This window comes from Oncorhynchus tshawytscha, linkage group LG06 (assembly GCF_018296145.1).
Source record: "Oncorhynchus tshawytscha isolate Ot180627B linkage group LG06, Otsh_v2.0, whole genome shotgun sequence".
Classification (NCBI taxonomy): Eukaryota; Metazoa; Chordata; class Actinopteri; order Salmoniformes; family Salmonidae; genus Oncorhynchus; species Oncorhynchus tshawytscha.
In genome coordinates this window covers 16,108,061-16,177,543 of record NC_056434.1, presented here as the reverse complement: position 1 = coordinate 16,177,543, position 69,483 = coordinate 16,108,061, and the positions used below count along the sequence as shown (strand labels likewise).

The 69,483-nt window shown below is 43.7% G+C and overlaps 2 protein-coding genes across 5 annotated transcripts; one reads left to right on the top strand and one right to left on the bottom strand.

Annotated features, from left to right (window-relative positions):
* Positions 1-20,674: 20,674 nt before the first annotated feature.
* LOC112252112 (interferon-induced protein 44-like) lies at positions 20,675-30,771 on the bottom strand. 4 transcript variants are annotated; one of them, XM_024423070.2, is made up of 8 exons: positions 30,665-30,771; positions 23,156-23,666; positions 23,024-23,075; positions 22,646-22,841; positions 22,201-22,353; positions 21,808-21,979; positions 21,603-21,703; positions 20,675-21,505 (listed from the first exon to the last, which is right to left on the bottom strand). In XM_024423070.2, the coding sequence occupies exons 2-8, from the start codon at positions 23,631-23,633 to the stop codon at positions 21,323-21,325; spliced, it is 1,335 nt and encodes a 444-aa protein (XP_024278838.1). In that variant the 5' UTR covers positions 23,634-23,666; positions 30,665-30,771; the 3' UTR covers positions 20,675-21,322. The 4 variants fall into 4 exon arrangements, with proteins under 4 accessions (XP_024278838.1, XP_024278837.1, XP_024278836.1 ...); XM_024423069.2 differs by lacking the exon at positions 30,665-30,771 and adding an exon at positions 29,810-29,952; XM_024423068.2 differs by lacking the exon at positions 30,665-30,771 and adding an exon at positions 24,097-24,750.
* Positions 30,772-49,096: 18,325 nt separating this feature from the next.
* LOC112253316 lies at positions 49,097-54,892 on the top strand. Its single transcript, XM_024425318.2, has 5 exons — positions 49,097-49,586; positions 50,473-50,569; positions 54,109-54,262; positions 54,419-54,534; positions 54,690-54,892. Coding segments are annotated over exons 1-5 (684 nt in total). The 5' UTR covers positions 49,097-49,271; the 3' UTR covers positions 54,692-54,892.
* Positions 54,893-69,483: the final 14,591 nt, after the last annotated feature.

Below are 69,483 nucleotides of genomic sequence, written 5' to 3'. Positions count from 1 at the left end.
CTACAACCCACACAAGTGGCTCAGGTAGTGCAGCTCATCCAGTATGGCACATCAATGCGAGCTGTGGCAAGAAAGTTTGCTGTGTCTGTCAGCGTAATGTCCAGAGCATGGAGGCGCTACCAGGAGACAGGCCAGTACATCAGGAGACGTGGAGGAGGCCATAGGAGGGCAACAAACCAGCAGCAGGACCGCTACCTCCGCCTTTGTGCAAGGAGGAGCACTACCAGAGCCCTGCAAAATGACCTCTGGCAGGCCACACATATGCATATGTCTGCTCAAACGGTCAGAAACAGACTCCATGAGGGTGGTATGAGGGCCCGACGTCCACAGGTGGGGGTTGTGCTTACAGCCCAACACTGTGCAGGAACGTTTGGCATTTGCCAGAGAACACCAAGATTGGCAAATTTGCTACTGTCGCCCTGTGCTCTTCACAGATGAAAGCAGGTTCACACTGAGCACGTGACAGACGTGACAGAGTCTGGAGACGCCGTGGAGAACGTTCTGCTGCCTGCAACATCCTCCAGCATGACCTGTTTGGCGGTGGGTCAGTCATGGTGTGGGGTGGCATTTCTTTGGGGGGCCGCACAACCCTCCATGTGCTCGCCAGAGGTAGCCTGACTGCCATTAGGTACCGAGATGAGATCCTCAGACCCCTTGTGAGACCATATGCTGGTGCGGTTGGCCCTGGGTTCCTCCTAATGCAAGACAATGCTAGACCTCATGTGGCTGGAGTGTGTCCGCAATTCCTGCAAGAGGAAGGCATTGATGCTATGGACTGGCCAGCCTGTTCCCCAGACCTGAATCCAATTGAGCACATCTGGGACATCATGTCTCGCTCCATCCACCAACGCCACGTTGCACCACAGACTGTCCAGGAGTTTGCGGATGCTTTAGTCCAGGTCTGGGAGGAGATCCCTCAGGAGACCATCCGCCACCTCATCAGGAGCATGCCCAGGCGTTGTAGGGAGTTCATACAGGCACGTGGAGGCCACACACACTACTGAGCCTCATTTTGACTTGTTTTAAGGACATTACATCAAAGTTGGATCAGCCTGTAGTGTGGTTTTCCACTTTAATTTTGAGTGTGACTCCATATCCAGACCTCCATGGGTTGATAAATTTGATTTCCAATGATAATTTTTGTGTGATTTTGTTGTCAGCACATTTAACTATGTGAAGAAAAAAGTATTTAATAAGAATATTTCATTCATTCAGATCTAGGATGTGTTATTTTAGTGTTCCCTTTATTTCTTTGAGCAGTGTATATATTTACCCCCAAAAATATGGGGGATTAGAAATGATGCAGACAATTACATTGATGGAAGCAACATGTAGGTAGAGTTATTAAAGTGCATAGATGACAACAGAGAGTGGCAGTGGTGTGGAGAGGAGAGGGGGAGGGGGGCAATGCAAAGCTGTTTAGAAGCCTCTTGGACCTAGACTTGGCGCTCCGGTACCGCTTGCCCTGAGGTAGCAGAGAGAAGAGTCCATGACTAGGGTGGCTGGAGTCTTTGACAATTTTTAGGGCCTTCCTCTGACACCGGCTGGTATAGAGTTCCTGGATGACAGGAAACTTGGCCACCCTCTGTAGTGCCTTGCGTTCGGAGGCTGAGCAGTTGCCAGACCAGGCAGTGATGCAACTAGTTAGGATGCTCTCGATGGTGCAGCTGCAGAACCTTTTGAGGATCTGAGGACCCATGCCAAATCTTTTCAGGCCGCACAAGGGGGAATAGGTTTTGTCTTGCCTGCTTCACGACTGTCTTGGTGTGCTTGAACCATGTTAGTTTGTTGGGGACGTGGTCACCAAGGAACTTGAAGCCGTGCGCGGTCCTCCTTTCCTGTTGTCCACAATCATCTCCTCTGTCTTGATCACGTTGAGGGAGTGGTTGTTGTCCTGGCACCATACTGCCAGGTCTCTGAACTCCTCCCAATAGGCTGTCTCGTTGACGGTGATTAGGCCTACCACTGTTGTGTCACCGGCAAATTTGATGATGGTGTTGGAATCATGCCTGGCCATGCAGTCATGAGTGAACAGGGAGTACAGGGGGGGACTGAGCACGCACCGCTGAGGGGCCCTTTTGTTGAGGATCAGCGTGGCGGATGTATTGTTACCTACCCTTTCCACCCGGGGGTGGACTGTCAGGAAGTCCAGGATCCAATTGCAGAGGGAGGTGTTTAGTCCCAAAGTCCTTATTGGGGAGGTTTCTGGGCACTATGGTGTTGAATGCTGAGCTGTAGTCAATGAATAGCATTCTCACATAGGTGTTCCTTTTTCCAGGTGGGAAAGGGCAGTGTGGAGTGCAATAGAGATTGCATCATCTGTGGATCTGTTGGGGTGGTATGCAAATTGGAGTGGGTCTAGGGTTTCTGGGATGATGGTGTTGATGTGAGCCATGACCAGCCTTTCAAAACACTTCATGGCTACAGACGTGAGTGCTATGGGTCAGTAGTCATTTAGGCAGGTTATTTTAGTGTTCTTGGGCACAGGCACTATGGTGGTCTGCTTAAAACATGTTGGGATTACAGACTCGGACAGGGAGAGGTTGAAAATGTCAGTGAAGACACTTGCCAGTTGGTCAGCGCATGCTCACAGTACACGTCCTGGTAATCCGTCTGGCCCTGCGGCCTTGTGAATGTTGACCTGTCTAAAGGTCTTACTCACATCGGCTGCGGAGAGCATGATCACACAATCTTCCGGTACAGCTGGTGCTCTCGTGCATGTTTCAGTGTTATTTGCCTCGAAGCAAGCGTAGAAGTAGTTTAGCTCTTCTGGTAGGCTTGTTTCACTGGGCAGCTCTTGACTGTGCTTCCCTTTGTAGTCTGTAATGGTTTGCAAGCCCTGCCACATTTGACAAGCGTCAGAATCGGTGTAGTACGACTTGATCTTAGTCCTGTATTTACGCTTTGCCTGTTTGATGGTTCATCAGAGGGCATAATGGTATTTCTAATAAGCTTCCGGGTTAGAGTCCTGCTCCTTGAAAGCGGCAGCTCTAGCCTTTAGCTCAGTGCGGATGCTGCCTGTAATCCATGGCTTCTGGTTGGTGTATGTACATACGGTCTCTGTGGGGACAACTTCATTGATGCACTTATTGATGAAGCCAATGACATGTGGTGTACTCCTCAATGCCATTGGAGGAATCCCAGAACATATTCCAGTCTGTGCTAGCAAAACAGTCCTGTAGTTTAGCATCTGCATCATCCAGCACTTTTTTATTGATCTAGTCACTGGTGCTTCCGGCTTTAATTTTTAGCTTGTAAGCAGGAATCAGGAGGATGGAATTATGGTCAGATTTGGCAAATGAAGGGCGAGGGAGAGCTTTGTATGTGTCTCTGTGTGTGGAGTATAGGTGGTCCAGAGTTATTTTCCGTCTGTTTGCACATTTAACATGCTGATAGAAATTTTGTAAAACTGTTAGGTTTCCTAGCATTAAAGTCCCCGGCTACTAGGAGCGCCGCCTCTGCGTGAGCATTTTCTTTTTTGCTAATGGCATAATACAGCTCATTCAATGCTATCTTAGTGCCAATCACTGACTGAGGTGGCATGTAAACAGCTACAAAGAATACAGATGAGAACTCTCTCGGTAGGTAGTGTGGTCTACAGCTTAGCATGATATAGTCTACCTCAGGTGAGCAATAGCTCGAGACTTCCTTAGATATCGTGTACCTGCCGTTATTTACAAAAATAATAGTCCGCCACCCCTTGTCTTACCAGACGCCGCTGTTCAATCCTGCCGGTACATCGTATAACCAGCCAGCTGAATGTTGATATTGTCGTCGTTCAACCACGACTCCGTGAAGCATAAGATGTTACAGTTTTTAATGTTCCGTTGGTAGTTTAAACTTCCACCTAACTCATTACACTGTAAGCTCTACACCGGTTGTATTCGACGCACGTGATCTGTGATTTGATTTGATAGAAGTTATTTTCGGTCATAAGAGACGGTAGCGGCAACGTTATGTACAAAATAAGTAAAAAAACAAGTTACAAAACGCAGATAAACGAACAAAAAAACACAATCGGTTGGGGGCACATAAAACGTCTGCCTTCTGCTCCGGTTCCATGTTACATTTCAGTGAACTGATCAGTTAGCTCAGTTGGTCAAGGCTACGTTAAGTACATCAGAACATTAAATTGTACAGAAACTGTGTACTGAACGATCAGTTGAAAATTCACCGCTGCCCTTTAAATAATGTAACTCATTGCTTCAAACCACACCCCAGCACACCCACCGAATGTAGCACACTTATCTCGTCTTATCTTGTCTGTTCAAGAACGTACAATAACGTTTTGGGAAACCGTGTTCAGTACAAACCGTTCCGCAACACAGCAAACGTTCAAGTGAACTGAACACACCCCTGGTGTGGTGCCTAGTTGACAAAAATCCTTGCAGTGCCTGTGGTACTCCAGGAAAAGGGTTGCCTACTCCTGCTCTTGAGTCCTTTGGTGAAACGACTGGTGTACTAGGTATTGGGCAACAGCTTTCTTCCAGGGCCCATATTCTTCCAGGGCCCATATAGTGACTGTGTAAATCACCTCAATAGTCAGCCTATTGTGTGTATTGAACTTTCATATTGCAATGTACAGCCTTAACTATGGATCTTGGGTGTTGGGTCCATGAAATGGAGTATCTGCCTACTCAGTGACACCAACAGTACACAAGAGTTTACAAAAATTACAGTTGTAGTTTTTATTGCAGGACTTTGACACCACTGTGAAATGAGCCACGTTAACTCACCAGTCAACCTAACATGTGTATTGAGCATTCATATTGCAACAGATCCTACAGATCCTGGGTCCATGAAATGGGGTATAATATGTGAACATTTCAGATATTCAAATAGCTAATGACTGACACATCAATAATTGAGAATACCGTCTGCTGAACGACCCGGATGCTGTACACCTGGGTGACGGGAGGTTTCCTGGTCCACATGTGTCGGCAGTGCTATTTGATTTACACCTACAAAACAAATTCGTTTCACACACTGACAACTGACAGAATTGACCACAGTTCCTATCCTATAATCATTAATTCCATTGCTAAAATGCTTCCTATTGTGTTCACCCAGGTCACTGATGTGTTTCTGAAGCTGTTTGGGGGTGGAGGTGCTGCGATTTGTTTTTCGCTGACTGGGGCGTATTTTCCCATGCTACAGACAGCTATATCGGTCCCCTAATACAGGACTAGTAAAAGCCCAGTGCAGGCACTACTTTTGTGTTTTTTTTTTTCTGATTGCTTAGGCACTATCTTTGAAACTATAGGACATTTTTGCAAAACTCTACACACTAACCACAAAGCCTTACACAAAACCAGCAAAACATTATGCATCTCTTGCAAAGCAAGCAATTCTTGCAAAACTCTTCAAACTCTTTTTCAAAAAAAGGTGTTTTTGCGTCAATACAGTACACACAAACCATTATTTGAATAAGCACACGAAGCACCAACTACGCACTGATAGTATAAATGAAAAACACTTCTGGTGCTTTTTCTGTGTGCAGGGCATAGCAGTTTGCAATAAAGTTTTGTCATACATGTAGTAAACACACATACAAACAGGTATCCTAATGTGTATTCCTCACTATCTCACTATCACTATCAATACAAATAATCTTTTTTTTGTTCTAACGCTCCTCAAACAACAAAAGTGCAGTAGAAGAAAAACATTTGTGCTAGAATAAAAAGAACAGAAACAAATGTGGCTACATCTCATCTTCTTTGTGGATCTGGCCATAAGGCTTCATCCACATCACATGCAATGTTGTCTTGAGCTAGGCAGCGTGGAAATTATCGTCTGGAGTGCCGTATCCAGGCCTGGCATGACCCCTGATCAATATCTCCACAAGCATCCTCAATTACCTGTACAAGGGGTATGCATTGGTGTGGCTGGCGATCATACTGATCATGGTGGGGCGGCAGGGTAACCTAATGCTTAGAGCGTTGGACTAGTAACCGGAAGGTTGCAAGTTCAGATCCCCAAGCTGACAAGGTACAAATCTGTCGTTCTGCCCCTGAACAGGCAGTTAGCCCACTGTTCCTAGGCTGTCATTGAAAATAAGAATTTGTTCTTAATTAACTGACTTGCCTAGTTAAATAAAGGTTACATTTTTAAATAAAAAAAATAAAAAAATACACCTTCCAACATCATGCAGAGAAGAATTCTGTCAACGTTTTGGAATATGGTGTTATCTGCCATTATGTGGTCCTGCAGTTCTTAGTCTGATACAGTTATTTGCAATGACCATATTTACAGTGTGGGTCTCCTGCTCTGGGGTGAACAGTCACCTCTTCCACCAGATACTGTTTTTCTTGCAGTTTTGTAAAAGCATTTGAATGGTTTTAGTGATAGATCCTTCTCATTATGAAAGTACAGTACATATTACTGTACCAGTAAGACTACAGCACTTAGTTACTTACCGGTTCTCATTATTGTGTTGTTATGTGTTAATAACATTTAGACTACTTTACCCAGCAGGCTAGGCAGAATGCCTTGCATGGCTAAACATGGAGTTTTCTAGCTGAAGTATATGTTCCTTAAAAGTAGTTAAACCTACACCCCAGTTTGTCATTATATAAGGACCAAACATAACATAGTGTCAGATTGGTAGTCGCTATGACAAGACAGAGAAAATAAAGGAGTAACTCTGCAAATTTCCGCGGCGAAAATTTAACATTCTACCACAAGTCAAGTGACGTGAGTAGTGTTAGTGTTTAAATATTGGAGAGTTGAGACCAAATCACGGACGCTGGACAGAGTGGATTTCAGTTGTAACAAAAGACAGTTTTGATGAGTCAAAGATATCCTGTCCCGCAGTTTTACGTGCACGGATCTAGTTCATATAACTCGGCAAGGAGTCAGGTGAAAAAGAGGCCTTATACAAAGGTTACATTCATTTTTATACATAGAATAAAGTAGGTGGAGTCTTGTCGTTTTGGTCTTCTGACTGGTCACAAAGGGTTGGAGGCGGGCCTTGCTCTAGCCAGAGCGGGCCCTATTGGTGCATAGCAGAGTCTTGTTCTCTGAGCTCCCTGACCAGTAGAGGGGGTGAGATGTGTGTTTATACAAGGAGACATTTGTGTATCAGGAAATCTGACACAGGAGAGCAGAGGGGGTCAGTTTTATGGCTGGGTGTATGGGTTCTTGCGATGGAATGTCTTTGTTTCCTGGGGTCGGGAGACAACAAAGCTGAGGGGATAGTGTTAGGGGGGTAGTTTTATTGCTGGCTGTGTGAGCTAGTTCCTGTTTTAACAGGGGTAGGTAAGATGACTTGAGTCAGGCGGTTTGGCTTGGCGCTGTATAATATATGAGCTATGTGTATGAATGTTTACATATATATATATATATATATGACAAATCCCCCTCTTCACGTCTACTAGACGTGAAAACTATAGCAGAAAGGTGGTGGTTCCAGTCGTGGGTATACATAAGGTGGTGCTTCTAACCTTGTCTGGTGTGCATGGTGGGTCTGTAGGTGTAGTCAAATCAAATCAAATCAAATCAAATCAAATTTTATTTGTCACATACACATGGTTAGCAGATGTTAATGCGAGTGTAGCGAAATGCTTGTGCTTCTAGTTCCGACAATGCAGTAATAACGAGCAAGTAATCTAACTAACAATTCCAAAAAAAAAACTACTGTCATACACAGTGTAAGGGGATAAAGAATATGTACATAAGGATATGTGAATGAGTGATGGTACAGAGCAGCATAGGCAAGATACAGTAGATGATATCGAGTATATCGATATCGATATGATATCGAGTACAGTATATACATATGAGATAAGTATGTAAACCAAGTGGCATAGTTAAAGTGGCTAGTGATACATGTATTACATAAGGATGCAGTCGATGATATAGAGTACAGTATCAACGTATGCATATGAGATGAACAATGTAGGGTAAGTAACATTATATAAGGTAGCATTGTTTAAAGTGGCTAGTGATATATTTACATCATTTCCCATCGATTCCCATGATTAAAGTGGCTGGAGTAGAGTCAGTGTCATTGACAGTGTGTTGGCAGTAGCCACTCAATGTTAGTGGTGGCTGTTTAACAGTCTGATGGCCTTGAGATAGAAGCTGTTTTTCAGTCTCTCGGTCCCAGCTTTGATGCACCTGTACTGACCTCGCCTTCTGGATGGCAGCGGGGTGAACAGGCAGTGGCTTGGGTGGTTGATGTCCTTGATGATCTTTATGGCCTTCCTGTAGCATCGGGTGGTGTAGGTGTCCTGGAGGGCAGGTAGTTTGCCCCCTGTGATGCGTTGTGCAGACCTCACTACCCTCTGGAGAGCCTTACGGTTGAGGGCGGTGCAGTTGCCATACCAGGCGGTGATACAGCCCGCCAGGATGCTCTCGATTGTGCATCTGTAGAAGTTTGTGAGTGCTTTTGGTGACAAGCCGAATTTCTTCAGCCTCCTGAGGTTGAAGAGGCGCTGCTGCGCCTTCCTCACGATGCTGTCTGTGTGAGTGGACCAATTCAGTTTGTCTGTGATGTGTATGCCGAGGAACTTAAAACTTGCTACCCTCTCCACTACTGTTCCATCGATGTGGATGGGGGTGTTCCCTCTGCTGTTTCCTGAAGTCCACAATCATCTCCTTAGTTTTGTTGACGTTGAGTGTGAGGTTATTTTCCTGACACCACACTCCGAGGGCCCTCACCTCCTCCCTGTAGGCCGTCTCGTCGTTGTTGGTAATCAAGCCTACCACTGTTGTGTCGTCCGCAAACTTGATGATTGAGTTGGAGGCGTGCATGGCCACGCAGTCGTGGGTGAACAGGGAGTACAGGAGAGGGCTCAGAACGCACCCTTGTGGGGCCCCAGTGTTGAGGATCAGCGGGGAGGAGATGTTGTTGCCTACCCTCACCACCTGGGGGCGGCCCGTCAGGAAGTCCAGTACCCAGTTGCACAGGGCGGGGTCGAGACCCAGGGTCTCGAGCTTGATGACGAGCTTGGAGGGTACTATGGTGTTGAATGCCGAGCTGTAGTCGATGAACAGCATTCTCACATAGGTATTCCTCTTGTCCAGATGGGTTAGGGCAGTGTGCAGTGTGGTTGAGATTGCATCGTCTGTGGACCTATTTGGGCGGTAAGCAAATTGGAGTGGGTCAAGGGTGTCAGGTAGGGTGGAGGTGATATGGTCCTTGACTAGTCTCTCAAAGCACTTCATGATGACGGATGTGAGTGCTACGGGCGGTAGTCGTTTAGCTCAGTTACCTTAGCTTTCTTGGGAACAGGAACAATGGTGGCCCTCTTGAAGCATGTGGGAACAGCAGACTGGTATAGGGATTGATTGAATATGTCCGTAAACACGCCGGCCAGCTGGTCTGCGCATGCTCTGAGGGCGCGGCTGGGGATGCCGTCTGGGCCTGCAGCCTTGCGAGGGTTAACACGTTTAAATGTCTTACTCACTTCGGCTGCAGTGAAGGAGAGACCGCATGTTTCCGTTGCAGGCCGTGTCAGTGGCACTGTATTGTCCTCAAAGCGGGCAAAAAGTTATTTAGTCTGCCTGGGAGCAAGACATCCTGGTCCGTGACTGGGCTGGGTTTCTTCCTGTAGTCCGTGATTGACTGTAGACCCTGCCACATACCTCTTGTGTCTGAGCCGTTGAATTGAGATTCTACTTTGTCTCTGTACTGGCGCTTAGCTTGTTTGATAGCCTTGCGGAGGGAATAGCTGCACTGTTTGTATTCAGCCATGTTACCAGACACCTTGCCCTGATTAAAAGCAGTGGTTCGTGCCTTCAGTTTCACACGAATGCTGCCATCAATCCACGGTTTCTGGTTAGGGAATGTTTTAATCGTTGCTATGGGAACGACATCTTCAACGCACGTTCTAATGAACTCGCACACCGTATCAGCGTATTCGTCAATGTTGTTGTCTGACGCAATCGAAACATCTCCCAGTCCACGTGATGGAAGCAGTCTTGGAGTGTGGAGTCAGCTTGGTCGGACCAGCGTTGGACAGACCTCAGCGTGGGAGCTTCTTGTTTTAGTTTCTGTCTGTAGGCAGGGATCAACAAAATGGAGTCGTGGTCAGCTTTTCCGAAAGGGGGCGGGGCAGGGCCTTATATGCGTCGCGGAAGTTAGAGTAACAATGATCCAGGGTCTTTCCACCCCTGGTTGCGCAATCGATATGCTGATAAAATTTAGGGAGTCTTGTGTTCAGATTAGCCTTGTTAAAATCCCCAGCTACAATGAATGCAGCCTCCGGATAAATCGTTTCCAGTTTGCAGAGAGTTAAATAAAGTTCGTTCAGAGCCATCGATGTGTCTGCTTGGGGGGATATATACGGCTGTGATTATAATCGAAGAGAATTCTCTTGGTAGATAATGCGGTCTACATTTGATTGTGAGGATTTCTAAATCAGGTGAACAGAAGGATTTGAGTTCCTGTATGTTTCTTTCATCACACCATGTCACGTTGGCCATAAGACATACGCCCCCGCCCCTCTTCTTACCAGAAAGATGTTTGTTTCTGTCGGCGCGATGCGTGGAGAAACCCGCTGGCTGCACCGCTTCGGATTGCGTCTCTCCAGTTAGCCATGTTTCCGTGAAGCAGAGAACGTTACAGTCTCTGATGTCCCTCTGGAATGCTACCCTACCCTGGAATGCTACCCTTCCTAGTCCTACGTTTGGTGCGTGTGAGATTGAAGGGAGTGGTGCTAGGAATGTTATCAGGGATAGGGGTTGGGGTGAGAGGGGTTGATGCTTTAGTATGTGTTTGTTGTTCTATTAACCATGTGAGAGTGCCTAAGGACACCCCAAAGATCAGTAGGAATATCACAAACAAAGGGCCAGATATCCCCAGCCTCACCCAGGGAGGGAGAAATGTCCCTCTATCTGGGGAGGTTCCTTTTTCAGGGGAGGCGGAGTTTGATGCCGCATCACCTGAGGAAGGAGTGTCTTCATTTGGAATCGAATTTAGGCCGCTCAAATCAGCTCTGACTTCAGTCAGTGTTCTGGAAGGAGTTGGGGCTAGGGTGCAATGTGTAAGGTGGTGCCAAGGTGCGCCTGATTTACCTTTGACCTGGACTGAGTGTGAAGTAACCTCCTTCACTTCGTACGGTCCAGTCCACCTGGGTTCCAGCCACTTAATCTTGTGGACTTTTAACCCTCACCCAGTCACCAACCTTTACCTTCAGTGGTGGCGTGTCCACCGGCAGCTCCCCTTCCTGGACCTTGTGAACCTGGGTTGAGAGTGCTGCAGAGAGAACCGTCAGTTTTTTCACATAATCAGACATTACAATTTGTTGTACATCAAGAGCGGGCATATGACCTCCCTCCCTTGGTGGACCAGGCATGACTCTTCCAGTCATTATCTCATGAGGAGAGAGATGGGTGCCTGCTCCTGGTGAGGCTCTCATGGCCATCAGCACCAGAGGCAGGACTTCAACCCATGTCAACTTCGTACCTGTACATACTTTAGCTATCTTAGCTTTTGCTTTTGGTTTAACGTTCCACCAGATTTTGGGACCGGGAGCGGTACACAGAACCAAATCTGTGTGTTATGCCAAATCTTTCTTCCACCTGTCTTAGGTGTTTATTTCTGAAATGTGAGCCATTTGTCAAATTTGATTTTTTTTGGATGACATACCTGGGTATTAGTTTGGTTTGTTAGCCACTTAACGACTGACCCAGCATCCCCCCTTCGCTGTTGGTATTGCTTCTACCCATTTGGAGAACCTATCTATCATAACTAGGAGATAGTGTTTATCTTTAGAATACATTGTCGGGGCCCATGTCGGTGTAATCTATACTAATGTCCTGAAAACATGCATTAGGTACTGGGTATTAGCCCATCGGTGTTTGATATGAATTCTTTGGGTTGTGGCTGCCACATATGTTGCATTTGTCACAAAATAAGTCAGTCATACCTAATCATATGAGGGTGCCACCAGATGTGCGAGACCTTTTGAAGGGTCTTTAGTTTGCCTTCGTGTGTGGGGCCATGTACTTCTCGTAAAAGTTCTGGGTCCATCAATGTGGACTGCTCCATGGGCATAAGCTGAGTCTGTATAGTTATTCACAGTCTTTCCTTTTCCTCTGATGAGGGCCTGCGTCAATCCGATGATTTCAGCTAATTGAGCAGGTACTGGTTGCGGGATGATGCTTGATTGCAGGGTGACATTACGAGGTGAGCTGTTTTTTCAATAGCTTTTGCTACTGCAGCAACGTATCTGGAGCATGTTGTCTGTCCTACCTCAATGTGGTCAAGTTTGGAAGAGTGGTACATCAAGACCCTTCTCTCCCCCTCTTGTTTCTGGAATAGGACGGATGAGGTGAATCCTTCCTTTTCAGAAACATCCAAATGGAACTTGTTCTTGTAGTCAGGTGCAGTCAGAGCTGCTGCTGGTGATAGATCTGTTTTCAGGAGTGCAATGGCTGTTGATGCTTCAGCCGTCCAGGCCAGCGGTGCATGGAGGTTCCTTGGTCGTAGGATGACCGGTGCTGCCACCCCCTCTGGGCCTCACACAATAGTACAACACCTGATAGGTGGGGTCAGGTGCATCATTTCTTCGTCCCAGTCTGCAGTGTAGGGGCAGCCATCAGTGCCTCAGCTTGCGGAGTCTTCTATGGGTGCAGAGTGTAGATCTGAGCTGTCAGTTGGTTGAACTTAAACTGGATGTGAGGGGTGGTAGGCCCTGTGGGTAGGCATTTTAGCCAGTATACTTCTTGGGTTTCAGACAGCGTGGGCGTCGGCTGGAGTGGCATCATCATAATTCTTGTTGGGCGATCAGGTGTTGAAGAGGGAGGGTTGGTGGATACTTACACTCCACTTTCAGTAGTATTTGAGGGAACTTGATAGTAGAATAGGTGCATCCTGTGTCTACCAGGAATTGATGGGGGACACCCTCAACTTCACACATCATAGTTGGTTCAGTGTGCTGTTGAAAATGTTGTCTCCCTTCTCCTGCCGTGGGTGGTGGGAATCTTCATGGCCAGGGCATGGCGTTCCCTGCCATACCTTGGAACTGTGGTAGGTTGTAATCTTGCTGCTCCTGCTGCATGTGGCTAGATCCTGGGTGGTTGTATGCTGGCTGTTGCTGTTGCAGGATATACTGCTGTGGGGGAGGGTATTGGGGTGGTTGGGCCCCCATAGTGGCAGTGAGTGAGGCTGCCTGCTGTTGGATCATCTGAGAGACAGTCTGTGCTACGATCTGAGTGATATCTGGCTGCTCCCCTTGGTCTTGAGTTTCTTCTGCAATCATTCGTTTGAGCGTGGTGGCTGCAGACATTTTATCTAATTCGTCTGATAATGTGTATAATGCGTTTATCTAGGTTTTAGTCAGTCCTTTGTGTAGCTTATTTCTATCTTTGTATACTCAGCCCGTCTCTGTTCGAGACCTGGGATGTACTGTATCGCTAGCTCAAAGTTCTCCCATATGCGCCCCCACCCTTGGTCAGATTAGTAATGTAGCGGCAGTTACGTGTGTGCCTCTCTGGCAGTAATTTGAATTTGTTCAGTGATTTATTTAAGTATTTTCTAGAAATTATTCGGCAATTTCCTTTTGGAATAATATATCAGTGAATATATGCGGTTCTATAACAATCGTCAGAGTAATTCTAGCTCTGTAGGAAATATAGAAGAACTCAAAAAAATGTTCTGCGAATTATTTAAATACTTTCTGTAAATAATTCAGTAACTGCCTTTGTGAACTTATATCAGTAAATTCAAGCGATTCTATAACAATTGTCAGAACAATTTTAAACTTTAGGCAATATCAACAGCAATGAAAAAAGCGAAAATCAGTGTTCGAGGCCAGCGGCTGTCAATCAAGGTTGCACGGCGATTTGGCTACTAAAGTAGCTTTGTCTATCAGCACGTGTGCATAATAGCCCAGTTACGTATCTCAAACGTTTCTCTCAATTTAATTTCCCCGGTCTCAAAATCATGGAACGTCAACTCTGGTTATATTATGTTATTGTTTGATGTGCAATGGTCACATCATTCCCGATCTCTGTCTAGTGGAACGCTAAACTTACATATACTATGTCTATTCGACTACACCTCTAACATAACCAATTAAACAGTATACCACTTATTTTAATAGGATCTTGTACATGCATTAACTACACCTCTAACACAACCTATATATATTATAGGACAGTTTTCTATGCAGATTTCAGAACAAATCGGATTCCAGGGGAAATCTAGTGTATTGGTCAAACAATTTCACTTATCCATTATACACTAAAACACAGCCTCGGTTTAACCTCACCTCACACACAACCTATATATATTATAGGACAGTTTTCTATGCAGATTTCAGAACAAACCGGGTTCCAAAGGAATTTAACACATTGGTCAATCACAATTCACACATTCCTATTAAAATAACTCAGTATAGGCCTATTAATAAAAAATAAAAAATAAAAATCATTTTTTAATTTTTTTTTTTTTTAATACAAAACAAGATATCTTTAATCAATGCCTTAGGTTCTTATGTAAAAAATAATTTGGCAACGATTCATATTCACGCCCAGTACTTTCTGATCAAAATTTGGTTTAGGCTATAATACAATATGCAGATTTCGATTTAACAGGCTTTGCTTACCTATTAGTAGAACGCTCTGATCAGATTTCCTGAGGCAAGATGAATGGCTGATTTTCTCCTGGTTCGGTCACTCTTCCGTCTGATTCGAACCGGATGATTTGTCTCGCCTCTCACACCAATTTATCATAGATCGAATTTAGGAAAAACCATCCTCTGCTACCAAGTTCTGTTAGTGTTTAAATATTGGAGAGTTGAGACCAAATCACGGACGCTGGACAGAGTGGATTTCAGTTGTAACAAAAGACAGTTTTAATGAGTCAAAGATATCCTGTCCCGCAGTTTTACGTGCACGGATCTAGTTCATATAACTCGGCAAGGAGTCAGGTGAAAAAGAGGCCTTATACAAAGGTTACATTCATTTTTATACATAGAATAAAGTAGGTGGAGTCTTGTCGTTTTGGTCTTCTGACTGGTCACAAAGGGTTGGAGGCGGGCCTTGCTCTAGCCAGAGCGGGCCCCATTGGTGCATAGCAGAGTCTTGTTCTCTGAGCTCCCTGACCAGTAGAGGGGGTGAGATGTGTGTTTATACAAGGAGACATTTGTGTATCAGGAAATCTGACACAGGAGAGCAGAGGGGGTCAGTTTTATGGCTGGGTGTATGTGTTCTTGCGATGGAATGTCTTTGTTTCCTGGGGTCGGGAGACAACAAAGCTGAGGGGATAGTGTTAGGGGGGTAGTTTTATTGCTGGCTGTGTGAGCTAGTTCCTGTTTTACAGGGGTAGGTAAGATGACTTGAGTCAGGCGGTTTGGCTTGGCGCTGTATAATATATGAGCTATGTGTATGAATGTTTACATATATGTATATATATATATGACAGTAGTCGAAGATGCTAGTGTGCAAGAGCGAGGATAACAAGCCGCAGCAGCGAGAGTGACAGCAGCGAGAGCGAGGCTGCATTGGAATCTGTTGACGAGCAAGTTGATGAGCAACATACTGAAATAAGAGAAATTGACACTGTTCCTGTTCTCCGTCATGGATAGGCTTAGTCCTCCTATTCCTATGCAGTTAACAGGCAATTTAGCTGACAATTGGAAATGTTTCAAGCAGAGATTCAATATCTACCTAGCAGTCAGTGGTGCAGGGGGAGATGACAAATTGAAAGCTTCCATTTTTCTGCATGTTATTGGAGAGGAGGCATTGGACATTTACAATAGCTTTCAGCAAGACGAGGCAAACTTCACATTGACTGTGCTAATGGCTAAATTTGAGGAGTACTTTGTACCAAGCCAGAACGTCACGTTTGAGAGATACAAGTTTTCTCTCATGATCAGAAACAGGGAGTCCGTTTTGACCAGTATTTGACTGAGCTGAAGACTGAGCATAACGTGTGAATTTGAAAATCTGAAAGACTCACTAGTGAAAGACTGGATAGTCTGTGGCATACTTGATAATGGACTCAAGGAGAGATTGCTGCGTGAGCAAGATTTCACTTTTGATAAAGCAGTGAATATGTGTCGAGCAGCTGAAACCAGCAGAGCACAAGCTAAAGAGCTGTGCAGGGATGAGACGTCAGTGCAATAAAAAGAGAGGTGCAATACACACAAAGTCTTACAAAACAAAAACAAGCAAAAGAGAGAAATCAAAACACTACAAGTGGAAAATGTGGATTTATCCACAAGCCAAAAAACTGCCCTGCATATGGCAAATCATGTAACAACGGTGGGAAAAATAATAATTTCTCAAAATGCTGCAAAGCTGAGGCTACAAAGAAAAAGGTTCACACAGTCGAGGAGATGGAAGAATTCTTTGTTGAATCTGTGGAAACATGCAATGCAGTAAATGCTGAATGGATTGTGCCATTGAAGGTGAATGAAACTATAATACCATTCAAGCTTGATATTGGAGGTAAACCTGTTATCGCTGGATGACTACAAAACACTGAAGGTGAAGAGCAAGAGCAAATACACCCGGTGAAAATGAAGGTTACTGGTTATACTGGGGAGAACATACCAGTCAAAGGAAGCTGCATAGTAACTTTACAGCACAAAGGAAAACAGTTCAGAGCACAGCTGCTGCTTGTGGAAAAGAGTGTACAGCCTATTCTAGGAATCAATGCATGTGAAAAGCTCAATTTGTTGAAAAGAGTGTATGTAGTGACATCACAGACTGAAAATGAAATGTTATTGTGGTGAAAAATAACGGCGATCTCAGGATATGTCTAGACCCGAGAGATCTCAACAAAGCAATCAAGAGAGAGCATTTGAAGTTGCCAACCAGAGAAGAGATAATGTCGCAGTTTTCTGAAGCAAAGTGGTTCAGTAAGCTTGATGCCTCATCAGGATTCTGGCAAATGAAGCTAGATGATGCAAGCTCAAGGCTATGCACATTCAACACACCTGAGGGCAGGTACAGATTTCTTTGTCTACCATATGGGATTCTCTCAGCGCCAGAGGTCTACCACAAAACAATCCACATGATCTTTGAGCACATTCCAGGAGTGGAGACTATGATGGATGACATCATCGTCTGGGGGTCCACAAAAGACACGATGCGAGAGTGAGACAAGTAATGGACCTGACACGGAAAGTCAACCTAAAACTAAACAAGGACAAATGCGAGTTTGGTGTGAAAACACTTACCTTCGTGGGAGACGTACTTTCAGAGGACGGCGTCAAACCAGACCCGAGGAAAACATCAACCATCAACAACATGGAGCACCCGAAGAACAAGGACGATGTGAGATGCTTCATGGGCATGATCACCTACCTTGCAAAGTTCATACCTCAACTGTCAGCACAGTCCGCTCCACTCAGATGTCTTCTGGAACAGAAAAATGAATGGGAATGGTCCCATGAACAGGAAAACTGCTTCAAAAACCTAAAGAAGACAATCACAGAAGAGCCAATGCTCAGGTTCTATGATCCAGAGAAAAGCACAAGGATTTCTGCAGACGCGTCACAGTTTGGCCTGGGAGCAGTTCTTCTGCAACAGCAAGGCGACACATGGCAACCCGTCGCTTATGCGTTCAGAGCCTTGACAGGCGCAGAGACAAGGTATGCACAAATAGAGAAAGAACTACTGGCAAGCACATACGCTTGCAAAAGGTTTCACCAATACGTTTACGGACAAGACTTCGAAGTAGAAACCGACCACAAACTATTGGTGTCAATCATGTCTAAGCCACTGAATGATTGTCCAATGAGAATCCAGAGAATGTTGATCAGACTGCAAAAGTATGATGTGAAGATTATCTATACCCCGGGAAAGTTCATGTTCGCCGCCGACACTCTTTCTACGTCGACATGATTGTAGCATCACTTCCTGTGTCTTCTGAGAGCATGGAGCAGATCAAAAGACCAAACAATGACAGAGTTAAAAGAAACAACACTGATAGGATGGCCTGCACAGAAAAACAACTGTCCAAGGAGAATACAGTATTACTGTGTGTGCAGAGCAGAGCTCACCGTTGTGGATGACATAGTGTTCAAAGTCAACAAGATTGTCATTCCCATGACACTACGCAAAGAAATGCTACAGAAAATACATGAGGGCCACTTGGGTGAGGAGAAATGCAAACGACGAGCACGAGAAGCAATGTACTGGCCAAGAATGAACCAGGAAATCAGCCAGACCACTGCTTCATGTGAACTGTGTTTGACCTACAGGCCAAAGCAGCAAGCAGAGCCACTAATGCCTCATCCAGTACCCAACAGACCCTACTACAAAATTGTCAAAGGTCTGATGAAAAAGGCACACGATGGAAAGGAGGATTTCCTAAAAAATCCGCTGATCTACCGCAGCGCACCCCTGCATGACAGACTTTCACCTGCACAGATGTTGAGGGGACGTCGCATCAGAACCAACCTACCCATCCATGAGGACTTGCCAACACCTAGAGGTGCTCACAAAGTCATACTCGCAAAGGAAAAACAGAAGGACAAACAAAAACAGCGACACAACAAAAGTGCAAGACACTTACCTGGACTGAATGTTTTGTTAATGTGAAAAGAAATAGAGCCACAATAGAGTATTGTTGGACAGACTATACTTAGTTGAAAAAAAATGTTTTTTTTTAAGGAACATTTTTTTGGGGGAAAGAAATGTGTGTTATTGAAAATTGCATGTTATGCAGGTTGAGTAAACAAATGTGATGTGACATGTGTAGTTACATAGAAAATAAGTTTTATTTTAAAGGAAAGAAGATGTTTTGTTATGTGTTAATAACATTTAGACTACATTACCCAGCAGGCTAGGTGGATGGTTAAAGAATGCCTTTCATGGCTAAACATGGAGTTTTCTAGCTGAAGTATATGTTCATTAAAAGTAGTTAAATGCCTCAGTTTGTCATTATATAAGGAACAAACATAACAATTATGAAAGTACAGTACATATTACTGTACCAGTAAGACTACAGCACTTAGTTACTTACCGGTTCTCATTTCAAAATATCCAGATGATACCTGCAACAGTATGGCGGCTCAGATTTGGTTGAACCCGTTGCCCATCCTCCCTCATGCTCATCGCATGGTAGACATGGTCAACCACAGTCGCTCTGATTTCATCATCTATTGTGTTCCTGACTCCTCTTCCCTGTCCTCTCCTTCTCCCCCGTCCTACTTCACCTCTTCCTCCTCCTTCGCTTAGTTCTTCTTCACCACCTCTTCCTCATCCTCCTCGTCTAGTTCTCACCCCTTACCCTCTGTCCAATATTAGCCTCCATTGTTGTCCAAACCAAATGTTTACCTGTGGCCTATTTATAGTGCTCAAGCTCTGATTTGTAAGTGAACTCATTATCTAAGTGTTTTCACATGTGTCCATGTAGAAAGACAATTGGCGAAATAGTGTAGTAATGTAGAGACCAATGTTTACAGTTTTGCTAGAAGTGTGTTATAAAATTACAAACTGAGTGTAAAGCAGAGAACGTGCATTCAGTTTGGCACACTTGGTAAATGCATTGGCTACAAGTGTTAATGGTTTCAGAGATAGTGCTTCAAGAATCACTGTTAGTGTTTAAACATTCAAAATAAAAGAACAAATATTTCAGCAGCCTACTTCCCACGGCTATATGTGTAACTGGACACTTTAGAAGCATCCACCACGAAGACGACACATTGGACCTTGACTTTTAAGGTACGGCTTCTTCACATAGCCCACAGGCTGTTCAAGACTGAACATTACCTTGATTATTCAAACCAACCAGCTGAAAGAGTTGGAATATTCTGTACTTATTAGAGACATTTATGTCAGGGGTGAGCAGAGCAACTCTTGTCTTATCCTGTGAGGCTGCCTGCATGAGTATGTTCCAACCCAGCGCTATCTCACCTGAGTCATAGTTGAATCAGGTGTGCTAGAGCTAAACTGAAACAAAAGCTGGCACACACTGTGGCCCCTGTTGCATTATAATCTAATTGGTTATTGTCTTATGTTTTTGTAATATGTAAACACAGACAAAACAAAAACCTGTAAGCAGTCTATTGACTAGTAAAATATACAAAGGAATGATCAAGAAACTTCCTCTGGTCATTGAAATGTTTTAAGGTCAGTGACATTTTGCAAGTCTACCGATAAAGATATAATTAAATGAAGTCACACAGAACCAAAACCAGTTTCTTTTTTTCAGCAACAGCTGTATGCATTATTTTCCTCTCTATGTCACAATCTAAACTGGACTATTATATTGAATTCCTGTTTTCATATAGGAGATACAAGTTGTGTTTTGGGAGAGGGTATTGTTTGCATTTCAGCAATGACGCTCTTGTCTTCCAGCAAAGTCATTTGAAAGAATCGGTGAGGCCCCAAAATAAAATATTCTCTGGCTGTTTTGGAGTGCTTGTTGTGTTCCTTCTCTGGGGTGAGGACAGTGAATCACACCGCATTACATAGTAAGACCTCTGTCACCTGTCTGGAAGGGACATGGTGTCTAAATGAAGTTAAGCTCCTCAGTTGTAACACTGGAAAGATGTGGCAGCAGAAAGTAGTTGACAGTTTGTATTTGAAAGTAAGCAGAGTAGTCGAGGAACAGGTCAGGACCAATATAAAGGGAAACACTGTGCTCAAAAAAAATGTTCAAACATGTTCATTCCATTGACTGTTACTGTTTCATATGTGATCAATGGTGATTTAAATGTACCATAGTATCAACTAATACAATGAAAAATGAGGACACAATACTATGATATTCAACAAAGGTAATTTTAATGGGCAGCTTTTCCAACAGCAGCACACACTGTTAATAACAACTTATTTTCACTTTCATGGTGATATACTGCCATCTAGTGGTTAAACTTCAAGCATTTGCAAGCCAAATGTGAAGTGAATCTAATATAAAAACTACATGATCTTGTACTAAGTTTTACCTTGTCCTTTTCTTCAGCGGGGGTATATTCTGAGGAGCAGATTGCTATATGAGACTATCCAAGAACTGACTATGTAGGATCAACTAGTATAGAGTGGTGGTGTCTTTAGTTTGATTCAAAGCAACCAATGAACATATGAAGAAAACCCAATCCTTTCACCTATCCCATGTAATCCAAACAATCACAATGATGTAAACAGAATTAGCAACGCTAGTGAACTAACTTTCAATCTAGGCCTTATACAGATTATTTCTAGCAATTGAATCAAATATTCAAGATGTAGGCTCAATGAGGCATGTTAATATATTCTTATCATTCTGTAGTTTTGTGTAATGGATAACTAGTCATCATAATTATGAATATGTGAACACCATAGAACAAGATATACATAATGAAGCAGAGGGAGGGCTAAACAAGGTGGCATAGACAGGAAATACCACCACCATGCTGGGTGATCTCCTCCACTTGGTCTAGTCGTGCTTCTCTTGGTCGTTGACGTCATCAAAGTAGTTGTCTGCGAAGCGGAGCATCTGGATCAGGGCACTGAGGAGCAGGATGTCACAGCTCATGTCCAGCTCCAGCTCTTCACTGTAGTTCTTTACTGGGACAATGCAGGACATGGGTACCCCCAGACGGCCACTCACCTCCTGGGCCTATGGGAGTCGGGACACACCAAGCAATACCAAACATTACCCAAACATTAATGTGACTGTTCATGGTCATCTAATACAGGGGGAGTGCAGAGCTCACCTTGGTCTTTATGTACTGGCTGTTATACACGTTCCTCAAGTTGTCAGCCACACAGGGACAGGCCTCATCCACCTTGGTAAGAAGAACCAGCTGTGGGATGCCTGTGGAACAACAACCCTCCATTAGTGTCACTAACCAGGGATTGCGCTAGTATAGTCTGTATAATCCATCATCTTTAACCCAGGTTTTTCTCTGACTGACTGACCTAGCAGGTTGACCCTCCTGCGAATGGCTGCCAGTTTCTCCTCTAGTTTGGTTGACATAATGGAGACTTTGCAGGTGTCCATGACGTACACCACACAGTGGATCCTTTTATGCAGGTTCACTGACTGCTGGAATTCGTGGGCATCTGCTTGCAGAGGGACTGATGGGTTGAACTGGGAAAGGGAAAGATGAGGGGTTTGGGTCACACTAAGGAGAATCAAAGTGTATGTATGTATGTATGTATGTGTGTGTGTGTGTGTGTGTGTGTGTGTGTGTGTGTGTGTGTGTGTGTGTGTGTGTGTGTGTGTGTGTGTGTGTGTATGTATGTATGTATGTATGTATGTATGTATGTATGTATGTATGTATGTATGTATGTATGTATGGTGCCCCTCACCCGGTATCTGTCTGGCACATGGCCTTTCAGAATGCTGCTGATGTCATCCACATCTAGCCCCGCCCCTGTGGCCTCCTCCATTCCCATCGTGTCACACAAAATGATTGGCAGCGGTTTGCCATCGCGTCCAGCCTTAACTGAGTAGGTGCGAAACTGTGAAATATAATTAATGCATCATCATTTTGTCCAGTGATTCAGTGGTAAAAAATAAATAAATAGGTGAGCAAACTCTAATCACTGGTTGCGGTGGAAAAACTAATGCTGCCTATACATTCAAAAGGTGTGTAGACTGTTGAGCAACAACAACAAAAAAATAGGTAAACTGTGTTTACCCTCCACTACACAACTGATTTTGTCCACATAAATATGATGAAATTCATTCAATCTGTTGAAGCAGAGACAAAAGAAGAAGAAGACCAGTTGTTTAACATGGTAGACCACATACCTGAGTGGTCAGACTGGTTCCAGAATTGCCCGATATGGCCTGGCTGGTCACATGGCCTCGGAAGATGGAGTTGACAGAGTTGAAAAAGCTGGACTTTCCAGCGCCGACGGGGCCGATGAGTAGAACTCTAGCCTGACCCACAGAACTGATCATGGGCCTGAAGCGCTTAACAGACTCCATCAGCTCCTTTCTCCTCCTGTGGATAACAAGAACCTCAATTTAATATGCAAATGCTTTAATGTACTGTACTCATCAATCGTATAACATTCAGTATATGTGGCCCATGTGAGAATCAAATGATGCAATTGTAGTCAACTTTAATATAGGCATTACAGCATCACAAAAAATAAATGATGGTCATTTCTGTTTGGAACTTACTCAGCTTTCCAAAGAATTGTCCTCCATGGCTTTTCTATGATGTTACCACCTTCTGTTAAAAAAATAATAATCTTAACATGCACAATAAAAAAATACACATTAAAGAGAGAAGAGAATTGATTCTACACTTACCTTCCACTTTATACACCTCACACTCAGTTAGGTTAAGGTTATTGCCATGCATTTCTGCAGCATTGAAGTTGTAGTAGTTTCCTGGAGCGCTGATCACTGTAGCTGTGTTAGCGTTCATAAACAGCAAAGCCTCCCCAAAGTAAGGGCCAGTTGTGTTATGCATTTTGACTGCACGTTGGGCATTTGTGACGGGATACCTGACAGGATTTCTACCAGTTAAACTAAACAAAAAGGCTTTGTCATCCTGTATGTACTGGCCTTGCTTGGCTACGTCATGATCTTTACTTGTGTAGCCTCCAAAAACAAACCCTGTGGAGTTATATCCTACAGAGACTGTGGGACCTTGGTGGTCACATTTTTGGTGAAAGGCTGCTCCTGTGTAGCTATGTATACTGGCCTTGAACAGCAGGCTGAGTTTGATGTTTCCCAGTAAGGAACACAGCTGTTTCTCCTGTTCCTGGGTCAGTTTGGGGTTCATGGTGGGGATCACGTTGGTCTCAGTAGGGGTAGTCTGAGGAAAAACACAAATGAGTAGTGATGCACCGATATGACATTTTTGGCCGATACCGATATTTTCCTTGTCAAAAACCCGATAACCGTTATTAAACATTTTAGAGGCCTTAAGCATTTTAGTACAGTTAAATACACACAAGGACACAGCGGTCTAAGGCACTGTATTTCAGTGCAAGAGGTGTCACTACACTCCCTGGTTCGAATCCAGGCTGTATCACATCCGGCCGTGATTGGGAGTCCCATAGAGCGGAGCACAATTGGCCCAGCATCGTCCGGGTTTGGCCGTCATTGTAAATAAAAATTTGTTCTTAACTGACTTGCCTAGTTAAATAAAGGTTACACACACACACCAAAAATGGATTTTGTTGGCATTTACGTATGTCCCCATTACCAGTAAAACATCATCAAAACCTATTTCTTTCACTTACTTGCTGTGCTGTTTCGTTGTTCAGTCGTTTTATTCTCAACCAGAATTTCATCATATATGTCAAGCAGTGAAGTTTCAGCTCCATCTGTCCGTGGCCTCTCTTCCTCGGTGCGCACTGTCACTGTCTGTTTCCATCTTGTCCAGCTGTGTATGTAACATTTCATGTAAACCCTGTTTCTTGTCTGAATCGAAGTAGCGGTCCTTGTACATAGCATCGATCATGGTGGCGACACAGTAAAGAGAGAATGCCACCGAATCGCTTGTTCACAGCCTGTCGACAGTTTTGTTGAGCAGGTGTTTCAATGCCATGAGAGGGTATCACATCTGCTGCAGGCGCAGTAGAGCTTATTTCTCGAGTCAGTTGTTCAATGGAGCTATCTAGTGTGTTCATGTTTCCAAGTTCAAAACATGTTCTCAAATGCCATTGAAATGGCAGCAGCGGTATGACAACCAGCTTATTCTTGAGCATGCAATATGACTTTCCTCAGTACAAAATTCTCGACGACCCACTGTGCTGTTAGACTCAGCATGCTCATGGAGCTGATATGCTGGTCCAAATGTCCGTCGTGAAGCTATTATTGTGTAACTCCGGTAGGGCAACATATGAAAAAATAGCGCACGTGGTAGTGTGTACCGGTGCTCGACCAGTCGGCGAAAGCCAACATCACCCACGACAGAGAACGGTTGATTGTCAAGGGCAATGAATTCCATTATCTTGGCGTTAATGGATTTTGGCTTTTGAGTTGTCTCGCTGAAATTTTCTTACTCTTTCAAATGACTGCTTCACTTGTTGACTGCTCGATCCACACAGCAGACACTGTGGGCTAGGTTAGGAATGCTGTGCTACACACGTAGTGCAACATTTTACGTGGCGCCATTACATCATGTACCTACGTTATATAAGTATGCACGTCAGCTTTCACATCGGTTTTGCACACCGGTGTTAAACTAGACATCGCTCGATCGGGTCACCGATATATCGTGCATCCCTACAAATGAGATTTTGACATAAGACCCAAATGCTTCAGCTGTAGTTTTATCAAATTTACCCAGCTAACAACAAATGTTCCCACAACTTTAGAGAATGGGCCAAATGTTTTCATAGTAATGTTCCAGTGAATTGCAAGGACTGTTTTCAAGAGACCATTCCCTTAATATCAACCAGAACTAACCCAGAACGTCATTACCATATTCTAAAAATATTCAATATTAATGTTCTAGACATGTTTCATGGGAACTTTGTGTCCAGTTCTGAGGTTTAGTAGAACATTCCATCAACATCCCATAAACTTACATAGAACATGGTTGCCATGTTCTCACAATATAAGATCTAGAACACGGGTATACAACTGGGGGCCGCAGCGGTACTGCAGGGAGTTGTAAAAAAATGATATACAGTGCATTCGGAAAGTATTCAGAACCCTTGACTTTTTCCACATTTTGTTATGTTACAACCTTATTCTAAAATTGATTAAATATATTTTTTTCTTCATCAATCTACACACAATACCTCATAATGACAAAGCAAAAACCAGGTTAGAAATCTTTGCAAATGTATATATGATATATATTTTTAAAGTAAATATGACATTTACATAATTATTTTGACCCTTCACTCAGTAGCTTGTTGCAGCACCTTTAGCAGCGATTACAGGCTAGAGTCTTCTTGGGTATGACACTACAAGCTTGGCACACCTGTGTTTGGAGAGTTTCTCCCATTCTTCTCTGCAGATCCTCTCAAGCTCTGTCAGGTTGGATGGGGAGCGTCAATGCACAGCTATTTTCAGGTCTCTCCAGAGATGTTTGATCGGGTTCCAGTCCGGGCTCTGGTTAGGCCACTCAAGGACATTCAGAGACTTGTCCCGAAGCCACTCTTGTCTTGTTTTGGCTGTGTGCTTAGGGTCGTTGTCTTGTTAGAAGGTGAACCGTCGCCCCGATCTGAGGTTCTTAGCACTCTGGAGCAGGTTTTCATCAAGGTTTTCTCTGTACTTTGCGCCGTTCATCTTTGCCTTGATCCTGACTAGTCTCCAAGTCCCTGCAGCTGACAAACATCCCTACAGCATGATGCTGCCACCACCATGCTTCAACATAGGCATGGTGCCAGATTTACTCCAGACGTGATGCTTGGCATTCAGGCCAAAAATAGTTCAATCTTGGTTTCATCAGGCCAGAGAATCTTGTTTCTCATGGTCTGAGAGTCTTTAGGTGTCTTTTGCCAAATTCCAAAAGGGCTCTCATGTGCCTTTTACTGAGGAGTGTCTTCCGTCTGACCACTCTACCATAAAGGCCTAATTGGTTGAGTGCTGCAAGGACGGTTGTCCTTCTGGAAGGTTTTCCCATCTCCACAAAGGAACTCTGTGCAGTCTGACAGGGCTCTGTGCAGGCTCTGTCAGAGTGACCATCGGGATCTTGGTCATGTCACTGACCAAGGTCCTTCTCCCTCGATTGCTCAGCTCTAGGAAGAGTCTTGGTGGTTCCAAACTTCTTCCATTTTAGAATAATGAAGGCCACTGTTCTTGGGGACCTTCAATGCTGCAGACATTTTTTGGTACCCTTCCCCAGATCTGTGCCTCAACACAATCCTGTCTCGGAGCTCTAGGGACAATTCCTTCGACCTCATAGCTTGGTTTTTCTCTGACATGCACTAACAACTGTGGGACCTTATTTAGACAGGTTTGTGCCTTTCCAAATCATGTCCAATCAACTGAATTTACATCAGGTGGACTCCAGTCAAGTTGTAGAAATATCAAGGAATCAATGGAAACGGGATGCAACTGAGATCAATTTCGAGTCTCATAGCAAAGAGTCTGAATACTTACTTAAACAAGGTATTTCTGTTTAAAAAAGTGTTTTATCTGTTTTCCCTTTGTCATTATGGGGTATTGTGTGTAGATTATTTAATCGATTTTAGAATAAGGCTGTAACATAAAATGTGGAAAAAGTCAAGGTCTGAATACTTTGCGAAAGCACCGTATATATACACTACATACATATACTATATACAAAAATATGTGGACACCTACTCTCACTCCAACATCTCATTCCAAAATCATGGGCATTAATATGGAGTTGGTCCCCCCCTTTGCTGCTATAAAAGCCTCCACTCTTCTGGGAAGGCTTTCCAATAGATGTTGGAACATTGCTGCAGGGACTTGTTTCCATTCAGCCACAAGGGCATTAGTGAGGTCGGGCACTGATGTTGGGTGATTAGGCCTGTTTCACAGTTGGTGTTACAATTAATCCCCAAGGTGTTCGATGGGGTAGAGGTCAGGGCTCTGTGCAGGCCAGTCAAGTTCTTCCACAACGATCTCGACAAACCATTTCTGTATGGACCTTGCTTTGTACACAGGGTATTGTCATGCTGAAACAGGAAAGGGCCATCCCCAAACTGTTGCCACAATGTTGGAAGCACCGAATTGTCTAGAATGTCATTGTATGCTGTAGCGTTAAGATTTCCCATCACTGGTACTAAGGGGACTAGCCTGAACCATGGAAAACAGCCCCAGGCCATTACTCCTCCTCCACCAAACTTTACAGTTGGCACTATGCATTGGGGCAGGTAGCGTTCTCCTGGCATCAGCCAAACCCGGAATTGTTCGTCGGACTGCCAGATGGTGAAACGTAATTCATCACTCCAGAGAATGCGTTTCCACTGCTCCAGAGTCCAATGGCGACGAGCTTTACACCCCTCCAGCCGACACTTGGCATTGCACATGGTGATCTTAAACTTATGTGTGGCTGCTTGGCCATGGAAACCCAATTCAAGGAACTTCCGACTAACAGTTCTTGTATTGACTTTGCTTCCAGGGGCAGTTTGGAACTCAGTAGTGAGTGTTGCAACTGAGGACAGATGGTTTTTACGTGCTTTAGCGGTTCCGTTATGTGAGCTTGTGTGGCTCATCAGTAAGGCCATTCTACTACCACTGTTTGTCTATGGAGATTGCATGGCTGTGTGCTCGATTTTATACACCTGTCAGCAAAGGGTGTGGCTGAAATAGCCAAATCCACTCATTTGAAGGGGGTCCACATACTTTTGTATATATAGTGTATTTCCAACCCTTTTTCATAAAACAGTTTAACACGCAAGAACTGATGTACATCCAGAAATAACAGCAACAAATCACTGGAAACCTATTTCAGACACACTAGAGTGAATTAGATACATTCACTCAGAGGTGGTTTAAACTGCATTCTAATGTCAACCATACTTGTGAAAAATCGTATCAAGTCAAAGTTTTAAGCATGCTCAGTTCTTGGGTCTCGTGCACTGCGCGAGTGAATTTGAAATGGAAGTTATGGAACTCCCTTGCGTGCTTCTGTTATGAGAAAAATCGGGGCTATAGGCTACATACAATCATACATCCAGATTGTAGTCAGTAGCATAGGCCATATGCCTATTGAAATGACAAGTAAATCTCGCAAATATACAATTTATAACTGTTTGTAGTCTTAACAGCTGGCACATACTAAAAGGCACAATTGCCAGAAAATAGCCTAACGTGATTTTTGAAGTTCGTCCAAGTGTTTCTTTGCAGAGATTTCGAGATCCTCTGTCCAACTTTTATCACTCTGTCGGATTTATCTATAGTTTTGCACATGCTCAAAAGGGGATTTATTTAAAACCATAGCAGTCAAACGAGTTAAATCGACATCCATTGAGGGAAAAAGATCTAGCAAGTTTAATAAAAGCGAATCATAATTTTTGTTGGAACATATTGAAATTCCTTTATTAGGAAAGGGGGGTACCAAGTCAGTTGTACAATTGAATGGCTTCAACTGAAATGTGTCTTCTGCATTTAACCCAACCCCTCTGAATCAGAGCTGCTGGGGGCTGCCTTAATCGACATCCACGTCGTCGGCGCCAAAGGAAAAGTGCCTTATTTAGGGTCAGAACGACAGATTTTTACCTTGTCAGCTCGGGGATTCGATCCAGCAACCTTTCGGTTACCGGTCCAACCACAAGGCTATTACATCACATTAGCTCCCCAATAATAATAATTATTTTGATGGGAAACTTAATTTGGCTTCTTGTCGTTACAAATTACTTCGTTATTCCGTCTCAATTAGATCAATAACGTTATAGAAAATTTATTTATTGGATAAACATGGTAACTCCTCCTTTGCTGCGAAAAAATGGCTAGTTTTCAGACTTTCTGGGTAGGTTTTAGGTCTTTTCAATTTGACATTTTAACTGGACCGGTCAACCCTGGTGTTTAACCCCAAGCCACCCTAAACACCTGCGATATTCTGTAAACTGGCTATTTTGAGTTTGTTGAAACGTGCAGATGTCAAATTCATTAGATTTGACATTGTTTCACCAAAGTAAACAGTCTGTGCTCATTTTGACTGTCTGATAAGAGCAATAGACTGCTACATGATCAGATGCTATGTGAAGAGCTTAACTTTCACTTTCACCACGCCCTTTCCTTCACAGTGGTCAGGATAAAGAAACGAAACGAAACTGAATTTGGCACACGCAAAAAAGACAAAGTTGTACAACTGTGAAGTTGTTTTTGTTACAGAGAAAAATTAAAACATTTCAAATAGATGAATAACAAAATCACAACAAAATGGTGTTTGCATTGGAATGCTGCTAATTTTCTAAATAATTGTCAACCTAAAGACAGCAGGATTATCCACGTGAACGGGTCAAAATATAAAGTTCTTAATATCAGAACTAGCTCAAAACGTCTTAAAATGAATGCAACGCTCACCTGAATATGCTCGTTCACGGTTCTTGAGCACGCAAAAACGTACGGCAGCAGAGAGGAAGAGACTAATGGAGAAGTTTTACTCCACCCAAAATCTGTCCACGAAAACAAACCCACGTGGTGAGGAATTTTTGTATGGAGGTCAATTTTTTAATTGTTTTTACTATTATTTTTTTACCTTTATTTTACTAGGCAAGTCAGTTAAGAACAAATTCTTATTTTCAATGACGGCCTAGGAACAGTGGGTTAACTGCCTGTTCAGGGGCAGAACGAAAGATGTGTACCTTGTCAGCTCGGGGGTTTGAACATATAGACACATAGAGAAGAAAATAAGAAGAAAATAATACATATACAGTAGCTGCTGCTAGAGGGATCCAAAAGACTAGTTTTGGTCCAAGGTGACTTCATTACATTTGATCTTTGTCGATAGACTTACAAAATATCCCTGTGACATTTAAAAAAATGTCAAAGTGGTAATAGGAGCATAGAATAAGCTTCTGTATTGCTCTTCTTGAAAATTGTCTTGTATATTTTAATAATCAAAATAATGCTCACATGTTTGCTCAGCTCATATTTATGTGTTTACATGTTTCCTTGTACAACACAAAAACATATTCATTATCTAATTGGTTATTGTCTTAACTACAATGAGAATGTTATTTATTAAGTATAATTCCCACCCTATGTTCCTACTTCCCCCTTCTCTCCCGCTAGCTACTTTCTACATCTACTGTAATTTCTACTTTGAGGCTAGAGGGGCATACAGTACACTTCCATAAAGACGTCACTACCCTACCTCAAGAAGACAGTGCAGCGTTGGTGCCTTTATATCAAACCAATGCCTTGAAAGCAGATTACCTGCGTCTGTTTGATGTAACGGGTGTCGTCGTCTGAGAGACATAAAAAGCTCTCTACGGTCAGGGCATGACAGTACCCCCCCCACACCTATAAGGGGAGGGTCTGGGTGGGCATTTCTCCGTGGTGGCGGCTCTGGTGCGGGACGTAGACCCCGCTCCACCTCTGGCTAGGCCCACTTAGGTGGCGCCTCTAGAGTGGGAACCCTTGCCGCCGACCCGGACTGGGGACACCTCGTAGCGGGCCCCGGACTGGGCGCCTTCGTAGCGGGCCCCGGACTGGGCGCCTTCGTAGCGGGCCCCGGACTGGGCGCCCTCGTAGCTGCCCCGGACTGGGCGCCCTCGTTGTGGGGCCTGGACTGGGCACCCTCGTTGTGGGCCCTGGACTGGGCACCCTCATAGCGGGCCCCGGACTGGGCACCCTTGTTGTGGGCCCCGGACTGGGCACCCTTGTTGGAGGCTCCGGACTGGAGGGCGTCGCTGGAGGCTCCGGACTGGAGGGCGACTCTGGAGGCTCCGGACTGGAGGGCGTCATGGAGGCTCCGGACTGGAGGGCGTCGCTGGAGGCTCGGACTGGAGGGCGACTCTTAAGGCTCAGGACTAGAGGGCATCGCTGGAGGCTCCGGACTGGACGGAGGAGACACAGAGACAGCCTGGTGCGTGGGTCTGCAACAGGGCCCAGCAGGCTGGGGAGACCTACAGGAGGCCTGGTGCGTAGAGGAGGCACCGGATGAACCGGGCTGTGGGGGAGCACTGGAGCTCTGGTGCTCAGCCTTGGCACCACTCCTCCAGGCTGAATGCAAACTTTAACCCGGCCCCTCCAGAGTGCAGGCACAGGTTGAACCGGGCTGTGGGGGAGCACTGGAGATCTGGTGCTTACCACTCGCACGTCTCCACTTGGCTCAATGCCCACTTTAGCGATACCCTGGACCGAAACGGCGCACCGGAGACCAAGTGCGCTGAGCTGCCACAATCCGCCCTGGCTGGATGCCCACTCTCGCATGGCACTTGCGGGGGGCTGGCATATAGTGCTCCGGGCTATGAGCATGTACTGGAGACACTGTGCGCTTTACCGCATAACACGGTGCCTGACCAGTACCGCGCTGCTTCTGGTAAGCACAGGGAGTTGGCTCAGGTCTATCGCCTGACTCCGCCAATCTCCCCATGTGCACCCCCCAAAAAAATAATTTGGGTCTGCCTCTCATGCCTGCTGCGCTGCCTTGCCTCATATTGCCGCCTCTCAGCTTTAGCTGCATCCAGCTCCTTTTTCGGGTGGCGATATTCCCCAGCCCGTCTCCAGGGTCCCTTTCCGTCCAATATCTCCTCCCATGTCCAGGAGTCCTGAACCCTCTGCTCCTCCATACCACGCTGCCTGGTCCGTTGGTGGTGGGTAGCTCTGTAACGGGTGTCGTCATCTGTAGAGGAGGAATCGGACCAAAGCGCAGCGTCGTAAGTGTTCATGCCTTTCATTTAAACTGAACACTCTAACAAAAGAACAAAGAGAATAAACGAAACCGAAACAGTCCTGTCAGGTGCAGAAAACACTAAACAGAAAATAACTACTACTACTACAGAAAATAACTACTACTACTAAACTCTTTCCCAACAATGCAGTAATCAATATTCATAGTACTTCAAAATAAAGTAAAGTAGAACAAAAACATGTAAGAAATAGAAATAAGAAGAAGACGAGAAAGTAAGTATGCCATTTACAGGGCCAGTTCCAGGATCAGTGCCAAAACCATGTTTACAATGTGCAGGGATACTGGAGTGGTAGGAGTAGATATGTATAGAGGTAACGTGACTAAGCATCAGGATATATGATAACGTTGACAGCATTGGCTTGGCAGCTCCTCTCTTTGTGTTTGGACGTGCTGAGGGATATGATCGGTCTGTTTGTGTTCGTTTACCTGGATGACATCCTGATTTTCTCCAAGGAGCTTTCCAGCCACATCCAGCATGTTAAGCAGGTCATGCAGCGGTTATTGGAGAACCGTCTGTTTGTGAAGGCAGAGAAGTGTGATTTTCACGCCCACACTACATCCTTCCTCGGGTACATCATCTCCAGGGGTGAGATCAAGATGGACCAAGAGAAGGTTCAGGATTGGGCCCGGCCCGGTACGAGATTGCAGCTCCAGAGATTTCTGGGATTTGCGAACTTCTATCGGAGGTTTATCCGTGATTACAGCCGGGTGGCCGCCCCTTTAACTGCTCTGACGTCTTGCACCAGAATTTTCTGTTGGACTCCTGAGGCAGACCGAGCATTTCTGAACTTGAAGAGCCGATTCACCAACGCGCCGATTCTCTCTCAACCTGACACTTCCCGTCAGTTTGTTGTTGAGGTGGACGCGTCTGATGTGGGGGTGGGCGCCATCCTGTCCCAGCGTAGCTCCACTGACGGTAAACTCCATCCCTGTGCCTTCTACTCTTGTCGTCTTTCACCAGCTGAGAGAAACTACGATGTGGGTAACCGGGAGCTTCTCGCTGTGAAGCTTGCCTTGGAGGAGTGCCGTCACTGGTTGGAGGGAGCGGAGCAACCGTTTGTGGTCTGGACTGACCACAAGAATCTGGCTTGCGTGCAATCGGCTAAACGTCTCAACTCCCGTCAGGCCAGGTGGGCTTTGTTTTTTGGACGCTTCAATTTTTCCCTGACGTTCCGACCTGGGTCGAAGAACGGCAAAGCGGACGTCTTGTCCCGGATGTTCTCCAAGACGGATGAGAGTGGGGCCAAGACTGAGACGATTCTTCCCCAGAACCTTGTCGTGGGAGCCGTTACATGGAGGATTGAGGAGGATGTGATGGCGGACCTTCGGACGCAGCCCGGCCCCGGTAACGGTCCACCCGGTCGGTTGTTCGTGCCTGAGTCGGTCCGTTCTGCTGTTCTTCAGTGGTCCCACGCCAGCAAGATAGCTTGTCACCCTGGCGTTGCTCGGACTATGGCACTACTGCGCAGACGATTTTGGTGGCCTGCCATGGGAGAAGATACCCGGAGGTTTGTTGCCGCATGTCCTGTTTGTGCTCAGAACAAAGTACCAATCGGCCCAGCTCTGGGCTTCTTCACCCCCTACCTATTCCTCGGCGACCTTGGTCGCATCTGGCCCTGGATTTTGTCACGGGATTGCCCCCTTCTGTTGGGAACACGGTCATTCTGACCATTGTGGACAGATTCAGCAAGTTTGCTCATTTTGTCCCTCTCTCCAAGCTTCCATCTGCCACGGAGACGTCCGAGATCCTGGTTAGGGAGGTTTTCAGGGTCCACGGATTGCCCAGTGACATTGTTTCTGACCGTGGTCCTCAGTTTACCTCTGCTGTCTGGAGATCCTTCTGTTTGGCCATTGGAGCTACAGTCAGTCTCACTTCTGGATTTCACCCACAATCTAATGGTCAGGCGGAGAGAGCCAACCAGAAGATGGAGTCCACGCTGCGTTGTCTTGTCTCCTCTGATCCCACCTCTTGGTCATCTCAATTACCCTGGGTCGAGTATGCCCATAATACCCTTCCTTCATCTGCCACTGGGATGTCCCCCTTCCAATGCCTGTACGGATACCAACCTCCCTTGTTTCCTTCTCAGGAGAGGGATCTTTCGGTTCCTTCTGTCCAGGCCCACATTCGTCGTTGCCACCGGACCTGGCATCGGGCCAGGAAGGTCCTCCTTAGAGTTTCTGACCGGTATCAGATCCAGGCGAATCGTCGCCGTATTCCTGCTCCCGCTTATACCATCGGAGATAAGGTTTGGTTGGCTACACGGGATCTTCCTCTACGGACTGAGTCGAGGAAACTGTCACCAAAGTTCATTGGTCCGTTTGTGGTGGAGAGAATCATTAACCCTGTTGTGGTCCGACTCAATTTGCCGGCAACGCTTCGAGTACACCCCACCTTTCATGTCTCCTGCCTCAAGCCGGTTCTCCTCAGTCCTCTGTTGCCCCCTCCTCCTCGTCCTCCTCCTCCTCGGATGATCGGAGGTGGTCCTGCCTACACGGTGCGCCGCATAATGGATTCCAGACGGCGGGGTCGAGGTTTCCAATATCTCGTGGATTGGGAAGGATATGGTCCAGAGGAGAGGAGTTGGATTCCTCGGCGTCAGATCCTTGATGACGACCTGCTTCATGACTTCTACCGCCTCCACCCTGGCGCTCCAGGTAGTCCGCCCGGTGGCGTTCGTCGGAGGGGGGGTACTGTCACGAATCCCGCTTCCTGAGTCTGTGTTTGCCTGTGTTTCTGTCCTGGAGTGTGTTTCCGGTGTCCTGGAACGCACCCTGTCTGGTTGCCGGGCGAATTAGCTTGTTGGGAGATCAATGTTCCCCCGCACCTGTATCCCATCAGTAATCTGCACACCTGTCCTGATCATCACCTCTCCCCTTCAAAAGCTCTGACCTGACATCCATTCCCTGCCGGATCGTTAGCCATGAACAGTATGTTGTGCCATAGTATCAGCCTCAAGTTGGATAGAATTTGTTTTGTTGTTTTTTACGTATTGCCTGCCTTAAACTTACCTCCGTTTGTTCTGTCTTCAGTTACTCACCCGGATCATTTACCCCATTCCCGCCTGGTTGTCGGAGGATTCCGCTACCCCATTGGATCCACCTATTTACTCCCATCAACTCACCACCGCTGCCCGCTACGCCACCTGGATATATCTACCCATTCACATTCACTTGTAAATAAATACTCACCTTCTTCCTACTCTCCTTGTCCTGGTCTGCTTCTGGGTTCGATTTTGAAAGAACGTGACAATCTGGTTACCTTCTTTCCTTTCCTTCTTAACTGTAAGGAGGAGTGTCTTAAGTAGGATGCATATAAACTGTGATGTCTGAAATGTTTTGCTGTCTGATTTCAGCTGTTCAGAACCTTTGGGAAAGATTCAACGTTGTTTAAAGCTTCTCTAGTGTCCGTGAGTTATTTACTCTGAAAAATAAGAACCTAACACAGGACAGGAAATTCATGCAGTTATCAACCGAACATCCCAGGTCATCCCTACTGCCTCTGATCTGGCAGACTCACTAAACACATGCTTTGTTTGTAAATTATGACCGAGTGTTGGAGTGTGCCCCTTGCTTTCCATAAATAAAAAAAACAAGAAAATGGTGCATATCTGGTTTGCTTAATATAAGGAATTTGAAATCATTTATACTTTTACTTTTGATACTTAAGTATATTTATATCAAATACTATTGAGACGTTTACTCAAGTAGAATTTTACTGGGTGACTTGTACTTTTACTTCGTCATTTTCTATAAAGGTATCTTTTACTTTTGCTCACCGCTGGTCATACCTAAACCCACCACTGGGCATACCTAACCCACCGCTGGTCATACCTAACCCACCGCTGGGCATACCTAACCCACCGCTGGGCATACCTAACCCACCGCTGGGCATACCTAACCCACCGCTGGCCATACCTAACCCACCGCTGGGCATACATAACCCACCAATGGGCATAACTAACCCACCGCTGGGCATACCTAACCCACCGCTGGTCATACCTAACCCACCGCTGGGCATACCTAACCCACCGCTGGGCATACCTAACCCACCGCTGGGCATACCTAACCCACCGCTGGTCATACCTAACCCACCGCTGGTCATACCTAACCCACCGCTGGTCATACCTAACCCACCGCTGGGTATACCTAACCCACCGCTGGGCATACCTAACCCACCGCTGGTCATACCTAACCCACCGCTGGGCATACCTAACCCACCGCTGGGCATACCTAACCCACCGCTGGTCATACCTAACCCACCGCTGGGCATACCTAACCCACCGCTGGTCATACCTAACCCACCGCTGGTCATACCTAACCCACCGCTGGGCATACCTAACCCACCGCTGGTCATACCTACCCCACCGCTGGGCATACCTAACCCACCGCTGGGCATACCTAACCCCCAGTGGCTTTCCATAGCCCCCTTACACACAGCATTGCGCGCACTATCTATTGTGCTGACACAGCAGAGATTCATATTGGCACAAAAAAAGTTAACACAGCAAAACAATGAAATAACACATATGGAATCATGTAGTAACCAAAAGTGTTTTATATTTTAAATTCTTGATTACAGCACTTGTTGGCTGATTTTCCTTCACTCGGCAGTCCAACTCATCTCATACCATCTTAAATGGTTTGAGGTCGGGTGATTGTGGAGGCCAGGTCATCTGATGCATCACTCCATCACTCTCCTTCCACATAGCCTTACACAGCCTGGAGGTGTGTTGGGTCCTGTTGAAAAACAAATTATAGTCCCACTAAGCACAAACCAGATGGGATGGCGTATATCTGCAGAATGCTGTGGTAGCCATGCTGGTTAAGTGTTGAATTCTACATAAATCACGGACATTGTCACCAGCAAAGCACCCCCACACCATCACTCCTCCTCCTCTATGCTTCATGGTGGGAACCACACATGCAGAGATCATCCGTTCATCTACTCTGCGTCTCACAAAGACACGGCAGTTGGAGCCAAAAATCTCCAATTTGGTCTCATCAGACCAAAAGATAGATGTCCATTACTCATGTTTCTTGGCCCAAGCAAGAGTCTTATTATTATTTGTGTCCTTTAGTAGAGGTTTCTTTGCAGCAATTTGACCATGAAGGCCTGATTCACGTAGTCTCCTCTGAACAGTTGATGTTGAGATGTGTCTGTTACTTGAAATCTGTGAAGCATTTATTTGGGCTGCAATTTCTAAGGTGCAGTTAAACTTATCCTCTGCCACAGCGGTAACTTTAGGTCTTCCTTTCCTGTGGCGGTCCTCATAAGAGCCAGTTTCAGTTTTTGAGACTGCACTTGAAGGAGCTGGAGGCAGCTAAAGCGGAGCGGCGACACTACGAGGAATTGGCTTGAGGTATCGTGCACAAGAGGCAGCCCCAGAATTTTTTGGGGGGGGCACACGGGGAGATGGGCAAAGTCAGGTAGGAGACCTGAGCCAACTCCCCGTGCTTACCGTGGCGAGAGAGTGACCGGGCAGGCACCGTGTTATGCAATGAGGCGCACGGTATCCCCAGTGCGCAGGCTGTAACCCGGTGCGCTACATCGCAGCTCCGCGAATCGGCCAGGCTAAAGTGGGCATCGAGCCAGGAGGGATGAAGCCGGCTCAGTGCATCTGGTCTCCAGTGCTTCTCCTCGGCCCGGGTTACATGGCACCAGCCCTTCGCACGGTGTCCCCGGTTCGCCAGCACAGCCCAGTGCGGTCTGTTCCAACCCGCCGCACTTGCTGGGCTACAGGGGGTATCCAGCCAGGACAGGTTGTGCAAGCTCGTTGTTCGAGACCTCCAGTGGGCCTCCACGGCCCAGTGCATCCGGTGCCTCGGCCAAGGAGGAGGCCTCCTATAGTTCTCGCCCTTCACTCCGGCGCTGCCAGAGTCTCCCGCCTGTCCGGCGCTGCCAGAGTCTCCCGCCTGTCCGGGCACTGCCAGAGTCTCCCGCCTGTCCGGCGCTGCCAGAGTCTCCCGTCTATTCGGGGCCCGCTGTAAGGGTCCCCAGTCCGGGGTCGGCGGCGAGGGTCTCCGCTCCAAAGGGGCCACCTAAGTGGGCCAAGACTAAGGTGGAGTGGGGTCCACGTCCCGCGCCAGAGCCGCCACCGCGGACAGGTGTCCACCCAGACCCTCCCCAATGGGTTTAGGTTTGGGGGGGGTACTGTCACGTCCTGACCTTATTTCCTTTTTTATGTCTCTATTTTAGTTTGGTCAGGGCGTAACTTGGGGTGGGCATTCTGTTTTTTGTTCTGTGTGTTATATTTCTATGTGTTTGGCCTGGTATGGTTCCCAATCAGAGGCAGCTGTCAATCATTGTCTCTGATTGAGAACCATACTTAGGCAGCCTGTTTTCCCACTATGGGTTGTGGGTAGTTGTTCTCTGTGTCTGTGTTTTCACCATACAGAACTCGATTTTCATTTCTTTCCTTCACTTTGTTATTTTGTATTTTTTCATGTTCTGGTATAATAAATTATCATGGACACTTACAACGCTGCATTTTGGTCCGATCCTTCCTACTCCTCATCAGACGAAGAAGAAGTTTGTTACACCATTACCTTAAACATATAAATCATATGAATTTCTATTATATCAGTAACGCGCCATAGTGTGTTGGCCCGTTATACTAAGTTCTAATCAATAGCCTGGACTGTGTTTTGTGTATGTGTATCTTTTATCATCATTTTAGCTTTCTAGTAAATAAATAATCAACTAAAATTGGTGTGGTACGAACTCATTGGTGGGACCCGGGTTTGTGCAGATTCCCGGATTATGCGACATTCAGAATGAGACTAGAGGAAATTGATTAATTAGCGACGGTTGTAAAATCGATATTCTGTTATTCTTTGAGTTAATTTGGGAAAGAGAAACTCAATAAAACTAATTTTCCCATGGTACCCCAGGTTAAGGAGTTAATAATTGCTTGATTAATTTAATCACGCAGTTAGAAACCTTTAATAATTAGATGAGCAACAGTCGTCACATTAATTAATACAACGTCACGCCTCAAGGCACACCAGTTAATTGAAATGCATTCTAGGTGACTACCTCATGAAGCTGTTTGAGAGAATGCCAAGAGTGTGTAAAGCTGTCATCAAGACAAAGGGTGACTACTTTGAAGAATCTCAAATATAAAATATATTTTGATTTGTTTAACACTTTTTTGGTTACTCCATGATTCCGTTTGTGTTATTTCATAGTTTTGATGTCTTCACTATTATTCTACAATGTAGAAAATAGTAAAAATGAAGAAAAACCCTTGAATTGAGTAGGTGTGTCCAAACCTTGGACTGGTACTGTACATATATACCTCAATTACCCCGTGCCCCTACACAAAGACTCAGTACTGATACCCCGTGTATGTAGCCAAGTGTAGCCAACTCATTGTGTATTTTTTATTACTTTCATTATTACCTGTTTTTCTTTTCTATTATTTCTCTATTTTCTTTCTCTTTACATTGTTGGTCCGTAAGCATTGTTGGTAAGTAAGCATTTCCCTGTTAGTCTACACCTGTTGTTTACAAAGCATGTGACGATTAAAAATGTGTTTGATTTGATTTAGACTTTTCATTTTGAACCAATGTGGAATAGACATTGAATTGACATCTATGCCCAGTGAGGACTCTACATTGCACCATTGAATATCTTTCCAGCTATAGTAAAGTATCTGTATTTTACTCAACTTTCTACTGGAATCATGCCAGCTCATGGAGAGTTGTAATATACACTCAGTGGACCATTTATTAGGTACACTACCCCGTTCACGAAAATGGTTAGCTCCTACAGACAGTAAGTCAATTGGCCGTGTCTTGCTATATAAAGCAGGCAGACAGGCAGAGGCATTCAGTTACTGTCCGACTGAACGTTAGACTGGGCAAAACGAGTGACCTAAGCGACTATGAGCGTGGTATGATCATCTGTGCAAGGTATGCCGGTTCCAGTATCTTATAAACGACCGGCCTCCTGGGCTTTTCAAGCATTACAGTTTCTTGGGTTTATCAAGAATGGTATGATAAACAAGAAACATCCAATCAGCGGCAGCCCTGTGGGCGAAAACAGCTCGCTGATGATAGGTTGATGGAAAATGGCAAGAATTGTGTCAGCCACTGGCAAATAACGGCGCAGTACGACAGTGGTGTGCAGAACAGCATCTCGGAACACAGTCCTTGTCACGGATGGGCTATTGCAGCAAATGATCAAACAGGGTTCCACACCTATCAGCTAAAAACAAGAAGAAGCATTTCAAGTGGGCATGCGATCACCAACACTGAACAATTGAGGAAAGACATCCCCTGGTCCGACAAATCCTGGTTCCTGTTGCGTCATGCTGATGGCAGAGTCAGGTTTTGGCGTAAGCAGCATGAGTCCATGTCCCCATCCTGCCTGGTGTCAACGGTACAGGCTGTGGTGTAATGGTGTGGGGAATGTTTTCCTGGCACACGTTAGGTCCTGACCCTTGATACCAATTGAGTAACGTTTCAATGCCCTGAATAATTCAGGCTGTTCTGGAGGAAAAACAGGTTCCGAGCAGGTACTAGATAGGTGTACCTAATAAACTGTCCGCTGAGTGTATGGGTTCTGTTTTTGACTGGCGTTAATAAGGAGGTGCTAGTGTCAAACGCACGTTAGTTTGCAATTAGGTCATGTTAAAACAGGTAAATTGCCAAACCTGGCATAAGGGCTGTTTTAACATGACCTAATTGCAAACTAACGTGTTAAAACAGCCCTTATGCCAGGTTTGGCAATTTACCTGTTTTACGCTCAGATGGGAGGGATGGAAATATTTGAGGCGTGTCCTTAAAAACATTAACCAAAGTGCTAATTTCAGGCAGTGCTGGTAGGGATATTTAAGACCAACCGAAGCTGGTTTTAGTGGTAATGCAGATGGTTATGGAATTAATTTTGACAGCGGAAACACAGCCTATCCAGCCGTGACCCATACTGCCCATATGCACATGGAACAAGATGTGCTTTTGGTGCCTCTATACTTTGTATTTAGAAACATAAAACACGTTTTTTTCCCCAAAATCTTATATTTGATTAAAAACCAAGCATAGCCTTCCCGCCTCTCAATGAAGGCTGTTTTCTATTTGAGAAGTGTGAATGTGATCTGTAAGATTCCAATATGTACAGTGCATTAGAAATGTATTCAGACCCCTTAACTTTTTACACATTTTGTTACGGTACAGCCTTATTCCAAAATTGATTAAATAAAACAATTTCGTCAGCAATCTACACACTGTTAGGTTCTTATTTTTCAGAGTAAATAACTCACAGACACTGGAGAAGTTTTAACCAAGTTAATTCTGCCCAAAGGTTCTGTACAGCTGTAATCACTGGTCACCCCCAGGGCCAACTCCTCCTTTGGCCACCTCTCCATCCAGTTCTCTACTGCCAATGACTGGAACGAACTACAAAAATCTTGGAAACTGGAAACACTTATCTCCCTCACCAGCTTTAAGAACCAGCTGTCAGAACAGCTCATAGATCACTGCACCTGTACATAGCCCATCTATAATTTAGCCCAAACAATTACCTCATACCCTACTGTATTTATTTATTTATTTTGCTCCCTTGAACCCCAGTATTTCTAATTTGCACATTCTCCTACTGCAAATCTACAATTCCAGTGTTTTTCATTTCTATATTGTATTTACTTCGCCACTGTGGCCTTTTTATTGCCTTTACCTCCCTTATCTCACCTCATTTGCTCACATTGTATATGGACTTGTTTTTGTACTGTATTATTGACTGTATGTTTGTTTTACAGCATGTGTAACTCTGTGTTGTTTTATGTGTCGAACTGCTTTGCTTATCTTGGCCAGGTCGCAGTTGTAAATGAGAACTTGTTCTCAACTTGCCTACCTGGTTAAACAAAGGTAAAGTAAAATAAAATAAAAAATAAAATCAGACAAACTGTTACGGCTCTCGTCGGTTGGCATGGACCAAAACGCAGCATGGTAAGTGTTCATGATTCTTTATTACTCAAAAACACTCGAACAAAATAACAAGGTGAAACAACGAACAGTTCTGTAAGGCAAATAAACTATACAGAAAACAACGACCCACAAAACACAGGCGGGAAAAGGCTGCCTAAGTATGACTCCCAATCAGAGACAACGATAGACAGCTGCCTCTGATTGGGAACCACACTCGGCCAAAAACAAAGAAATAGAAAACATAGAAATATAGAAACTAGAATGCCCACCCTAGTCACACCCTGGCTTAACCAAAATAGAGAATTAAAGCCTCTCTATGGCCAGGGCGTGACACAACCCAACATTTGTCCCATCCAGATATTTATATCCCACTTAAGACACTCCTCCTTCTCTCCAATCCTTACATTTTTGGCTCTACAGGAAGCTAATAAAGAGGGTAACAGGATACCAAACATTTCTTACTCTCTTAAGAGAATCTGTCCTCACCTCCTGAACTCAACCCCTCTTTCATCTAATACACAGATATCCATCTGTCTTTCCTGTATCAACACGTCGCTCTCCTATCCTCCATCAAACACATTCCGAGACAGGATTGTGTCAATATGGGGAAGGGTATCAAAATATTTCTGAGGCATTGAAGGTACCCAAGAACACATTGGCCACCATCATTCTTAAATGGAAGAAGTTTGGAACCACCAAGACTTCCTAGTGCTTGCCGCCCAGCCAAACTGAGCAATTGGGGGAGAAAGGTCTTGGTCAGGGAGGTGACCAAGAACTCGATGCTCACTCTGACAGAGCACCAGAATTCCTCTGTGGAGATAGGGTAACCTTCCAGGATGACAACCATCTCTGCAACCCTCCAGCAATCAGGCCTTTAAAGTACAGTGGCCAGGCGGAAGCCATTCCTCGGTAAAAGGCACATGACAGCCCGCTTGGAGTTTGCCAAAAAGGCACCTAAAGGACTCTCAGACTATGACAAACAAGATTCTCTGGTCTGATGAAACCAAGATTGAACTCTTTGGCCTGAATGCCAAGCGTCCGTCTGGAGGAAACCAGGCACCGCTCTTCACTTGGCCAATACCATCCCTACGGTGAAGCATGGTGGTGGCAGCATCATGCTGTGGGGATGTTTTTCAGTGGTTGTGACTGGGAGACCAGTCAGGATTGAGGGAAAGATGAACAGAGCAAAGTACAGAGAGATCCTTGATGAAAACCTGCTCCAGAGTGCTCAGGACTGCGGCGAAAGTTCACCTTCCAATAGGACACCGACCAGCACACAGGCAAGACAATGCAGGAGTGGCTTCGGGACAAGTCTCTATGTCCTTTTGTGGCCCAGCCAGAACCTGGACTTGAACCCAAACTCTGGAGAGACCTGAAAATAGCTGTGTAGTGACACCCCCATCCAACCTGACAGAGCTTGAGAGGATCTGCAGAAAAGAATGGGAGAAACTCCCCAAATACAGGTGTGGCAAGCTTGTAGCGTCGTACCCAAGAAGACTCTAGGCTGTAATCGCTGCCAAAGATGCATCAACAAAGTACCGAGTAAAGGGTCTGAATACTTATGTAAGTGTGTTATTTCTGTTTTTTATTTTTTATAAATTTGCAAAAATTGTGTAGATCAATTAGGGAAAAAACAATTGAATCCATTTTAGAATACGGCTGTTACGTAACAAAATGCGGAAAAGGTGAAGGGATCTGAATTCTTTCAGAAGAAAATGTATATTAAACATTATATTTAGGAGGACTATAACGGTTAGTGGACATTCTCCCTTTCTCTTTATATTTGATCTTTGTCCAGTTACTGTGAAAAGCTTGGATGTGCATAAAATCCTCAATATTCTGTGTTCTTTTAATAACATATGCCCACAGGGAGCAATTATGGCACCTGTAAGTGTATTTAGACATAGCCTATTTAAAACAAGTTGTTGTTTTGTTTACAAATTGATCCTAATTATTCACTCTCTTTTTTTAGGCCTTTTCAATAATGAATTTAATCTTGCTAATTGACAACGTTTGGCATGTCCATGCTCAGCCAAAATGGAATTTACACTAGGCCTAACCCCTATATGAATGCTTTGTATATATTTCCACATTGAAGCCATGCAATTAATTAGAACAATGTGGACTGCAAACAGGTTCAAGTTAACATATTTAGCAAAAATGGGATAGGTCTACATTGAGTTATTATGGATATAATTTGGAATTTTTGTCTGCTTTGTCGTGACCGCTATTTCCGGTGGATTCTTGGGCATAGCGCACCAAACTAATGGAGGTATTTGGATATAAAAAATATCTTTATGGAACAAAAGGAACATTTGCTGTCTAACTGGGAGACTCGTGAGTGAAAACATTCGAAGATCATCAAAGGTAAACGGTTCATTTGATTGCTTTTCTGATTTTTGTGACCAAGCTTCCTGATGCTAAGTGGAAATAATGCTATGCTATCGATAAACTTACACAAACGCTTGTATTGCTTTCGCTGTAAAGCATCATTTCAAAATCTGAGACGACAGGGTGATTAACAAAAGGCTAAGCTGTGTTTCAAAATATTTCACTTGTGATTTCATAAATATGAATATTTTCTAGTAATATTTTTTGACTGTTGCGCTATGCTATTCAGCGGTTGCTTATGACAATTCTCCCGGAGCCGGGAGGGGTAGTTCTAAGAAGTTTATACGGGGCCAGTACGGGGCACGGAACCCCGCCGATCCTTCATGACTGGACTACCGACGTAACCTGCTCGAGGGGGTACTCAACTGGCCCCTACGCCGCGACGTCCCCTGAATGCCCAACTGCTGGCCTGGCTGCCGCGGCTCGCTAGCTGCTAGCCGCAGCCCGCTAGCTGTCTAGAGCATATTGGACTGTTAGCTGAATAGTTCCATCGGCCACTGTCTTGGGCCACTATACCTATTTGCCCATTGGACTTGGACATCTCTGCTACTTGGAACCCTACTAATCCTCCGCACGCGGAGGCTAAAACAGACATTCCTCGTCGCAACGTCCTTCTAAGGCCCTTCTGCTAGCTTGCAAGCCCCAGCCTGCTAACTGTCTGAATCGCCATGTCTCCAGCCAGCCCAAAAACTTACTGGACCCCTATAATCACTCGGCTGAAAATCAACCACCATTTACTTCCACCTCCCACATATGTGGTGACATCACCTGGTTTAAACGTCTCTAGAGACAATATCTCTCTCATCATTACTCAATGTACTCACATCCTACCTACCTTTGTCTGTACATTATGCCTTGAATCTATTCTATCTCGCCCAGAAACCTGCTCCTGTTACTCTGTTCCGAACGTACTAGACAATCAGTTCTGATAGCCTTTAGCCATACCCTTATCCTACTCCTCCTCTGTTCCTCTGGTGATGTAGATGTCAATCCAGGCCCTGCAGTGCCTAGCTCCACTCCTACTCCCCAGGTGCTCTCATTTGTTGACTTCTGTAACTGTAAAAGCCTTGGTTTCATTCATGTTAACATTAGAAGGCTCCTCCCTAAGTTTGTTTTATTCACTGCTTTAGCACACTCTGCCAACCCGGATGTCCTAGTCGTGTCTGAATCCTAACTTAGGAAGACCACCAAAACCCCTGAAATTTCCATCCTTAACTATAACATCTTCCGACAAGATAGAACTGCCAAAGGGGGCGGTGTTGCAATCTACTGTAGAGATAGCCTGCAGAGATCTGTCATACTATTCAGGTCTGTACCCAAACAATTTCAGCTTCTACTTTTAAAAATCCACCTTTCCATAAACAAGTCTCTCCCCGTTGCTGCTTGCTATAGACCACCCTCTGCCACCAGCTGTGCCCTGGACACCATATGGGAATTGATTGCCCCCCCATCTATCTTCAGAGCTCATGCTGCTAGGTGACCTAAACTGGGACATGCTTAACACCCCGGCCATCCTATAATCTAAGCTAGATGCCCAAATCCGTAAACACGGGCACCCTTATAGATATCATCCTAACCAACTTCCCCTCCAAATACACCTCTGCTGTTTACAACCACGATCTCAGTGATCACTGCCTCATTGCCTGCATCCGTAATAGGTCTGCGGTCAAATGACCACCTCTCATCACTGTCAAACTCTCCCTAAAACACTTCAGCAAGCAGGCCTTTCTAAACGACCTGGCCCGGGTATCCTGGAAGGACATTGACCTCATCCCGTCAGTAGAGGATGCCTGGTTATTCTTTAAAAGTGCCTTCCTCACCATCTTAAATAAGCATGCCCCATTCAAAAAATTTAGAACCAGGAACAGATATAGCCCTTGGTTCTCTCCAGACCTGACTGCCCTTGACCAGCACAAAAACATCCTGTGGCGTTCTGCATTAGCATCGAATAGCCCCCGTGATATGCAACTTTTCAGGGAAGTTAGGAACCAATATACACAGGCAGTTAGGACTGCAAAGGCTAGCTTTTTCACACAGAAATTTTCATCCTGTAGCACAAACTCAAAAAAGTTCTGGGACACTGTAAAGTCCATGGAGAATAAGAGCACCAGGCTAGGAAACACTGTCACCACCGATAAATCCACTATAATTGAGCATTTCAATGAGTATTTTTCTACGGCTGGCCATGCTTTCCACCTGTTTACCCATACCCCGATCAACAGCCCTGCACCCCCCACAGCAACTCGCCCAAGCCTCCCCAATTTCTCCTTCACCCAAATCCAGATAACTGATGTTCTGAAAGAGAAGAAAAATCTGGACCCCTAAAAATCAGCTGGGCTAGACAATCTGGACCCACTCTTTCTAAACTGATCTGACGAAATTGTTGCAACCTCTCTTTCGTATAGTCTGAGATTCCCAAAGATTGGAAAGCTGCCGTGGTCATCCCCCTCTTCAAAGGGGGAGACACACTAGACCCAAACTGCTACAGACCTAAATCTATCCTACCCTGCCTTTCTAAGGTCTTCGAAAGCCAAGTTAACAAACAGATTTCCGACCATTTCGAATCCCACCGTACCTTCTCCGCTATGCATTCTGGTTTCAGAGCTGGTCATGGGTGCACCTCAGCCACGCTCAAGGTCCTAAACGATATCATAACTGCCATTGATAAGAGACATTACTGTGCAGCCGTATTCATCGACCTGGCCAAGGCTTCGACTCTGTCAATCACAACATTCTTATTGGCAGACTCAACAGCATGCGTTTCTCAAATCATTGCCTCACTTTCTTCACCAACTACTTCTCCGTTAGAGTTCAGTATGTCAAATCGGAGGGCCTGTTGTCCGGACCGCTGGCAGTGGGTGCCACAGGGTTCAATTATTGGGCTGACTCTCTTCTCTGTATACATCAATGATGTCCCTCTCGCTGCTGGTGATTCTTTGATCCACCTCTACGCAGATAAAACCATTCTGTATACCTCTGGCCCTTCTTTGGACACTGCGTTAACTAACCTCCAGACAAGCTTCAATGCCATACAACTCTCCTTCCGTGGCCTCCAACTGCTCTCAAATGCAAGTAAAATTAAATCTATGCTCTTCCACCGATTGCTGCCCACAACTGCCTGCCTGTCCAGCATCACTACTCTGGACGGTTCTGACTTAGAATATGTGGACAACTACAAATACCTAGGTGTCTGGTTAGACTGTAAACACTCCTTCCAGACTCACATTAAGCGTCTCCAATCATCTCCAATCTATTTCGCAACAAAGAATTCTTCACTCATGCTGCCAAACATACCCCGTAAAACTGACTATCGTACCAATTCTCGACTTCAGCGATGTCATTTAAAAAATAGCCTCCAACACTCTACTCAACAAATTGTCTATCAACGTGCCATCCGTTTTGTCACCAAAGCCCCATATACTACCCACCACTGCGACCTGTACGCTCTCGTTGGCTGGCCCTCGCTTCATACTCGCCGCCAAACCCACTGGCTCCAGGTCATCTACAAGTCTCTGCTAGGTAAAGCCCCGCCTTATCTCAGCTCACTGGTCACCATAGCAGCACCCACCCCGTAGCACGCGCTCCAGCAGGTATATCTCATTGGTCACCCCCAAAGCCAATTTTTCCTTTGGCCACCTTTCCTTCCAGTTCTCTGCTGCCAATGACTGGAACGAGCTGCAAAAATCACTGAAGCTGGAGACTCATATCTCCCTCACTAACTTTAAGCACCAGCTTTCAGAGCAGCTTACAGATCACTGCACCTGTACACAGCCCATCTCTAAATAGCCCATCCAACTACCTCATCCCCATATTGTATTTATTTATTTATCTTGCTCCTTTGCACCACAGTATCTACTTGCACATTAATCTTCTGCACATCTACCATTCCAGTGTTTAATTGCTATATTGTAATTACTTCGCCACCATGGCCTATTTAATGCCTTACCTACCTCATTTGCACAGGAAACACTGAGTTGCTGCATTAGCTGCTGCACTCTGGCTCTTGTGATAGTGTTTCAAATAAGACATAGCTGAAGAACCAGGCTGTGTGACTGTGAACTCTCCCCGCAAAGCTACGTTCAAGGCCAGCGCTATGTCGAGTTGGGAGTGCTGCCAGGTTGCTCCACGCGACTGAGAAATGGAAACAGAAACACTAGTCTTGACTTTCATTTTCCCCTCACAGTGTGTGTATATGGGAACCCCCCCCCCACCCCCTACTTTGCACATTCTTCCACTGCAAATCTACCATTCCAGTGTTTTACTTGCTATATTGTCTTTACTTTGCCACCGTGGCCTTTTTTTGCCTTTACCTCCCTTATCTCACCTCATTTGATCACATCGTATATAGACTTGTTTCTACTGTATTATTGACTGTATGTTTGTTTTACTCCATGTGTAACTCTGTGTTGTTGTATGTGTCGAACAGCTTTGCTTTATCTTGGCCAGGTCACAATTGTAAATGAGAACTTGTTCTCAAGTTGCCTGCCTGGTTAAATAAAGGTGAAATAAATCAAATAAAATACAAATGGTGACGGGTGGGAGGGAGGTGCGGGTGGCAGAGGGGGAGAGGCTGGAGAGTGAAACAGCTTTACTCTTCCTCACTCCACCACACCCATTTCCTGCCAAGCCCGGCTGATGCAGAGTTTTAGGGGAAGTCCGTTACACACTCTGCAAGGAAAATCCTGCCTCTTACACAGACACCGCTTGCAGAACAGAACGCACTCCGGATCACCTAATCACCTGCCCTAAAAAAAAGAATTTGGTCTTCTTTTTTATTTTACCATCACCACCTCCACCTTTGTGTCCACCATGACCAGGTCCAAAATCATCTGCAATATTATGATTGCCTGCCTGTTCCTGTGGTCGGTCAGTTCCCTCATCATCATCGTGGTGTGGGCCACCTCTCCGGACATGAAGGGCGCCAGCCAGTGCAGGACTGATCTGCAGAACCTGACAGAGAAGCACGAGGAGGCCAGGGTGCTGTCCTCCAAGATCAAGCAGGCCCTGGAGGAGATGGTGGAGGAGGGCCACACCAACCAGACCCGGCAGCTCATGAACATGGAGCGGTTCCTGAAGCGTCTGGGCAAGACCAACGTGTCCCTGGCTGACTGTCATCAGGAAAGCGTGAGTGTTTGCTTGGCTCCTCTCCCTCACTCCCCTCCCTGGTTCCCGCAGCACTGAGGTTAACTGACTTAGTCCCTCAGGCTGCAAAGAGCTATCCTCTGCCTCTCCCCTGCCTCTAACCTTTCCGTTGTACCTGATGCCCTTACTACATTTTGTCATTTTAGATTGATCTGATATCCAAACCTTTTCTAACAGTCATGGCTGTGATTTAGTGTTTATAATATTTTTTTGATATCATATCAGTTGGAGTGTTTATAATAGTTTCAGTGAAAACAAGTTACTGTATTATCAAGACAAATGATTGCTAGTGAAAAACCACATTAGGCCTTTGCATAACAACCAGAGGCACAATGGACACGCAGTTATGCAAATGCTCTGCAAATGCAGCAATCACATTCTGAAAAACTGCTGGTCCTCCCAGGGAGTGGGTGGGAGGTCAAGTTAAACCCTTCCTGGAAGAAGAGGGAAAGCAGTCATAGGGCACACCATGCCTGTGTCTGATATGGCATGCTGTTCTCTATATAATGCTCTACGTTTGACCAGAAATATGTAGGCAATAGGGTGCCATTTTGACTGTAGTCCATGTCCTTTAAGCACAAAGGTCTCAATCTTCCACCATTGATTTGGACTTTTCTTAGCAGATATTAGCAGATATCTTAGCAGAGTATTCATCTGTGTTGTTTTACATAAAACGCTGGATGAAAGGACTATTTTCAGAGGCCGTTCTTATAGCCAAATCTGGTGCTGGCACAAGCATACTTCAAATATGTGATAGGAGGGACTCCTTGGGATGACTGTGCCAATGGTCACAGAAGTTGTATCAACCACTTCTGGTAACTTTAAAGTCCCGAGGAGTTACTCAATGACCACCATTGTCTTTTTTCAGGTTATTTTGGGTGTAAACATTACTGTCCTGGAAAAAGAGATTGAGATGCATAAAGAAATCGAGGCAAATCTCACTTCAGAAATCACGCTACACCAAGGTAGGAAAATTGGTGTCACAGTGGGAGGTATGGGATTTTTGCCTCTGGTATTGGCTACCATGAAAGGAGCTCTTTCTCACCAACAATATTGCTAGCAGCATTTCCCCCTGTAACCATAGAAACCGCCCAAGTTAGGATAAATGAATACACATGATTGGTTAGTTATTGCTCCTTAAAAAAGGCTGTGCTTACAGCTGTTCAAAATGATGACAAATTATGATTTAAGTGAAAGTTCTAGTAAAGTGAATTTCTTTAATAGCCATCCCATCTGTTTACCATTCCTTAAAAGCTGTCACACAGGCTACTTTCAAATGAAATAGTGGACTCCCAAATGACCCTGTCTCTAATAATGATCACTACTCACACGTTTTTTTACTTAGCTTAACAAGTTACCAAGTTAATTCAGTTACTCACTTTACTGTAGGCCTCCCAAATGATCTGTTCTCTAATAATTAATCACCACACAACATAGTAGGCTGTAAGCAAATAGTTGTTAAGTCTGGTATTAAAATTCAGATATATGTAGGGTATAACTTCATAAGTGAGTCAGCGAGTCAGCGACCTGCAACATACTTCAGAGTAAATAGGTTAATCAGCCTGGTCTCAAAGACTAGACGTAACATAGTAAAAGCAAATCCGGGACACTACAATGAGTATTATATGTAAAGTTTGGCATGGTTACATAAGACAGATGGTTACTTAAGGCAAACTGAGCAATTTTTTTACTACTTACTACTTTTTAGCTACTTCTCACATACTTAAAATGTTAGTTAACCATTCTCCTAACCATAAACCTAACATTAACCCTTTTAGCTAGCCCTTCCCCTAACCCTAACCTTAACCCTTTAACCTAACTCATAAACGTAACCCTAACCCCTAACCTATCTAACATTAGCCAGCTAGCTAACGTTAGCCACCTAGTTAGAATTCATAACATATCATACGTTTTTCAAATTCGTAACATATAGTACGTTTTGAAAATTCGTAACATATAATCAGTTGTGGAAAAAGTACACAATTGTCATACTTGAGTAAAAATAAACATACCTTAATAGAACATTACTCAAGTAAATGGGAAAGTCACAGTAAAATCATACTTGAGTAAAAGTCTAAAAGTATTTGGTTTTAAATATACTTAAGTATCAAAAGTATAAATCATTTCAAATTCCTTAACCTCTTGAAACTAGGGGGCACTATTTTCATTTTTGGAAAAATAACGTTCCCAAAGTAAACGGGCTATTTTGTCAGGACAAAATGCTAGAATATGCATAGAATTGACAGCTTGGGATAGAAAACACTCTAAAGTTTCCAAAACTGTAAAAATATTGTCTGTGAGTATAACAGAACTGATATTGCAGGCGAAAGCCTGAGAAAAATCCAATCAGGAAGGGACTCTTATTTAGAAACCTCTGCGTTCCTATGCAACCCTATTGAGCAGTGAATGGGATATCAACCAGATTCCTTTTTCTATGGCTTCCCTAATGTGTCTAGTGTCACAAGACATAGTTTCAGGCTTTTATTTTGAAAAGCTATTTCAGATACAAAAATAATAAGATTTGCTATCTGACTGGGAGTCTCGTGAGTGAAAACATCCGAAGCTCATCAAAGGTAAACGATTTAATTGCTTTAATTGCTTAACCTTTAATTACTAACTATGTTTAATTGTTACCAGATTAAATTAATGTGTGTTGAAAAATTGGGCGTGCAAAATTATTCAGCCCCCTTAAGTTAATACTTTGTAGCGCCACCTTTTGCTGCGATTACAGCTGTAAGTCGCTTGGGGTATGTCTCTATCAGTTTTGCACATCGAGAGACTGAAATTTTTTCCCATTCCTCATTGCAAAACAGCTCGAGCTCAGTGAGGTTGGATGGAGAGCATTTGTGAACAGCAGTTTTCAGTTCTTTCCACAGATTCTCGATTGGATTCAGGTCTGGACTTTGACTTGGCCAGTCTAACACCTGGATATGTTTATTTTTGAACCATTCCATTGTAGATTTTGCTTTATGTTTTGGATCATTGTCTTGTTGGAAGACAAATCTCTGTCCCAGTCTCAGGTCTTTTGCAGACTCCATCAGGTTTTCTTCCAGAATGGTCCTGTATTTGGCTCCATCCATCTTCCCATCAATTTTAACCATCTTCCCTGTCCCTGCTGAAGAAAAGCAGGCCCAAACCATGATGCTGCCACCACCATGTTTGACAGTGGGGATGGTGTGTTCAGGGTGATGAGCTGTGTTGCTTTTACGCCAAACATAACATTTTGCATTGTTGCCAAAAAGTTTAATTTTGGTTTCATCTGACCAGAGCACCTTCTTCCACATGTTTGGTGTGTCTCCCAGGTGACTTGTGGCAAACTTTAAATGACACTTTTTATGGATATCTTTAAGAAATGGCTTTCTTCTTGCCACTCTTCCATAAAGGCCAGATTTGTGCAATATACGACTGATTGTTGTCCTATGGACAGAGTCTCCCACCTCAGCTGTAGATCTCTGCAGTTCATCCAGAGTGATCATGGGCCTCGGCTGCATCTCTGATCAGTCTTCTCCTTGTATGAGCTGAAAGTTTAGAGGGACGGCCAGGTCTTGGTAGATTTGCAGTGGTCTGATACTCCTTCCATTTCAATATTATCGCTTGCACAGTGCTCCTTGGGATGTTTAAAGCTTGGGAAATGTTTTTGTATCCAAATCCGGCTTTAAACTTCTTCACAACAGTATCTCGGACCTGCCTGGTGTGTTCCTTGTTCTTCATGATGCTCTCTGCGCTTTTAACGGACCTCTGAGACTATCACAGTGCAGGTGCATTTATACGGAGACTTGATTACACACAGGTGGATTGTATTTATCATCATTAGTCATTTAGGTCAACATTGGATCATTCAGAGATCCTCACTGAACTTCTGGAGAGAGTTTGCTGCACTGAAAGTAAAGGGGCTGAATAATTTTGCACGCCCAATTTTTCAGTTTTTGATTTGTTAAAAAAGTTTGAAATATCCAATAAATGTCGTTTCACTTCATGATTGTGTCCCACTTGTTGTTGACTCTTCACAAAAAGATACAGTTTTATATCTTTATGTTTGAAGCCTGAAATGTGGCAAAAGGTCGCAAAGTTCAAGGGGGCCGAATACTTTCGCAAGGCACTGTACTTACCATACGAAACGTAACAGATCATACTAAATGGAGTGTCTCAGATTTACTTACAAAATAATATGAAATGCGCTGAGACCAGGTTGGATTCATGTGAAGCAGTAGGGGGGCAGATTACAATTAAAGCTTTTTTCAGAGGAGATTTATCAGATGTGATTGGTGAAAAGACAAATATGTAAGTGGAAAGAATATCAGAATTGGGCTGCCTGTGTAATGAGAACTAGGGATGTCCTATTTTGATCTATCAAAGAAGACGTCAAAAACATCCCTAACTACCAAAAGTATGCCTTAGCATCAAATGGCACTGTCATTGCACTTCAAAACTGATTATGGTGAACATGGATTTAACATTTTATTTATGTCACTAAATGTTTTGTTTTCGCGCCTTATGATTTCAGAGCACATCAAATTCCTTCAGGATAACTTGACACGGACATCTCATAAGTGGGAGTCCTGCGAGGCTTTGTACTCAGCTGCTGAGAGTCAGCAGATAGCAGCTGAGAGCCAGGCCAAGGACTGCGAGTCCAACAAGCAGTATTTACAGAAGCAGCTGTAAGTATCAATAGAGTGACACTGACCTGGTACAGAGTTAAACTGAACTGATATACACCTTCAGCTTGACTACTGTTATGAATCAGCTAAACATGCCTGGCTGGTTTAACTTTCATGAGGGTTGATATCGTTTTTGCACCATGGTTATATTTGCAGGCAGATGTGCAAAGTGAACCATCACAGCGAGCCTGTGAATGGCGGAGTTGCCGCACCCCAGAGTTGCATTCTTGCCCTGTCTGTTGTCCTCTTCGTCAGTCTGCATTTGATAACATGTGAGTGTAATATCACAAAGCGCTAACTAAGCATCATTATTCAATGCCATGAACGCTTACTGTATTTAAGCAGTGGCTGTGATAGCAGTGTGGAAAATAAACCAAAGATCTATATATCAATGTGATTAAATATTTGCCTTCCACATGGTTTCCAGGAACATGATGCTGAGCCTGTGAGGTCATTGAAGACAATTACGACAAGTTCTCCAGGACAATAAGATGGACCTGGACTTGGTATTATATGGTTATTAGTGCTGAGCGATTAACCATCATAAAAAAAAGCAAAAAGTTATTAAACCTCTCTGGGATAGGCGGGACGCTTGCGTCCCACTTGGCCAATAGCCAGGGAAAATGCAGAGCGCCAAATTCAAATAAAATACTTTAAAAATCAAACTTTCATTAAATTACACATGTAAGACCCCAAATTAAAGCTACACTCGTTGTGAATCCAGCCAACATGTCAGATTTCAAAAAGGCTTTTTGGCGAAAGCATAAGATGCTATTATCTGATGATAGCACAATAGAAAACAAAGAGAGTGTAACATATTTCAACCCTGCAGGCGGGACACAAAACACAGAAATAAAATATAAATCATGCTTTACCTTTGACGAGCTAGTTTTTTTGGCACTCCAATATGTCCCATAAACATCACAAATGGTCCTTTTGTTCGATTAATTCCGTCGATATATATCCAAAATGTCCATTTATTTGGCACGTTTGATCCAGAAAAACACAGCTTCCAATTTGTGCAACGTCACTACAAAATATCTCAAAAGTTACCTGTAAACTTTCCCAAAACATTTCAAACTACTTTTGTAATACAACTTTAGGTATTTCTAAACGTTAATAATCGATCAAATTGAAGACGGGATCTGTGTTCAATACAGGAAGACAACAAACTGACGCTACTTTTCGAGTCATGCGCCTCTCTCAAAAAGTACACTTCAAATGACACTCGTTCAAGATGGCCGTACTTCTTCCTTACGCAAAGGAATAACCTCAACCAATTTCGAAAGACTGGTGACATCCAGTGGAAGCGGTAGGAACTGCAAACAAGTCCCTTAGAAATCTGATTTCCCAATGAAAACTCATTGAATAGACACCTCAAAAAAACATCTGAATGGTTTGTCCTCTGGGTTTTGCCTGCTACATAAGTTCTGTTATACTCACAGACATGATTCAAACAGTTGTAGAAACTTCAGTGTTTTCTGTCCAAATCTACTAATAATATGCATATCTTATATTCTGGGGATGAGTAGCAGGAAGTTGAATTTGGGCACGCTCTTTATCCAAAAGTGAAAATGCTGCCACCTATCCCGAAGAAGTTTTAAACAAATAATTGACAACCCTCGGTTCAAATACTTGAATTTTATTTCATTTTATTTTTGGGAGCCCAACTCGCTGTTTCTCTAGAGAGAAATCAAATGATTCACAAGATAAATCAACTCAAGAAATTTGTGGGACGCTGGGCTGAAGGGAGTTTCCTTTAAACAAATATTCAACCTAGTTCATTGTAGAAACATGGTAATTATCTACAGTGACCATAATGTATTGCGCCTGTTTTTCTGTCTCAGTCAGAGACAGAAACACTTTTACTCCTGCTATGTTAGGTTAGATACATACAGACCGCATAGACCGCATGAGAGAGGAATGTACACAACACAAAGACCTCAGAGAGGGATAGAGGAAGTTTGTGAAACTACGCCTTAATTTCTTTGAAGAACTAGTAAAATGATAACGTCAGACAACCTTGCAGCTAGCCTCGCTAAATATAATGACTAAAGACAGAACAGCATGGGGAGTACAGAGATGACGTTGTTTGGCTGCTAATTCCTGAGCAGAGATGACTTTAAGGAAAGAAAAATAATAAAGTCATCAAATAATATACACAACTGAAATATTGTATTATTTCATAGTAATTTTCTATTTTTCTATTGATGTCTACCCAATGTGGACCTGACAGAGACAATGGAACATTTTCAATGTTTTGGCAATTGAATGTTCACTATTTTGGGCTTTGGAATTTCTATTAAAAAGCACAAAAATAATTCTTATGTCATTATTTCATAATGCATTTAATGTAAAAAAAAAAAAAGCATATTGAAACCGAAACCGAACCGACCTAGAAAAGCACGGATTGCTCAGCACTAACGGATATCACTGCTGTAAAAATGTTGACTGAAACAAGTTAAGGAAACAGTCAATGATAGTTTTGTTACTATTTTAGCAGTTTTTGCTTCCAGTTCTTTCACATCACATTATTATACATGGCCTAATTTTATTATTTAATAGTACCATTAGCTATGCTATAATTTAATTGAATACCTAGGTTTTTAATGTCCATGTTTTGGGATATTTCAACAAGGCACAATTTCAGTATGTTTAAATTCTCTGTTTTTATTTTTCTGTAAGTAAGTGTTGCTCACTATCCTTTATGGAAAATCTATGCAAACCTTATACTTTTATAAGCCTCACAATGCAACATTAGTTGGAATTTATATAATAAAGTGTGTCCAATTATTTTTGGCACTGGCCATTTGTTTGTCGATTTTATTTCAGAAAACCTTTTTTTGAAAAATAAGAACATACATATTTGTTGCTGAGAACATTCACGTTTGCAACAACGGCCTAGGGAATGCAATGGATGGGGGAGGGGTTTGTAGTGAACTGGGGATTATAGGGCCATGATCACATGAAGAGCCAAGCCCAGGTTGGGAATTTGGCCAGATCACCGGATGAATCTAGTGACTGACCACAGAGAAGACCTTGGATAAACACCTCCTCTGAACAATGGCAGCCTTTGCAGGACACTGTTCCTATCATTGCCCTGGCCTGTGGCCAAAGAATCTGGCCTAAGGTTTTGGAATCTCCTTTATCAGAGCAATGAGTGCCCCCTACTGGCCTTCACACAAAGGGGTCTGGTAGCAGCCAGAAGCCTACTGTACTGTCTGGACTCTGGCATGGGTGGTCTGGCCATCTGGCATTTTGGGTAAAAGCCAGATGGGCTGGTCCATTTTAGCCAATTTGGCTAATAATGGTGGCCTCAAGAAAAAACAATTGCCGGTGTGTTAGGAATGCCAGGGCTCATTTCTGGTCCCAGTCAGCCCCTGGACAGATGCATTTAAAAGTGTATGCTATTACAAGGTCGACTTGCAGAGCACAATTTGTTGAAGTTTTAGCAAAACAAAACCCCTCTCGCTACAAGTGGAGTTTGGAAATATTATATTAGCCTCACAGACTGATTGTGGTGGCTTAGTACAACTTTGAATCAACATAGCCACCATTAGCCTGCTTCTTTCCCAATGCAAATCTGTGGTCATGTGCAGCCTATGATGAATGTTTCATTCCGAGCTATCCCAGAGGGGTATATGACAAAGCAGGATAAGTGAGTCAGACAGTTATTGTCTAATTGACTCAACAACAAAAAACACATACTGTATCTAAGTTGAGCTTTCTTAAGAAAATGTCAACTTAATTCTGTTTGTTTATCAAAGTTAACTGTCTAACTCATTGATCCAGTTTTGTAAAATACCAATCTGATAGGTAGCTAGTTAACTAGCTATCTAGCGCTGTAGCAACTAGCTACTTTAGCAACTCTTCTCATTTTAACCAAATTGTTGTCTAGCTGGTGTGGTAACTGGATCCACAAATTGATGTTACACCTTCAATCAACTGACTAAGTATACTGAGTTCTCGTGGCGTGTCGGGTGACATTCATTGTTGGCATTGTTGGTAGGATGGGCTAACTAACTTAGGCTGCATTTAGACAGGCAACCCAGTTCTGATCTTCATTTTATGTGATGTGATTGGTCAAAAGACCAATTAGTGGAAAATATATCAGAATTGGGTTACCAGTGTGAACAGATTTTTCAAACAAAAGGCACATTCAGAAGGAAGTAACATTTTGGAACATTCAGATAGAAATGTGCTGGTTATGTAGAACAAACATCCCTCTCTGGCATGTAGAATAAGGAATCACGCCTGCTCTATTCATTGTATTTCTATCTGCAACATTTAAGAACACATTTTGGCAAATGAACATGGCCAAAGTAGTGACTGCTAGCTAGAACCAATGACGACTTACGTTAGCTGTCCCTCTGTGCAAATGCGAAAGTGGTTATGTTTTGATACGAAGTAACAGTAAACCAATAAATTAATGTTAACATGACATACTCTTTTTGGCAATCCAGAATCTGATATATTGGCTGCAGATACTGAGACAGAGGGGCGCTGTTTTGCTCGCTTGGATGCTTTTTCCTATGAGATAGATTCAGCTACTTACGAATTGGAGCAAAATGTAAAATTATTTCTTTATTTTTTTTTATTTTTATTGTTCACATTTTTGGGGAAGCATGGCTCCCCTTGGCACCCATGAATACACCCACTGCAGTAGGTCTAATGACAATCGCCAAATGTCCTTACACTGATGGTGTTTGTAACAGATGTTTCTTTCCATTAATCAGGTGGTTTGGATGCTGAAATTGTTTTGGAATGGATGAAAGTGCTGCAGGTAGCCTACTTTTTGAAGTGATTTGTTCAACAATCAGATGAAAACATCATGACTGGTTGTGTTCATGCCACATTAAAATGTAATACATTGTTACCGTTAAATGACATGTCTTAACTATTAGGCACAATAGGGGCTCCCCAAATGTCAAGGTACAATTTGCACTCTGCTAACATACTTTGAATAAGGGCACATATACACTAATGTACACACATCCCTTTCGATATCGGACGGATTTGTAAACACATGTGGAATCTGTGCATGTTTTTAGAAAAGCTAACCATCTCTTCCTACTGTGTTTTGGAGGGAAGGGGTGCAGTAATTTCTATCCTTTTCACATACTTCACCTTGTTTCAATTGTGCAAGGTTTTGAGACAGGTGTGCAATTCCTAGTGCTAAGCGATTAACCAAAACGTTGGTTATTTTTTGTTGAATTGACCAACATCAGTTCAATTATTTGAATTCCATTTTGTTCAGTTTTTTTCTGTGAACACAATGCCACATTGAGCTGCAGTTTCTTGAGAGATAAATTAGATCATAACCAAACTGTGCAATGTAGTAGGGAGTTGTAGTTTCTAACAGGCCACTGTTCTACATAGTTTAGAGCGAAAAAATGTTTGATAATGAACTACAATAACCATAATCCATTATGCGGCTACTTGTCCGGTCTGTGTTACTTTTATGCCTGCTACATAAGAGACCGACGAATGCTGTGATCAAGAGGGGATACATAGAGAGCAGTTGCTTTGCAAGGTATTGGTACTCAGCAGTCATAAAAGTATACCTTGTATACTTTGAAGAACTACTAAAATTGTGATTGTGTCAGACAGCATAGGCAGCAGCTCTATAGAAATGAGATGATGACTTGGAGTAAAATAATAAAATCATCAAATAAACCAAATGTAACTTACACAACAACTGAAATATTTTATTAAAGTATTGTGAATAAACTGATGGTTAATTAGTGATTAAGGAGTCATGGGCTGTCACTACCATCATGGGACTTTTATTAATTGTTTTATTCTGTGTTGTTACAGCGTTCAACCCACATAATGCATTTAATGTTTAAAAAAATAATCAAAACAGAAAATCGTGAGAATTGTTTTATAATCGAACTGAAACCGGACTGACCTCAAAATCTACTATTTGCTCAACACTAGCAATTCCAAAGGAGGAAGGATATGGAAGTGGAAATGTTGGGAGAATATCACAGGCAGGCCCTCTTGTTATTGCCAAACTCAGTGCTCTTTTCTTGCTCTGACCAGGATACATTCATCAATAGCCATTGGAGGAGGACTCCCAGCTAGCACATTTGGTTCCTTGGAAGTTGTGGGAACATATGTTTTTGGTTTCCCATTGGTTTAACATTCTGAGAACTGAAGTGAAAATGTTGCCTGTTCTGGGAACGTACACTTTTAGGTTGCAGGGGGGTTCTGAGAATGTTTTACTATGTATGGTTCCCTGAAGGTGTTCCTGGGAGGTTTTATTAACATTCTGAGAATGGAAATTATAGGTTATTTTAAGGTTGAAACTATGATCTTCTGTTCTCTTGCCATGTAATTAGTCCACAGTACCACCAAGATGGAGCCAGTGTATCTTGCTTCCGGCCTTCTTCAACCTGGGCTTGAACCAGGGACCCTCTAAACCAGGGGTGGGCAATTCCAGTCCTCAGGGACTGGTGTCACACTTTTTCCCCATCCACAGCAAGCACAAGGGGATTAAACTAATTGTGTTCTAAAATGAAGATCATGATTAGTTGATTATTGGAGTCAGGTGTATTACCTGGGGCTAGGGCAAAAGTGTAACACCAATCAGGCCCCTGAGGACTGGAGTTGCCCACCCCTGCTCTAAATACATCAATAACAGTCACCCATGAAGCATCGCTACCTATCGCCCAACAAAAGCTGTGGCCCTTTGCAGAGCAAGGGATACAACTACTTCAAGCTTTAGAGCAAGGGATACAACTACTTCAAGCTTTAGAGCAAGGGATACAACTACTTCAAGCTTTAGAGCAAGGGATACAACTACTTCAAGCTTTAGAGCAAGGGATACAACTACTTCTTTAGAGCAAGGTCTAAGAGCAAGTGATACAACTACTTCAAGCTTTAGAGCAAGGGATACAACTACTTCAAGCTTTAGAGCAAGGGATACAACTACTTTAGAGCAAGGGATACAACTAAGAGCAAGTGACATCACCAATTGAAACGCTTTACATGTGTGCACCACTAACTAGCTAGCCATTTAACACCGGTTCAACTAGCATGCCATGTTTTTTTTTACTCATACATAGCGATTCATTTTAATCTATTCAAACAGACCACATTTCAAAGGAATCAAACACACATTAAGATCACGTGTGGCCAATTAGTGGGCGCAGCCAACACATCTGTACACTCTTTACAAGATAGAGGATAGAGAGAGTTTTGTTGACACTGAGAACGGAATGTACAGTATATGCAGGGCCGGCTCTAGCACCCGACAAGCACATGAAACCACCATTATGCCATGTTAATGACAGCTGAGTGAGAATGGCTAACAAAATCAACAGGGGCACCCTGCAGGTCAGGGGCGCTGGGCATGTGCCCTGAGTGCCGGGTCAATATTCGGTAATGATTACTACAAGTTTAGATAGCTGGCTAGATTAATTTATAAATAAAAAAATTGTTAGCTGACTGTCAGTCACTGACATAACAAGAGGAAAATTACTGATGCACAACCAAATTTGGAACTTGCACCTTGTGTATTCTACTTTCGTTTCGTTTTTTGGGTCGGGCACCATAGTGGCCTAGGACCCTAAGCAACCGCTTATGCCTAGAGCCGACCCTGTGTACATGTTTTTAAATAACAATCTTGATTATTATTAATGTTGACATGTTGTTTTTATAGAAAGTGTTCTTAATGTTCTGAGAACATGATTTTAAATAGAATGAGGAAACCTGCAGAAAATGTCATAATGAAGTACTGAAATTCCCACAGATGAACGTTGATTCTTAATGTTCTCTGAAACAATTTGACATTACTTTAAATAGAACCATGAGGAAAGAGGTAAGAAACGTTATGCTGAAGTACTGAAATTCCCACATAAGAAACGTATATCGGCTGGAAGTCACTATATTAACATAGACTGTTGGTCAATATTCACGTAGCTGATGGTCATTCACATTCTCATAGTTTACAGCTGAAGATATGATTCTCAGAATGTTGTGGGAAGGTTGTATGCAAAATAACCATAGGACAACCACACTCTCATCAAGCACTAAGAAACATATGATTCTTAGAACGGTATGATGTGCTAGCTGGGCTGTGTATTTTGTTTTGCAGAGTGTTCGGTGTAGAAGAAGGAAACAAACACTGATCCAAGAATACATCTGAGTAAGTCCCGCAGGCACACACTTCTGTCAACACATCTTTATTAACTAATGCCAGTCAATTCTTCCTCCTAACTGTGCGTTATCTCATGTCACAAGAGTAGAGCCATTTTTAGTGGCTCTGTTTGTGTACAATGAGGTTCATTTCCTTTTCAGATGTGCAGTTTGACACTTTGATACTTTCCGACCAACTTCACCTCCCATATCACCTATAAGCCATCTGCAGCAGGGATGATTGGGTGTTGGCTTTTCTCTAGTCAACATTCTGTTCAACTTAAATGTGTCCTGTTGAGATACAGTTGTTGTCATTGTAAACCTGGCTCACATACTGCCGTTTACATTATTTTCAGATACCATTTCAGATTATAGAGTGACTTCCCAGAAGTAGATCCTGAGTTATTTGAGCACTTGTGGGACAAAGGGTTGTACAGTTGAATGGAATCCACAATTGCATACTCAGTATGTTAGTCAACTTACTGCCATACTTGTAATACTGGTGCAAAGGCAGCGCTCTTGATTTTGCAATAGAAAAAAGTTAAACAAGTTAAAATTAAATGACGCAGCCTAGTTCTTTGGCATGATTGATAGTCTAGTGTAAAGGGCAGATCGTTTGGACATCATGGGATGATATAAGAGTACAGATGCTAACACAGACAGTAAGCCCACATGTTCAAATGAGATGACACATGTTTAATACAATGTTGCCTTGTTTGCAACTATGTGATCGTTGCACAGGAGGTTGGTGCCACCTTAATTGGGAAGGATGGGTTTGTGGTAATGGCTGGAGCAGAATGGTATCAAACACATGGTTTGATGCCGTTCCATTTGCGCCGTTCCAGACATTACTATGAGCTGTTCTCCCCTGAGCAGCCTCCACTGGCCGTTATCTATAACATGATCATGTGTGTTTGCATAGAATGTCCGTATTAAATCTCCCGATAACAACAATAGTATCTTTCACCCTCTCGCAGGTGATCATGGGTGGGACCCAATGAGAAAATTGAAATACCAGAGTTCACAGCGCTTGGTAAGGGATTTGTTCCCCTCAGGAGAGACCAGCAGCACTCCGGTGTTAGGATACCCCAGGACATCCGAAAAGTTACCATTGGCCCCTGAAGAGCAAGAAACGAGCAAGGAAAATAGAGGAAGGCCCTGGCACATATCCACAAAGCATCTCAGAAACATGTTTTAAGAGAAAAAAAAACTCCCAGTTCAGAGTAGGTTTTCATAAAAGTTTATCTCAACTGGTAATCACAACAGTTTGAGGTACCACAGGAAAGATAGTGATGACTCTCATTAGCATTGTTGCAAATTATGGGAATAACCAATCGCAATGAGGAACCACAACCTGTAAACTCTATAGCACATTTTAGACAACCACACTATTAGAAAAAAAGGGCTCCAAAATGGTTCTACCTAGACCCTTTAACATCCTAAGAACCGTTTTGGAATAAATGGTTATTTGTAAGGCAAAGGGTTCTACCTAGACCCTTTAGCATCCTAAGAACCGTTTTTGGAAGAAATGGCTCTTTGATGATTCTTTGGAAGGCAAGAAAGATTATTTGGAAGGCAAGAAGGGTTTTACATACTGTAGAACCTTATACAATATTTCCCAGCATGCTCTATTGCAAGGAGATTTCCATAATTGTTTGTTTTACTGTAATATGTGTTTTTCCATGTAAATCGATTGGTTGATTACTTTTCTGCTACAGGAAGATAAATAACATACACTTTTCTAAACTAATCCAATTAGTTAGTAATTTGATTTATTGGACTCGTTACGGAGATAGTTGTTCCAGCTTAGATGATTGAGGTAGTCTCAGTATTCAAACTACCGTACCCTGGCAGTTATTATGAATGCAGGTGATTTAACAATTCCACTTGTTGGATATCCTAACGCTGTCTGGACCTGCAGACCTGTTGTGGCCTGTTAACCAGGCGTTTCCTAACACCACTGTGTTAAGGTATAACTAGGCCCTCAAAGAAAGGCCTTATGATATATGTAATGTACTTTCAGAAATAATGACATTTTAAAGGCTAATAAGGCTGCTGGAACCGTTCATAGATAGAACCGTTCATAGAGAGTTCTTGGTAGAACTCTTCATAGATGGTTCTAAGAAAAACGTTTAGGTTATAAAATGGTTATTGGTAGATCCCTTCATAGAGGGTTCTAGGCAGAACCCTTCAGAACCCATCATAGAGGGTTTTAGGTAGAACCATCTATAGGGGGTGTCAAGGCTCAGGAGAAGCCCCAGATGCAGACAGTATCGAAGTAACAAATGTTAACTACAAAAACAGGGGGGCAGGCAAACGACAGGTCAAGGGCAGGCAGAGGTCAGTGATCCAGAGTAAAGTCTGAAAGGTACAGAACAGCAGACAGGGTCAGGGCAGGCAGAGGTCAGTAATCCAGGGTGGTGTGACAAGGTACAGAACGGCAGGCAGAATGGTCAAAACCGGGAAAACTAGAAAACAGGAACTTGAGAAAGACAGGAGCACGGGAAAGCCGTTGGTAGGCTTGACGAAACAAAACGAACAGGCAACAGACAAACAGAGAACACAGGAAAAATACATTTGGGATAATGGGGAAGATGGGTGACACCTGGAGGGGGTGGAGACAAGCACAACGACAGGGAAAACAGATCAGGGTGTGACAGGGGGTTCTTTGAAGAACCCTACATAGAGGGTTTTAGATAGTTCCCTCTACAAAAGGTTCTACTTAGAACCAAAAAGGGCTCCCCTATGATGGGAGATGGGACTCATAACTAAAGAGGCTTCATGTATAGCTTTTATTTTTACCCATAAGAGTAGGAGTAAAATGTCTATTTTCATCACTCATGACCAATTTTCTACTCTAAGACACTTTGTGGATACAGGTCCTGATCTCCGGTTCCCATGCCTTTCTTGTAACAACAGATATCCAAAAAGAAGAGCCTTATGGCTTCAGGACATTCAGCGAGAGGATGACCGAGGGAAACTGTGGGACCCGGCATCTCCACACACATACGTCTGTGAAAAAAAACATCTTAACAGGTAATGTCACTCTGTCATTAGCTACAAATGCCAAATTGGGTTTGTTTTTATGTCATGTTTTAGCTAGATTTTATTGAAATGGCAGCTAAGTATAAGATATTAAATTGGCTAACATATAGCTCCATTGCCTTGGCTTTTTCTGAGGATTTGTTTAGCTAGCTAATAGTTACAAATATCAAAACTGAAGTTTACTTAATTTATTTCAGGGTTCCACATAAATGACCATCTACATCCAGACTATGTGCCATCTATTTTTCTCCACTGACAGGAATCTTGCTCTGAAAGAAAGCTCAGCTGTTTTGGCAATGCAAGAAAACAAGAGATGTGCGTCTCTCAATTGCCACCACCCAAAAGAAAGAGGCTCCCCAGGACATACAATGCGGATAGTAATTCCATCTTATGTGAGCAAAATGAAGACACTTCCGCTTTATCAGAACCAAACGAAGACAATGCTTCCTTAAGTGACGGTGAGCTAGATAAAGATGCACAACATGATACAAAAGATATCTTAGTGGGTTTCCTAAGGCCTGTTGCAGAAAGTGAAGGGGCTCAGATGACAGTTGAAATCATCACTGATGTTAAGCCTAGGGACAAAGTGTAATTCCACTTAATTTTATATGATCAAATCAAACTTTATTTGCCACATGTGCCAAATACAAGTGTAGATTTTACAGTGAAATGCTTACTTACAAGCCCTTAACCAACAGTGCAGTTCAAGTAATATTTATCAAGTAGGCAAAAAAAAGTAATAATAAAAGTAACACAATAAGAATAACGAGGCTATATACAGGGGGTACCGGTACCGAGTCAGTGTGCAGGGTTAGAGGCTAGTTGAGGTAATTTGTTCATGTAGGTGGGGGCGAAGTGACCTTGCATAGGTAACAAACAAACAGCGAGGAGCAGCAGTGTACAAGAGCGGAGGGGGGTCAATGTAAATTGCTCGGTGGCGATTTTTATGAATTGTTCAGCAGTCTAATGGCTTGGGGGTAGAAGCTGTTGATGAGCCTTTTGGTCCTAGACTTGAGACCAAAAGTCCCACCTTTGACAGTGATTACAGCCTTGAGTCCTGAGTCTATGATTCTTTCATACTGACATGTAATGGTAACAGGATTCAAAGTTCACAGTGACCATACCTGAGTGTAGTAGGGGTGCTTGGTTTTCAAGGAAAATAAAGTGTTGATATGTCCACTCGTCTTCTGTCTAGTGGTCAGTTGAAATAGTTGACTATCTATTTAGCTACCCAGAGTATCTGCATTGAACCTTGTTGTACTAACTTTTTTGACTCATCACATAGGCTGCTGCTACTGCTTATTATCTGTCACTTTATAACTAGTTATGTGTACAAGAAATGCATTTTCCACATTTTGCGAAGTTAGACTTATTCTAAAATTAATAAAATAAATGTTTTCCTCATCAGTCTACACAAAATACCCCATAATGACAATTTCTTAACAAATCTATTAAAAATAAAAACACATAAATATTCAGACCATTTGCTACGAGACTCGAAATTGAGCTCAGGTGCATCCTGTTTTCATTAATCATCCTCGAGATGTTTCTAAAACTTGATTGGATTCTACCGGTGGTAAATTCAATTGATTGGACATCATTTGGAAAGGCATACACCTGTCTATATAAGGTCACACAGTTGACAGCACGTCAGAGCAAAACCAAGCCATGAGGTTGAAGGAATTGCCCGTAGAGCTCCGAGACAGGATTGTGTTGAGGCACAGATCTGGGGAAGGGTAGCAAAACATGTATTCAGCATTGAAGGTCCCCAAGAACACAGTGGTCTCCATCATTCCTAAATTGGAAGAAGTTTGGAACCACCAAGACTCTTCCAAGAGCTGGCCGCCCGGCCAAACTGAGCAATCAGGGGAGAAGGGCTTGGTCAGGGAGGTGACCAAGAACCCGGTGGTCACTCTGACAGAGCTCCAGAGATCCTCTGTGGAGATGGGAGAACCTTCTGTAGAAAGACAACCATATCTGCTGCACTCCACCAATCAGGCCTTTATGGTACAGTGGCCAGACAGAAGCCACTACTCAGTAAAAGACACATGACAGCCCACTTGGACAGCCCACTTGGCACCTAAAGGAGTCTCAGACCATGAGAAACAGGATTCTCTGTTCTGATGAAACCAAGACTGAACTCTTTTGCCTGAATGCCAAGTGTAACGTCTGGAGGAAACCTGGCACCATTCCTACGTGAAGCATGGTGGTGGCAGCAAACATGCTGTGAGGATATTTTTCAGCTGCAGGGACGGGGAAACTAGTCAGGATCAAGGGAAAAATGAACAGAGATTCCTGATGAAAACCTGCCCCAGAGTGCTCAGGACCTCAGACTGGCGGCAAAGGGTCAACTTCCAACAGGACAGTGACCCTACGCACATAGCCAAGTCAACGCAGGAGTGGCTTCGGGACAAGTCTCTGAATGTCCTTGAGTGGCCTAGCCAGAGCCCGGACTTGAACCTGATCAAAAATCTCTGGAGAGATCTGAAAATAGCTGTGCAGCGATGCTCCCCATCCAACCTGACAGAGCATGAAAGGATCTGCAGAGAAGAATGGGAGAAACTGCCCAAATACAGGTGTGCCAAGCTTGTAGCGTCATACCCAAGAACACTTCAAATCAAATCAAATCAAATGTATTTATATAGCCCTTCGTACATCAACTGATATCTCAAAGTGCTGTACAGAAACCCAGCCTAAAACCCCAAACAGCAAGCAATGCAGGTGTAGAAGCACGGTGGCTAGTAAAAACTCCCTAGAAAGGCCAAAACCTAGGAAGAAACCTAGAGAGGAACCAGGCTATGTGGGGTGGCCAGTCCTCTTCTGGCTGTGCCGGGTGGAGATTATAACAGAACATGGCCAAGATGTTCAAATGTTCATAAATGACCAGCATGGTCCAATAATAATTAGGCAGAACAGTTGAAACTGGAGCAGCAGCATGGCCAGGTGGACTGGGGACAGCAAGGAGGCTGTAATCACTGCTAAAGTTTCTCCTACAAAGTACTGAGTAAAGGGGGGCCACATTGCGGGCCACCAGTTGTCCATCCCAACCCTTGTCATCTGAAGCAGAGAATAGCTAAACTCACACATTGCTTACATACTGTTGAGCTAGGCCCATGTGTTGAATTGGACCGGGTCCCTCCTGGGTCGAGAACCGGCACCAGGCGGAGCTGAGACTCTGTACCTTTGGTTATTTGAATGATCTAATAGTTGTCCACATTTAATTTTCCACAGCCAACAACATGAGTAAGCAACAACAAAATCAGACAACCACATAGTTGACCTATGTAATTGTTCAGCCTGTCGCAAGAAAATAATATTGAAATTGCAAGTGCCTCACAGGGAGAGAAATATGTATGCCCAGTCATTGTACAACGTTCTTAATGCAGTTGCAGGAAAACACCTTTGAGAGCAGTTTTGATGGCCACTGTTAAAAGAGGAGGAACCTGGAGCTTTCTAATACCAGTCTACACTTAAATCCAACAAATTTGTCAAATGCACAATTTTAGAATCAGTTTTTAGCAGCGGAATGGTTCATGTGTGTTAGGGCTTTCTAAAGGCGTTGGGTGCATAAGTAAGACCGGGGCTAAATGTAACAAAGGTAGTAGTACATTATATTCACAGTACATGGTCCTTGGTTGCCTAAGTGCCAGTGCAATGTTTTTTCAGGGGACATTCAAGTCATCAATATGTTGCTAACTAGCAATGTTTAGACTTGAGTTTATGATCTAGCTAATGATTAGCCAAAGGGGCAACCCTCAGCCTACTTATTTATAGCCACTTGGCTGCATCACGTAAACTGGTGATACCTGATGATACCTAAGGCTTATTGCTAAATAGCATACCGATCTGATAATATTGTCAAATATTTTATAGGGCTCATTTCTGGAGGGAGAAATTATATTTTAGATGTGAAGTTTAATTTTATTTTCATTCATTTTGGAGAAGAATGACATTTTTAAAAATTCAACAGAACTGACATTCTCACAGTCATTCTCCACCCCTAAAAATATAGGTCCCTCCTCGACCTGTAGTAT

What these genes read in the sequence shown, in the direction of transcription:
- LOC112253316 (XM_024425318.2), top strand. Translation starts at nt 49,272, where the DNA reads ATGACCAGGTCCAAAATCATCTGCAATATTATGATTGCCTGCCTGTTC. An exon ending in CTGACTGTCATCAGGAAAGC is followed by an intron (nt 49,587 to 50,472) that starts GTGAGTGTTTGC and finishes GTCTTTTTTCAG; the next exon opens with GTTATTTTGGGTGTAAACAT. An exon ending in AGAAATCACGCTACACCAAG is followed by an intron (nt 50,570 to 54,108) that starts GTAGGAAAATTG and finishes TTATGATTTCAG; the next exon opens with AGCACATCAAATTCCTTCAG.
- LOC112252112 (XM_024423068.2), bottom strand. Translation starts at nt 24,180, where the DNA reads ATGGAGCTGAAACTTCACTGCTTGACATATATGATGAAATTCTGGTTG. An exon ending in ACAATTCTTTGGAAAGCTGA is followed by an intron (nt 22,842 to 23,023) that starts GTAAGTTCCAAA and finishes TGTTATCCACAG; the next exon opens with GAGGAGAAAGGAGCTGATGG. An exon ending in CAGGAGGGTCAACCTGCTAG is followed by an intron (nt 21,704 to 21,807) that starts GTCAGTCAGTCA and finishes GTTGTTCCACAG; the next exon opens with GCATCCCACAGCTGGTTCTT.